The sequence below is a fragment of the Miscanthus floridulus genome, chromosome 19 (genome assembly GCF_019320115.1).
Source record: "Miscanthus floridulus cultivar M001 chromosome 19, ASM1932011v1, whole genome shotgun sequence".
Classification (NCBI taxonomy): Eukaryota; Viridiplantae; Streptophyta; class Magnoliopsida; order Poales; family Poaceae; genus Miscanthus; species Miscanthus floridulus.
Window position 1 is genome coordinate 97615419 of NC_089598.1, and position 70366 is coordinate 97685784.

Below are 70366 nucleotides of genomic sequence, written 5' to 3' on the forward strand. Positions count from 1 at the left end.
TCTCGATATCTCGGTAAAAATACTGGAGTCGTCGATGGGAGTTTGCATCTCTACCTCATCTTTAGCTTCCACATTTATATTATGTACCTTGGTTGTATGCTTACTTTCCTAGCTTAGATTAATAGGCTAGTTGATAGAATTAGAACCTAGAGTGCATAATTATTTTGCAGTAGAGATAACAATACACCTAGCAAAACATTAGTTGCACATTTAGATATATTACTTTTTTGCGTAGCTTTTGACTAGATGGAATTAGAGGCCATAGTTAGAAGTAGATTTTTAAGTTGCATAATTCACCCTCTTTATATGCGTCACGGTCCCTTACAAGTACAACAACAACTATAAGTAGAATCATGTTACTCCCTGGGAGTAGTATTCTAGCTAAAGTTATTTTTTTTTTGTAACAGGTACCTTTTTTGTGATTACGCGTCTCACCGTTGATGAAAACATCGTTTATCACTAAAAGCACCAACGTCGTTAAAACTTAGGATATTCACTCCCACGAAAGTCGAACTTCGGATTTAAGGTGCTAATAAGGCTCTTGTAGGCAGTAGGTTGTAGGCCCTTTCGCTAATAACCGGTACCTCAAGCTATAGGTATTTAGCTTTCTTTCATTTTGGTTTCTAAGACTTCTGTATGCTTTCAACAAGAAACAGATATATTCTCTTGTGTAACCAAAAAAAAAATCTCAAGAGGTACAAATGACGTCACAGACTCACAGGAACACTCGTAATGCAGTGTTGAGAATATGGTCCGCTAATATCCTGTACGTCTGCTCCGACGGGTGAACTGAATCGAAGAACACGTACTTATCCGCGTCTTGACACGTAAACGGTTCGTCCAAGCCACACATCACAGATGTCTCGATGAGTCCCGTGCCGCAGCAGCCTTGCTCAACGTTCTCGAATCCTGCATGCCATCGCAAAGAAATCCCCACAGTGTGAATATTTCCCACAATGTGCTCGAGTCATTCATCATTTCGCACAATGTTCTTGACTCAGTGCTACTCTAGAGCTGACTCAATGCCAGAACCAGTATATGTTGTGAATAACTGAAGATAGATTTTGGGGTCACTCACCATAGTCCGACGGATTGGCGACGATGTCAGACACGACGCTGTACGTCTCCGCGAAAACCACCCGCGCGCCGGCGAGCTCACCGTCGAGCCTCCTCACGACCTCCTGCAGCCCGGCGTTGAACATCTCCGCCAGCCGGTTGTACTCCTCGTTGCACTCGCCGGGCTCGTCGCGGTTGAGCATCCTGGCCGCGGGGATGCACCCGAACGGCGCGAGGCCGGTGAACTCCATCTTGCGCGCGCCGAGGCCGTAGGCGTCGCGGACGGCCGCCTCGGCGAGGCCGGCGAGGTAGGCGACGTACTCCGCCGGGGTGTACTGGGCTCGCCGGAGAGGCACGGTGAAGTAGTTCACGATGAAGTCGTTGGTGCCGATGCTGAAGACGTACACGGCCTCGGCGATGATGTCGTTCGCCGCGGATTCCCCCTTTGCGAGCTGCAGTCTCGCCTTGTACTCCCTGAAGTACTCCAGCTGCTGGCTCAGGGGGATGACTGACTGGAATAGATTCCAACAGGTTTCAAAGAACAAGGTTGTTGAATACTGTACTTAAAAGATTATTTTAGGGTTATCAAAATTTTTTTTGTTATGGCCAAATTTTAGGTACCAGATTGGTGACCAAGGTTTTTGCCAACATTGGTCACCAAATAAAAGGTGGCTATCAAGCAAATATTTGGCATTCCACTAAATGAAGGACAATTGTTTTAAAGAACGGAAATGCTATGCGTCGTGCGTCCAATGAATCACACAAACGCCGGACGGCTTTTTTTATCCCCGTTGTTTACTCCCGCCCGCATGTATATTAAAAAAACTTATCACTTCGCTTCCTCCTCCCCATACTTACCCCTTTTGCGCTCCTCATCCCCTACCGCAGGCACCAACGTCCGGCGTCCTCCCCCACCCTGGCATCCTCACCAGGAGTCCCTAATGCCCACAGATCCGGCGGGCCTCTCCCCCACCCTGGCAAGATCCATAGGGCACGAGCGAGATCCACTCGCCTCCAACGTGATCCATGGAGGTGGCGCGACGGTGTTGTAGGGGAGTGGGCGGCTCTCTCCCACCCTGGCGCGGCACCCTCCCCACCCCGGCAGCCATGGCGCTCCCCGCCCCCATCCCCCACCATCGTCGCCGAACCAAGCCTGATGCCGGTGGCGCTGGTGGTGGTGGTGCTCACGCGCGCCACTGGTGCTGCTGCTAGGTGGTGCTCGTGCGCAGGCTCTTGCCGCCAGCTCCCATCTCGTCGGCCGAAATCGACTGGCCTAGGCCTCTATCCCACCATGTTGCAAATGTATGTTTCAATTGTTTCAAACGTTTCAGAGGTATGTTGCAATTGTTTCATATGGATGTTGCAAAAGTAGATCGTGGGATGTTGCACATGTTGCATATGTTGCAAGTGTTTTAGAGGCATGTTGTAAGCGTGTGTTCAAACTGTTTCCAGATGTATGTTGCAAGCGTTTTGATCTGGATGTTGCATATGTTTTCACACATATGTTGCAACAGTATGTTCCAAAATGTTTCATCTATTTCAGTCTTCTGCTGCAGCAAGTGTTTTCACATTGTAAGTGTTCTATTTAGATGTTGCATATATTTTCACACATATGTTGCAAGTGTATATTCTAGATGTTTCATCTGTTTCAGACATATTTTGCATTCAAGTGTTTCATGTTGCACGTGTTTCATGTTGTTTGGAGAATCAAGGGGCGCCGGGGGATGGGGCGCGGCGAGTCAGTGGCCGGCGGACGTGGCGTGCGGCATGCTGGGGGTGGCGGTCTGGGGCACGACGGGGCGGGGGTGCGCCTACGGGGCGGGGCGAATGGATGGGGTGGGGATGAGAGTGGGGTGCGTGGATGGGGACGGGTCAGGCTTGTCAGTCGTATGGGCGGGCGTATGATGGAATTCATCCTCATCGGACGTCTGTGCGCTAGTATTTCCCTTTAAAGAAAGTAGCAAACATAACTTTTGGCATTCTTAGAGCTATTTCATGAAACTATGTAAATTTGACAATTGAAAAATAAGAAATAGGCTCTCCGAATCAATTTAGCCACTCAAAAGTGTTCGTTACGGCAGATCATCGAAAACCAGTCCCCTGTATTTTGAGCATGGCACGTCATCAGTTGTATAGCAGTGAAAGGTTCTTCCGTCAGAGGATGCACGGTTAGCAGACGCGACGATGGCGCGAACCACAACGGGGCTGCAACCATAGGCATAGGCATCGAGCGTGGCGTGGCAGTGGCCCCCGCTACGTGGCTGCTGGCTCAGTGGGATGACTGACTGGAATAAATTCGAACAGGTTTTGAACAAGTAAAGTTGCCGAATACTACTACTTGGGAGATTATTTTAGGGTTACCAGTTACCACAGAAAAAACAAAATTTTGTTGTGGCCAAAATTTGGTTACGAAATTGTGTGGCACGGCCATGGGCTGGTGGAACGCGAGACAGCGGTGGGCGTGCGGGCCGGTGGTGTGCGATCGCCAACGGGAACACGGGCGCGAGGCTGGAGGCGTGCGGCACAGCGGCAGCATTGGTGCGGGAGCGGGACCGGTGGCGTGCGAGGGCCGAGGGGCTGTATTTTTTTATTTTTCAGCCCTTTCTTTGAAAAATATTCACAAATAGACCATTGGTGGTTTGATTTTCGTTTATGGACCCTGACCTCGGCGCCATGGCTTTTGGCGCCGAGGAAACACGTCTCGGCGCCATGGTCGATGGCGCCGAGGTCTTGGCGAGGCGTCGGACGTGGCGGTGACCTAGCACCGATGTGGACAAGGCCTCGGCGCCATAGATCTTGGCGTCGAACTCGGCGCCGTAGATTTTGGTGCCGAGTTCGGCACTGTAGATCTTGGCGTTTGAAATGAAACAAGTATAATCGTTCCGAAGAACATGCAACAATACCATTGCGGTTCAACTGGTTAGGACGCACGCGACTTAGCTCAAAGGCATGAATTCGAACCACAGCGCTGAATTTTTTTTTGCTATATTTTTATAAACAATATAACAAGAAAAATATTTTGAGCTAAGTCGCGCGCGTGCTCCCCATACCGTTTGGTCCGAGTCTGACGCTCACGCTCCGATGGCGGCATATGTCATGGTGCTCATGCCGCACGGGAAGGCTACGAAAATCGCCGCTTTCTAGCGTGCCGGTGGCATCATATTCGTAGAGGAAGAGTGGACGTTTATATGGCGTATATGGCCTGGGCGCTGGCATGATGATGGCGATGCAAGTTCTCTCGAGTATTAGACCGAGGAACCAAGCACCTGGACCTGGTGGTGGTGGAGAAACCGTGTTTTCCGACGGTGGAGGACGGACCATTTCCCGTGGCACAGGCACACAACGTGTTCGGGGCGAGTGAGGTCCCAAGACAAGAACGGTGCTGAGAAAATCAGCGATGGATCGGAGCACAGGTGGGTGGTAAAAAAGTTAAGTTGCAAACTCCCCCTTGTTTAGGGAACCAATGGACCACGGTGTTGGCTCCACGCTAGTCCACTGTCTAAACAAATGGAATGTTCTCTCCAGGCAGCAGTGGAACGACACATTAGCCTCAGCTCCTTTTTTGCACATAGCGTATATGGAGGGGGAGACTGAGCACTTGAGCTACTACCAGCAGTATTCTTGTATCATTTTTTAAAAAGAAAGAAAGAAAGAAAAGATGTCCTCGGCACTCGCACGCAGTCGCATTACAATCACGTGCCGCGCGACGGCGCGAACCAGGTGCCGGCGCTCCCTTCCTTCACCCCCCAAAGTCCACCACGCTGCGGGGCCTCGCGTCGTCGAGAACGATCGGTCGAGGAGCGCCCGGCACTTGGCGCTTGGATGGACCCCTCACCCCTGCGCCGTGCCGACGACGCGGGCGGGCTTGGCGCGTCTCCTCCTGGCCCGGAGTGACCTGACGGCGGCTGACACCTCTCCTTGACGCGGACGTCCCAACCGGAGAGGCCTAGTATTCTTTCTCCTCCTTCCTGCTCCTGCCTCCCTACTCCCTAGCGGGCACGGCCATGGTAGTTCGGTTCGGTCAGTCGACGTTCCTCGAAATAAATTTTCGAGTTGTATTGCTTATAAAAATATGACAAAAAAAAATTAGCGTTGGGTTTCGAAACAAGGCCATTGAGCTAAGTCGCGCGTGTCCTAACTAGCTGAACCGTAATGACGTTGTTGCATGTTTCTCGGAACAATTATACTTGTTTCATTTCAAACGCCAAGATCTATAGGGTAACAGCTCGGCGCCAAGATCTACGACGCCGATACCTTGTCCACGTCGGCACTAGGTCACCGCCACGTCCGACGCCTCGCCAAGACCTCGGCGCCATTGGCCATGGCGCCAAGACGTGTTTCTTCGGCGCCAAAAGCCATGACGCCGATATCAGGGTCTATAAACGAAAATCAAACCACCAGGAGTCTATTTGTGAATATTTTTCAAAAAAAAAAGAGCTGAAAAATAAAAAATTCGGCCGAGGGGGGGGGGGGGGGGGGCGAGCTCGCTGGCTGGCTGCATCCATTTAGGCCCTTTTGGTTTGGTTTAGTCCTTAACTAAACTTTAATCATAGAGTGTTTGGTTTGGTGACTAAAGGATTAAAGCTGATGACAAAAGACCACAATACCCTTATTAAATAGTCCTAATCTTTGCTCCCTGCTGAAGTAATGAGGGGCAGCCCCTGTCCAAAGTGGGGTTTTAGTCCCTTCTAGTCATTCTCTTGGGACTAGATGATTAAAGGCCTTCTAGTCAGTTTTTAGCAAGGTTTTAAATCTCCGGCTATAGCCTTCGCTATCTCCGGCTATAGCTGTTTGAAAAGGATTTAGCTAAGTTTTCCATGTACAAGTTAGTCCTTAGCTACCGCTATAGCTTGCTATAGCCGGTTATTGCCTGTTTCCGAACATAGAAAGCTAAATAGCTTAGCCGACTATTTATAACCTTGTTTTTTAGTCAGGTGATTTGGCTCTGAAGTGACTGAAGGGATAAACTGGGGTGACTAAAGTTTAGTCACCCCAAACCAAACACCCCTTAGTCAGAGGTAGAAGTTAGGGAAGGAAGGAGGAAGAAAATGAAAGCTAGTAGGATCACACGTCAATGGCATGGGGAGGCAAGGGAGTGGAGGGGCACTTTGGGTAATACAAGAATACAATGACCTGCGCTTTAGTTCAGTGTTGTCCCGATCGTATAAAGTGATATATATCAGGCAGAACAAAAATTATAATAACACGATTCAAAAAAGGTGAACTATAGTGCTTCATCTCCAATCCACGAAAGTCATAATGGCACCAATAATGTAATTAATTGGCGTCTAACTCCCGGCATCCCGCTGCTCCATGGTGTTGGCACGACACCGAGAGGTCGAAATGCCAAGGCAGCAACAGGAAAATGCAAGGAAAAAAATATCCTTGGCCTCCTGCGTGTGTGGGTTTGCAGTGCGGCAGCTACGAAGAGCATCAAGGAGCATCAAGTGGGAAAAGGACGCTTGCGGGAGAGGAGAGGCGCGTGCGGGAAACTCCTGCGTCTGGTCGTGTGGATGGCGAGTGACGATGACTCGAGGATTCTGCCGAGCGAGAATATCAAGATAGCGAGATGGGGGAAAACGAGAAAGAGAGCCTATAGGGCAAGTGTTTTCTGGCCTAGAACCGCTAAACCGGACTTGGTGAAAGGCGGTCACGAGGCTGTAAGAGTTGCTCCTAGACACTTGGATAATCAACCAAACACACCCTATGTATTCGTTCTTCAAAAACCTAATAACATGGACCTTATGTGTTCATATGTAGCTTTGGTTACACTTTGGCTTGGTTATCATCCAGGCATCTTATTTCTTAGCCTAAGTTTAAACTTTGGCTTGGCTCCAACCCAACCATCTTCTACTTTACCAACATCTTTGTCATGGCTAATTTTGGCTCGTTTTATCGGATCAACGTGAACCATACACAGCCAAGGTGCCCTAATATAGGGCAGAGTCAAAATTAAAAGTGACAGAAAACCATCACTCTTGAGAGAGCAAAAGGTGTTGCTGGCCTTGTTATCACCCGTTGACGAGTCAGTTAGGTGAACCGTTGTGTCTGTAGTTCTATACGTTGGCTCAGTCAGTCATATGTAAACTTTGCAAGAGCACGAGAAGCAGCAGCATGGGCCACCAGTCAAAATAAAGGTAGTCATGGCACATCAGAAGGTATATACAGAAGTTTTTTCCTTACTGCGATTTCCGCTGTCAAATCATCCAGCCCGGTGCCTCCGGAGGCAAAGCTGACGCCGGTGGCGAGCTGGTCGATGGTGTAGCCTGGGTCCAGGTAGGCCGGCACCGACGACGGCAAGCCGAACGCCTCCGAGAGGAAGTCGGTGACGAGGCGGCCGTTGGAGAACCTGCCCGTGGCGACGCCCTGGTCGAAGTCGCGCCCGTACGGCGGGAAGTTGCCCCTGGCGACGGTGGGGATGAAGTTGTTGTTGCCCGCGTCCACCGTCGAGTCCCCGAACACGATCAGCGCCGGCACCTTGCCGGCGGCGGCGGTCCTGAGAGAGAAATGGAGGACGACGAGAAGCAGCAGCCAGCAGCACGGGCGGCTGCGGCTTTGAGACGACGGCATGTTATTTGCTTGGTGGGGTGGTTGCTAGCTCTATACTAGCGACTTAGCGAGGCGCGCGCGCACACTGAAACTCAAATTGGGTGCTGTTGGGTGTTGGCTCACTTGGCTGTATATATCCATCTCAGGAAGCGTTTGTTCATTAATTTTTGCTGGTGGTGCAGTCTTGTTGGCTTCTTAAACGTACACGTATGATTTGACCGGGAATAGCAAGATAACGCCCCCGACAGTGAGAGCTGAGCAGAGCTATTCTAGCCCTCTTCTAGTCTTCTTTCATCTAATTTTGAGGCGCTTAACTATACTTTGTTGTGGGTGTATTCATTTTTTCCTGCCTTGACCTTGACCCCTAAGCATGAATTGGTAGCTAGTTTAGCCAGAGCGCCGCTCCTAGTCACCTAGGCTCCATCCTCGTGCACGGGTTTACGCAATCTGTACTATCTGCCGAGGTCTTGTCTTTGTCAATTGAGTTGGATACTAAGTGCAGCCAAACAAATCTAAGACGAGAAGAAATGTTTTATCAGGAGTAGCATATGAGGTCTTTACTAATCTTGTAACTATTTTTGTCTCAAAAAAAATCTTGTAATTATTTAACTTTTGTTATTTTCGGTGAAGTAATAACTCTACTACATAAACATTCACCTACACAACCCAACATGCATGCATGGGACGAAGAGAGAGAGAGAGCATGTTCTAGTGTTGCACCCTTTGAACCTGCAGCAGTGATGCTCCCATCACTACCGATTCTTGGGTAACCAGTAGTGATGTACCGGAAGTCCCATCAGTCCTCTATTTAGTACTAATGTCAATGATAATTAATAAGATATCGGTTGATGAATTCTAAAGTTGCTCGATTCTGAACTGGCTAGGAACTATCTCCTAGTCATGATTCATGACTACTCTATTTGATTACATATAATTCTGTTTGTTTTAGACGACAACACTATCTAGCTCCAAACATACCTTTTGGCTATGATTTTCTATTAACATAAATGGAAATGAAATATATATTTTTATTAACTACTTGTACTGAATAAATGAAGAAATTGTAGCACTTTTAATGAATATATGATTATATAAGGAATTGTGCAACCCGTTCGGCTGGTACGGTTTTGACTGGTTTTGGATGATTTTGAATGGTTGAATAGTATTCTGTGAGAGAGAATAAGCTGAAACAAGCGGAAACGAGCTGGGACCCTACCACCCGAACGGGTTGTGTGGTCTAGCTAGACGCTGTTGAATTTTATGAGAGGTCCAGGTCCTGTTGCTAAATTGTTAAACACCGGAGTTATCACGCGTTATCTTGATATTTATATATATTTATATATCATGTGTACCACAGAACACGTCCACACCTGTGCGGTCACATTGGAATTTGGAAATATAGATTGTTGGGCCGGACAATTACTTCATCCAACGACTACAAAGATCGAACGCAGCATCTATGCATCATCTGTGGTGGCCGATGGAACTGAATGCTTTATGGTGTGTGTGCATGGGACAACCAGACACCTACATGCAGGTAGGAGGTAGCCCTTTTCAATCATGGGACCACGCAAGGCTGAACCGCCAGAATGAAGACCATGTTCCCTTTTGAGAAATTGTAAAGAGCGAGCGAGCTATATAGATGGAATGGAAATGCGATGTCTTCTTCCAAAAAAATTAAAGATCGAAATGCACTATTGAATATTTTCTCGCAGCAAAGCCTTGAAGATAGAAGGTTGATAGTTGATTGTTGGCCAAAAAAATATTTTTCTACTATCCACTACTACAAAAATGAATCCAAGCCGTGGTCGAAATGGGCTCCTGCACCCAGGCAGTTGGGAGAGCAAGCCTCTGGTGACATCTGCATGAATAGGTAGGTCATGCTTTTGGGAGTGCACATCCTCACATGATTGCTGCTTGCTCCTGTTTCCTGGTTATCGCCTACTTCCTGTGGCAGCGCGTTCCAGAATAAGACGAGAATAACTACTTCCTAGTGTTCTAGTACAAAGTGTGCAGGGAACATCTACATGACTTCCTCGTTGCAATGCATCTGGCTTGATCATGTCTGCTGATCCAAGCCACAGGGTCGCGGGCGCCTTTATTATCATGGGTCCCGCTTCACAGTATACTTAGGTCCGGTTTGATAATACGGCAAAACTTTAACCCACACTTTTAGTATTTTTTTTCCATGGGATCCAAACAGGGGTTAAAAGTGAGTATAAAAATTGGACTAAAATCTTTTGCTACCAAAGAGGTAATAAACTGGGCTAAACTCTCTCGGGGCGGACGCTAGACGCCCCATACCCCTTGCCGCTCGCATGCATGGCTGTGCATGGATAATCAAATAAGGTCAAATCAGTCATTGTAGATTAGAGGAAAGTTTAGCCCATGGATCTAAATAGCCCAGCAGGCTAAACTTTAGTCCTTGGACTAGTGATCCAAACACCGCCTTAGATTTTATACTGGGTTCATATGATCAGTATGCTAATTAGAGTATTTAGCACGGTTGTCATATGCAACTTAATTAATTAATTGAATGACTGTCGATGTTTTACCACCGATAGCCTGCCACGGGGGTACCCAGGGCAGTATGTTCGGGCTTCGGCGTATGCCGAACTCGATGGTTTACGCAAGAGACAGCCGATTTATCCTGGTTCAGGCCCTCGATCGTAGATCGAGTAATAACCTTACGTCCAGTCGGCCTTAGCCTTTGCGTTGGATTGATTATGATCTGCTCTGTTCTCCCTTTTGACAGGAGCATTGTCCTCCTTTATATAGTCAGGAGGCCAGAGTTCTAGTCGGTTTACAATGAGATTTCCTAGTAGGATTACTTGATAGTTCTACTACTAAGATTTACATGGGAAGAATCCTAGTTGAACTAGATCTTCTCTCTCCCTTGCGGGGTATCCTGTGGGTCCCGTATCGACAAGCCCCCGAGCACTTCATGGTTGAGCTCTGAAAGTCTCGCTCTACCCCTTCAAGTCTTGTTGAGTAGGAATAATATGTCATCCGAGTGCTTTCTGGAGTAAAACCTTGTAGCGCTTCTTAGGATCTTTGAGTGGTGAGTGCTTTTCTGAAGAAAAAATACATCCATTTGGTTGTAGCCCCCGAGCCTCTTGCTATTTGGAACAAGGAGCTGGAGGATCTTGTCTTGAAGTTGTTCCGATTGTTCGTTGAAGTTTTATCAAAAAGAACTCGAATATGGCTCGTTCCGGGTTCTTTTTGTCGTAATGTCTTGAAATGGTCTGTGTTGAGGAAGTCTTTTGGTGACGTGCGCTTTTTCGAAGAAAAAGTGCACTCACTGAGTGTAGCCCCCGAGCCTCTTGCTATTTGGAACAAAAGTTGGAGGGTCTTGATCCTTTACGTTGTTTGAAAATTTGTGTTCTGAAGTAGTCCCCAAGACTTGGATTAAACCATCGTCCGAGTAGTCTCGCGGCATCCTTCCGAAGCGGCCTTTTAGTCTTGGATTAAACCATCATCCGAGTAGTTTTGTGGCATGCAGCCTCTGAGCTTATGTCCGGGTTCCTTTTTGGTGAAATTGCACTCACTGAGTGTACGAGCCTCGTGCTTTTGGGTTTATCCCGTAGCTCCACGCTTTCTCCGAGTTCTTCTCTTTAGAAAAGAAGTCGGATGAAGAGTCTTGATGTATCGTCGTCGTTGTAGTCTTGAGTTTCTTGTATTCTTGGTCCTTTGTATTTGGTTCCGAGCCTCCGGAATTAGTTGAAATGAAAACCGGGTTCCCTAGCTTAGTGTTGATTAGGCTATGGTGCTGGTCGAGCCTCCGAGCGTATATCCGTGTTGTTTTGTTCAGGAAGAAATCGGATGCGAGGTCCTGGCGTATTCTTTGATGGTCTGCTGTTGCCAGATGTAGTTGTATGGTGGTGGTTGAGTGTAAATGCCTTTTGTTCACGGGTTGTACTGTGCTGGTATATTCTTCCGAATATGCCCGTCTTCGAGTACTGCTTCCTCTCGCCTGAGTCATTTATTATTGAGTCCTGTCTTTTCACTGTGTCCTTTGTTAGGCTTATTTCGTTGGTACTCCTAGTCCATGTGCGCTGATCCTTTGGTCTATAAATACTGTCCCGGAGTGCTTGTTTTCATTCATTAGATATTCTGTTGAAACCTTGGTGGTCATGAACATGGTAGTTTGTAAAGTAGAGCAGCCCCCGAGCATGTTTTGTAGTTCCTGTATGTCTTGTCGTAGCTGGAGGAAGTCTTGTGATAGGGATTAGAGGTAGGCTAATCCCGCGACAGCATTGTACCAGGATGTACGTGGTGGTAGTTGGAGGAAGTCTTGTGATGTAGGCTTCGTTCCTTCATCCGGCAGTTCTGGGTTGATCCTCGTCGCGTGTCTTGAGACCGTCCGGTGCAGATCAACACCATATCCAGCATCACATCGGTCTTGGGTAGACAGATGCCTGCCGGCCTTCTATGCTCCATGTTGCCCTGCCGTGCTGTCGATTTCCGCCTTGGATGCACTACGTCCGTCCTTTGAAGAAAACAGTGTAACTAATGGTGGTTTGTCCTTCCGAGTAGCAATTTGGGACACGTAGTTGTTCCAGAGCCTAGTCGTGTCCGTGTTCCTCTTTGCTACTTTGCTTTTCGTGGTGCCGAGTTCGTTGGGTCTTGTAAGATTTGTAATCTTCTATTTTTTAAGTCGCTTATAATGTAACGAATCTTGTCTTCTGAGTTGTCTTTGACTTTTTTGTTGTGATCCCTGTCGTTCGTGAGACTACCGAGTTCTTTCTTACATAACTGGGTTCTTTTGTTCCTCGTGAGGTAGCCCTTTCTTTCTTCTTTCTTTCTTCTTGGTTTGACGGGTTGTTCTTGTATCAATCTGATAACCCTACCGTGGCGTTGGACGGATAAGTCTGAAATCTGCCCGTTGGTTTGTACCGTTGTGAGGATTCGTGCCCGCCGTCGTTTTAGCTACGTCGGTAAATGGACCGTTGCGTTCCCACATTGTGTTTTAACGGGCTTTGTGGGCCGTTTGTATCACTGAAAAATCTATTTAAAGACCTTTTATCTTCCTTTCCCTTGTCGCCCAGCTCTTGCCTTTAAACCCTAGCTCTCAGAAATCCACCGCCGTCATTGTCGCCATCACCCGAGCACCATCATTCTAGCTTCATCTTCCTTAGTGCCTTTTTTGCTTCCACCAGTTCATGGGAAAGAAGAAAACCGCAAGCAAGTCTCAGGCGACCTTCGTGGACGAGGAGTCATCCCTGTCTTTGATTGAAAACCAGGAGTTCATGGCCATGAGGGCAGCTCAGAAGGTTTGGTCGGCTCCAACAACAAGCGAAGACCAGCTGCGCGAGCTCGTTAGCGATGGCTTGATCCAAAGCAAAGTCATCGCTGAATGGAGAGTTCTGGGCGAGCATCGGGTTCCGGCTCCGGGTCCTGGTGAGATTGTCCTTTTTGTTTCCTTTGTCCGCGCTGGACTTTGTCTTCCTGCTTCCGCCTTCCTTCATCAGTTTCTTGGTTATTTTGGGGTTAGTCTGAACCATCTAACCCCCAATGCCGTTCTCCATCTTTCTATTTTTGTTTACCTTTGTGAAGCCTTCCTTGGGATCCCTCCTTCTCTATCTCTTTTTCGCTTTTTCTTTCGTCTGAAACCTCAACCCCGCCGTGAAGAAACCAGCGCCCTCGGTGGTTGTGGGATTCAGTTTCGCCAGGGTCTCAAAATTAAGTTTTTTGATTATGACCTGGTTGATTCTGTCAAAGATTGGCGTGCCGAATGGTTCTACGCTGCCAATTTGATCCCTTCTCTTGTCGTTCACTCCGGATCTGGTCCTGTGGTGAATGACCGATGGGACAAGAAGCTTGAGTCACCTGCTGAGATTCAAGCGATCCAGCCACTCCTTGATAGGATTAGCATGCTGAAACAACAGGGTTTGATCGGCTTTGGTATTGTTTCAAGCTTCCTTCGTCGCCGGGTTTAGCCTTTGAGAGAGCGGGAGCATCTCGGCTTTGAGTATTCTGGGGCCGAGGATCCTTCACGCATGATCCCAGCTCTTGAGCTGACCGGTGAGGAGGTACTCGAGCGCCTCCAGAAGATGCTGAAAGGAGTGAGCGTCATTCCTCCTGCCGTCTCTGAGTTTTCGGCCATCAACCCGCCCCTAGCTGTGAGTTGTCTATCTTTTTGTTTGAGTTCTTTATGTACTCTTGCTGAATCCATTCTTGCTTAGCTTTTCCTTGTCTCGGTGTTTTATCTTTTTTCGCAGGAGCTTGGGCGGAACTTTGTCGATCCGATCCCCCTTGATGTTCTCCCTGCCGTGGCGGAGACTAGGGATCGTCTAGCTGATACTTCTGCAATTAGTAAGTCTCAAACCTTTATAGCCCTTCCTGGGGTTTCTTTCAGATTTGTTGATGTATATGAAGAATATGTTCCTCGTCTAGTCCCTCGCGGTCCTCGCAGTGTCCCGAAGAGGGGGCGAATGGACGGGTCTTCATCTGGCTTGCCTGTCTCCAAGAAGCCTCGCAAACCAAGTACTCCCTCAGGTACTCCAGTTGTTGCTAGCATGCTCTTAGGTGAGCACATTTAATACTCTTTGTTCTTTTATTTTCATGTTTCTCTCTTGAACCGAGTACTTTTCATCTCCTTTTCAGCAGGTGCTCTGGTTTTGTTGGCTGAGGAAGAAGAGGATGATGAAGTCCCCCTCATCATGCGGCGGTGAGTTGTTTTTCATATTCTTGTTGCATTGAATTTCTCCTCTTTATTTTGAATTTTAGTCTTGAACTTTTTGAAGTAATCGGAGGTCGGGTGTGAGTTCTTCCGAGGCTCCCGCGCCGACTTCTTCTGAAGCTCCGGTGTCGAGTTCTTTGGTTGCCTCTGTCCCGAGCTATACCGCTCCTCCGGTGCAGAGTTCTTCCACGGCTCCAGCCCTGGCTTCTTCCGCGGCTCCGTTGTCGGCTGTCCCGCTCCCGTCGTCGGGTGGCGGGGACGTCTTCACCGTCGTGGTTCCCCCTGCGAGGCTTTCTCTTGGCTTTGCGAAGAAAAAAGTAGTCGGGTGAGTAGATTCTAGCTTTATCTTTTTGGCTTTTATCTTCCTTCCTCTGGTTTTTATTGGTGCTTCCTTTTATCACTTTTCAGTGTTTCGTCTTCTCTAATTTCTTCATCGACTTCTTCTCTGCCTCCCGCCGTGCCAACGAGTTCCGAGCCTCGAGATTCACAACATTCTGTTGATGAAGTCGCTGCGGGGGCTTCAGAGCTACCTGGTGGAGTTGCGGACTTGGTCGCTCCGGAGGTAACTGTGGCCGTCGTGCCGGGTCCTTCTGAGGGTTTGGCTCCGGCTTCCCTAGAGGTTGCTTTGGTCGTTCCTTCTTCGCCCCAGCCGGCCTCTCCTTCCCCTTCTCTTGCTTCCGGCGGCCCCTCCTTTTCCAGTGACGTGGTGCAACAGTTTGATGCCACTCATCGGTTATCGGAGCTGACCGCAGCCTGGGGGAGCTTGTCGACCCTCGCGACTTCTTTTGGTGAAAAGCTCCAGGTAGGTTTTACTGCCACTCCTCGTTTGCATGCTTGTTTTTCTTCTATCCTTACGCCTTGTTTCTCTTTGCCTCTTTTTGCTCAGTCTTTCTCTCGTGATCATTCTGGCTTCTTTTTCTCATCTGAAAATGAGAGGAAGTTGTCTTCGGAGGTGGACGCTCTGAAAGCCAATCTTGACCTCCTCCGGGCTGAGTTGGAGACAGAGCGTCAAATGCACCAAAAGGAGGAGAAAGCCCTTCGCGCCCGGGTAGTGGAGACGGAGAAACAGAGAGATGCTGCGGTGGAGTCTGCGAAGAATGAATGCAAAGGTGCCACGGGTTCTGCCTGTTTCTTCTTGTATTTTGACTTCTTTTTCCGCTGACTTGTTCTTGGGTGTCCTGTCTAGCTCTCCGAGTTGAGAAGCAGAAGCTCTCGGAGAGTATTGATGAAATGAAGGCCCTTATCCGTTCTAGTCATAATAGAGCTGAGGAGGTAATTACTCATGCTGAGGAAGAACTCGCCCTTGCTAAGCTGATTAGGCGCGGAGCTGACAGAGATCTTGTGCAGGCCCAAAAAACTATTGAAGGCTTGTCCGGGAAGCTGGCGACAGCTACTGAGAATTGGAATGTTTTGTGGAAATCTTTTCGTTCAGTAGCCGATGTCCTCCGGACTCCAGCGGATGACGGGCAATCTTGGGCGCAGTTCATTCCCTGGATTCCGACTCGTTTCCAAGAGTTCGCGAAGAGGTGTGCCCAAGTATGTACCAAGAATGTGCTAGCCCAGGTCTGGGTCCTTGCTCCAGAGGCGCCTCTCTCCAAGATAGCAGAAGAAGCTGAAAGCCAAGAATATCTTGACGCTGTTGAGAGGATGGAGTCTGAGGTCGAAGGTCTAGCCAGTAGGGTTGTAGACAGTCTAAATATTGATATTTCCCTTTCTGATGACAACGCCTGACTCGATTGAGCATCCCCTTGTAATATTACACTCCTTTTTAAATGAAGATTCTTTATTTTTGTTGATGTATTCTTTGCCTGGGTGCGGTTGAAGTTACTTGACTTGCTGAGTACTTTGTCCTGTTCTCGTCTCTGCTCCGCAAAACAACTCTGTGCGTTATTCTGACGAGACCCCTCGATTTGTCGAGTACTTTTCTTTTCTTCCTCCTTTGTGATCCGTCGAGTGCTTTGTCCGTGCTATGACTTGTTAGATGTAGATCTTTGCGTTAACAACCTTTCGCCTGCGCTATGTAAAACGACTCGGTATAGAATGTTGCCTTGACAAACTTCGGCATCCGAGTGCTTTCTTGAATGGCGCTTGTGCTTTTTTGAGGAAAAAGTATTCCTATCTGGATGTAGCCCCCGAGCCTCTTGCTTTTCGGAACGAAGTGCTAGAGGGTCTTTTGAAGTTAAATTTCGGTCGACTCAGCCATTTTGCTTTTTGTTTCGGGTGTTAGCTTTTAGCTACCCTCATCGGCGAGCTCAAGCATTTTTTCAGCTATTTTGCTCTCGGCCGGGATGCTCAGGCATGTTTTTAGCCATTTTGCTTTTTGTTTCGGGTGTTAGCTTTTAGCTACCCTCATCGGCGGGCTTAAGCGTTTTTTCAGCTATTTTGCTCTCGGCCGGGATGCTCAGGCATGTTTTCAGCCATTTTGCTTTTTTGTTTTGGGTGTTAGCTTTTAGCTACCCTCATCGGCGGGCTCAAGTGTTTTTTCAGCTATTTTGCTCTCGGCCGGGATGCTCAGGCATTTTTCAGCCATTTTGCTTTTTTGTTTCGGGTGTTAGCTTTTAGCTACCCTCATCGGTGGGCTCAAGCGTTTTTTTAGCTATTTTACTCTCGGCCGGGATGCTCAGGCATGTTTTCAGCCATTTTGCTTTTTTGTTTCGGGTGTTAGCTTTTCGCTACCCTCATCGACGGGCTCAAGCGTTTTTTCAGCTATTTTGCTCTCGGCCGGGATGCTCAGGCATGTTTTCAGCCATTTTGCTTTTTATTTCGTGAAAACAACTCGTTGAAGGTCATGACAAGACATGCTGTGGATGAATGCCATCTTTATTGATCATGAGTATAAACTACTACATATGTTGTTGAAGAGTATTGCCTTTCGTCGATTGTGAACGTTGGTCCCTTGTGGCTTGCATATCTGTTTTTTCTTGAGTGGTTTCTACGCGTAGAATCTTCTTAGCTGGCTGATGTGCCATGTATTGCTGACTTCTTTTCCATCTTCGGTTATTAACTTGTATGTGCCTGGTCCGGTGACTTTTGTGACAATGAAGGGACCTCCCCATGGACTGAGTAGCTTATGTCATCCGTCAGTCTTCTGTATCCTTCTTAGTACTAAGTCTCTGACTTGTAGTGATCGAGGTTGGGTACTCTTGTTGTAATGCCGTCTTAAACCTTGTAGGTATCTGGCTGATTGGAGGGTAGCGTTTACTCTGATTTCTTCTGAGCTGTCGAGTTCTAATCTTCTTGTGTGTTCCGGTTCTCCTTCATCGTATTGCTCTATCTTTGGGGATGTCCAGATCAAGTCGGCGGGCAGTACGGCCTCTGACCCGTAAACTAGGAAGAAAGGTGAGTGGCCTGTTGCTCTGCTTATTTGAGTTCGTAGTCCCCATACTACTTTCGGTAATTCTTCAATCCATTTGGACCCATAGTCTACTAGTTCTTCGTATAATCTTGGCTTTAATCCGGCTAGTATGAGTCCATTAGCCCTTTCTACTTGTCCGTTGGCCTCTGGATGTGCAACAGACGCATAGTCTATACTGAAACCACAGTCTTGTGCCCAGCCCTTGAATTCTGTAGCTATGAAAGAGGAGCCTAGATCTGTGATGATTCGATTGGGCATGCCGAAGCGGTGCATAATGTCTTGGATGAACTCGACTGCTTTGGTTGCGCTGTACTTCGCGAGTGGTTGTATTCAATCCACTTGGTGAATTTGTCGATTGCTATGAAGATGTACTCGAAGCCGCCTTTTGCTTTTTTCAGGGGTCCTACCTGATCTAGCCCCCAGCAGGAAAAAGGCCAAGCAGGTGGGATGCAGATAAGATTGTGAGCTGGTACGTGGGCTTGTCTTGCAAACATTTGGCAACCTTTGCATTTTTTTGACAAGCTCTTCTGCGTCTTTCAAAGCGGTTGGCCAGTAGAATCCGGTGCGAAATGCTTTGCCAACCAGTGTCCTTGAAGCGGCATGATTTCCACAGCAACCTGAGTGTATTTCATCTAGGATTTCTTTGCCTTCTTCAAATGAGACACATTTTAGTAGTACTCCTGATGATGCTGCTCTTCTGTAGAGTTTATCCCCTACTAGAACGTAGTTTTTGCTTCTACGAACAACTTGTGTGGCCTCTGCTTTATCTGTTGGCAGTTTATTTTCTTTGATATAGTCAATGAAAACTTGGGTCCATGAAGTGTTGATTATCAAAATCTGAACGCCTTTAGCCTGAATTTCATGTGTTGTTTCACCGAGTTGTTTGATAGAGGGAACTGATAGCTCTTCTATGAATACGCCGGGTGGAACTTTTGCTCTGTCTTATCCAAGCTTGGCAAGGACATCTGCTGCAATGTTGGAATCGCGTAGGACGTGTAAAATTTCTAATCCTTGGAAATGTTTTTCAAGTTTCCGTATTTCAGCACAATAAGCACCCATGTTTTCTTTGGTGCAATCCCAATCTTTGTTGACTTGGTTGATGACCACTGCTGAATCGCCGTATACGAGTAATCTTTTTATTCCGAGGGTAATCGCCACTCGTAGCCCGTGGATGAGGGCTTCATATTCTGCTTCGTTATTTGTAGCTTGCCATTATATGTGAAGGACGTACTTGAGTTGTTTTCCTTCTGGAGAAATGAGGAGAATGCCTGCACTGGCCCCGCCTAGTTTGAGTGATCCGTCAAAGTACATCTTCCAGTGGTCAAGGATTGTATCTGATAAAGGCTGTTGAATCTCTGTCCATTCGGCCACGAAATCGGCGAGGGCTTGAGATTTGATTGCTTTCCGTGGGGTAAAATTGATGTCAAGAGCTCCAATTTCAACTGCCCACTTGGATATGCGCCCTGTGGCATCTTTATTGTGTAAGATGTCTCCGAGTGGAAAATCTGTCACCACGGTAATCTTGTGGCTTTCGAAATAGTGGCGAAGCTTCCGTGAGGTAATGAGTAGAGCGTAGAGTAGTTTTTGTACATGCGGGTACCGGATTTTGGATTCTGACAGTACTTCGCTGATGTAGTATACGGGACGTTGCACTTTATACACGCGCCCTTGTTCTTCTCTTTCTATGACTATTGCTGTGCTGATTACGGTAGGAGTTGCCGCAATATATAATATCATATCTTCATCTTTCTTTGGAGGTGTCAGGATAGGCGATGAAGTGAGGTATTCTTTAAGTTTTTTGAAAGCTTCGTCGGCCTCTATTGTCCACTCGAACTTGTCTGTCTTCTTTAGTAGTTTAAAGAAAGGTAACCCCTTTTCGCCGAGTCTTGATATGAAACGGTTGAGGGCCGCCATGCATCCTGTTAGTTTCTGCACATCTTTGACACTTCTAGGTGGGCCCATTTCTGTTATAGCTCGAATTTGCTTGGTGCTGGCTTCGATCCCGCGCTGACTAACCAAAAATCCGAGTAGTTGTCCTGAGGGAACTCCAAATACACATTTATTTGGGTTCAATTTCCATCTCTATTTCTTCAAGTTTTCGAAGGTTTGCTTTAAATCTTCAATTAGAGTGTCTAGGTTCTTTGTTTTCACCACCACATCGTCCACGTATGCCTCCACATTTTCACCGATTTGATTCCCAAGGCAAGTCTGGATAGCTCTTTGGTACATGGCGCCAGCGTTCTTTAGTCCAAACGACATGGTCTTGTAGCAGTAGGCACCAAACGGGGTGATGAAAGATGTCTTGCTCTAGTCTTCTTCTTTTAGTGCGATCTGGTGATATCCTGAATAGCAATCGAGAAAAGATAATAGCGCAGATCCTGCTGTCGAGTCAACTATCTGGTCAATGCGTGGTAGCCCGAATGGATCTTTTGGGCAATGTTTGTTGAGATCTGTGTAATCGACGCACATACGCCACTCGTCCGTGTTTTTCTTCTGTACAAGGACAGGGTTTGCTAGCCAATCTGGATGAAGGATCTCCTTGATGAATCCGGCTGCCATCAGTTTTGTTATTTCCTTTTTAATTGCTGCCTTCTTGTCGGGTGAGAATCATCGTAGCCGTTGTTTTACAGGTTTGGAGCTTTTGTTAACATCAATTCTGTGCTCAGCCAACTCCCTTGGGACTCCTGGCATGTCGGCTGGCTTCTAAGCGAAGATATCTTTGTTGTCCCGAAGAAAGTTGGTGAGCGTGAGTTCCTATTTTGCCGAGAGGTGAGCACTGATAGTTGCTGTCTTGGAGGTATCGCCTGTGCCTAAGTCGATTTGCCTAACGTCGGCTTCTTTTGGTGGTACGATGATGCTGGGCTTTTTAGCCGGTATTTCTAATTCTTCTTGGCTTGTTTCTGCAGCGATTGCGGCTATTTCTTTTCTTCCATTGTCGGCTTGCGCTTTAGCTGCAATTTGGATCGCCTGAACATCGCAGTCAAAAGCGCGCTTTAAATCGCTTCGAAGAGAAAGGATACCATTGGGTCCTGGCATCTTAAGCAGTAAGTACGGATAATGTGGTATTGCCATGAATTTGGCCAGTGCTGGACGTCCGAGGATTGCATGATATGATGAATCGAAGTCGGCGACTTCAAATTTGATAAACTCTGTTCGGTAGTTTGAAGGAGTTCCAAAGGTAATAGGTAAAGTAATTTGTCCGAGTGGCATGGCTGCTTTGCCGGGTACTATTCCGTAAAAAGGTGTGCTTGTTGGCGTAATCATCCCGGCGAGTTGTAGTCCCATTTTCCTTAGAGTTTCTGAAAAGATGATGTTAAGTCCAGCTCCTCCATCGATTAGTACTTTGGTGACGGTCATACCAGCAATAGTCGGATCTAGAACCAGTGGATAATGGCCTGCGTTTCCCACGCTAGTCCATTGGTCTTCTCTGGTAAATTGGATAGGATACTGTGACCAATTGAGGTATCTTGGTGTAGCCGGTTCTGCTGTCATAATGGTCCGCAGTGCTAGTTTTTCTTGATGTTTGCTTCTGCAATCTGGAGCCCCTGAGAAAATTACTGCTACCGTTCCCCTGGGTTTTTGGAATCCTTTATCCTCGTGGTTGTCTTCTTCTCTTTTCTGATTGTCCTCTTTGGTGTTTTCCTTACTATCTTTTCTTGTGTATCGATCATTGAAAGTGTAGCAATTTCCGATGGTGTGCCTCCCACTAGGGTGCAATGGGCAACGTATGTTTTCAATGTCATCATATCTTCTGGGTTTGGGAAACTTCTTTGATTTGTCGGCCATTGCCACAGTATTGTCTGGTCTACGTTTTCTTTCTTGATGTCTGCTATTTCGGTGATTTTGCTTGTCCGGGTTGTCTTGGTTGCTTCTGTCCGGGAACCTTTCTCGTGTTTTTTCTTCTGCAGTAATCATCTTTTCTACTGTACGTCTGAATTCTTCATTGTTTCTCAGATTTTCTTTGCAGAAGTCTTGAAATTGCCATCTAGCCATGATTCCGTGAGAGAAAGCTTCAATTACTTCTCGTTCGGTTATGTCATGCACTTGAGCTCGTAGTTCGCCGAATCGTCGATAGTAGTTTCTAAGACTTTCACCTCCCTTTTGCTTGAGTCCTTTTAGTTCTGCATAAGTGATTGGGTGTGTAATGATTCCTACGAAATTCTCATAAAAAGCTCTTTGCAAATCCTCCCAATTTCTGATAGATCCTGGATTTAGTTTATCGAACCATTGGAGGGGCATGACCTCTAGTGCCATGGGGAAGAAAAGGGTTTTGATATCGTCGTCTCCTTCGGCTAGTTCAATTGATTGTGAATATATTCTGAGCCATTGCTTTGGTTCAGTTTTGCCATCATACTTGGAGTGATTAGACGGTTTGAATTTGTGAGGTAATCGCACCAATGCGAGCCTGTTCGCGAAGCAGGGGAACCTGTCGTGTGCCTTGGTTTCTTTGAATTCAGATTCGGCGCCTTCCTCTGGCCAACTGTTGTTCTGATGGGAACAACCTTGCGAGGTTGTCTGGGTAGGTACCCTGCTCCTAGTCTTCCTTAGTTGTTCAAATCGCTGGCCTTGATTATGTTCCTTCCTACTTCCTCCGTCATGGCTTCCACCCAGCCCAAGTCTTTCGAAAGCGGATTTCCTTTGATTTTGATCTTCTTGCCGGTGGGTTGTTGATCTGGCGGGTAGTCTTGATCGAGCTTTCTCTTCATGCGTTCTCGGGATTGTCGATCAGAGCAAGTCCTGGAGCTATTCATACTTCTCACCAGGATGCGAAGTTGCTCCGAGTTCTTTTAATGCTTCTCGAATCTTATCGTAAGGCGTATTCGCCGTGTGTCTTCCTTTGACTTCTCGTTGCGATTTTCTTTTGTCGTACTCAGCCAATTCTGACGCGTATCTGATCCAAGCTTCCCTGCGCTGCCTAGCACGGTGTTGGCGCCCTTGCTTCAACTTGTTTTTTCTTTCTCTAGCTTGTTTCTGACTATCTGTTTCTCCGTCGTAGCCCTGGGCAAAGGGTGATATGTTGGATTCTGATTCATCTGATGATCTAACATCGGGTGCTTCCGGGGGATTTAATGGTGACCGCGGTCATCGAACCATGAGCACTTCTCGTGCATGAGTCGTTCTGTTATTGGCGTTAGTTTTCATGCTGTCGGAGTCGCTGATAACTTTAGTGGATGCCTCGGTGTCGTAGATCGAGTCTCCTTCTTGGTAAGGTAAAATAGCTGTTGTTGTTGTGCCGACTAGTTGGGTTCCGCTACCCTCAGGAACGGAATCCGGCCAGTGGATGATACAGTCCTGCGATGTTATCGTTAGCACGAGACCCTCCTGAGCTCCTGTCAGTGGTATCCCGAATCTTGGATTGAAAAATCTTTCGACCTGTCCCTAATAGGATTTTGTCATGTTGTCGAGCCCAAATGGAAAAGAACTCGACTTCTTGAGAGAATTCTGGGGGTAATCCGAGTTGTTTTGGGTTGTGCTCTGGAATCTTGCCAAAAAAGAACTCGGTTTCTTGAAAGCACTCGGATAAAACTTCGCCTTGGAGCTTGAATTCGAATCGGATACGAGTGGTCGTGAAATCCGATTTGACTCGGATACTATGAGCTGCGCGAATCTTCTGGTGAGCTGATCCGTTGCAGTTGTTGAAATAGGAACTTCTTTTAGATGATCTGGATCTTCGAGGAGATGGCTTTGAAGCTTGCCGTTGTTGTCTGCCTCGCAGATCCATGAGCCGAAGATGAAAGTTGATCCCGTTGGGAAAATTATGTTGTCGAGGTCCATCGAGCTCTCGGAAGCAAAGTCGCCGAAGGCCCCTACCTGGCGCGCCAGCTGTCGATGTTTTACCACCGATAGCCTGCCACGGGGGTACCCGGGGCAGTATGTTCGGGCTTCGGCGTATGCCGAACTCGATGGTTTACGCAAGAGACAGCCGATTTATCCTGGTTCAGGCCCTCGATCGTAGATCGAGTAATAACCTTACGTCCAGTCGGCCTTAGCCTTTGCGTTGGATTGATTATGATCTGCTCTGTTCTCCCTTTTGACAGGAGCATTGTCCTCCTTTATATAGTCAGGAAGCCAGAGTCCTAGTCGGTTTACAATGAGATTTCCTAGTAGGATTACTTGATAGTTCTACTACTAAGATTTACATGGGAAGAATCTTAGTTGAACTAGATCTTCTCTCTCCCTTGCGGGGTATCCTGTGGGTCCCGTATCGACAATGACTCTTTCACATATTTGTCACATACTATATCATATTGTCACACATAGAAATGGCAACAAACACATCGCTGGCTCATCATCATTAATATATTTCATCATGCAGTGCCATATAAGTAAGGCCTTGTTTAGTTTCAAAAAGTTTTCCCAAAAAATGCTACAGTAGCCATCACATCGAATCTTGCGATACGTGTATGAAGCATTAAATGTAGACGAAAAAAAACTAATTACACAGTTTGGTTGGAAATCGCGAGACGAACGTTTTAAGCCTAATTAGTCTATAATTGAATACTAATTGCCAAATAAAAACGAAAGTGCTACAGTAACCAAATTCCCGAATTTTACCAGGCTAAACACAGCCTAACCTACCGGCACAAGCCTCTATGGATATTACGCCGTGGAATACGTCATGGAAAGCTAAGCCAGTCAGCTCTGAAAAAGAATGCCCAGAGAATGAGCAGCACATTTGAAAATTCATTTATAGAGGCAGACATCATCTTGAGGTTATTCCACAAATGCTCTTTTCAAAAATTGTAGAATTAGGTGGCCCGTCTTTGGAAACAAACTTCCAGAGAGGCTAGATAGGCCACTGCCTCTAAAAACGGTTTATTTCCATAAGAGACAATTTCGCACAATCTCGCCTGATCGATAAGCCCATCCCTAAAAGGCTAGAAACCGGTTTTATAGTAGTGGTCAGTAATAAATTCAAGATGAAGAAAGCACCTCGGCCTTAATCATTGAAACATTGGATAAACACCCATAAATTACTCTGAACAATTTATCGAGTTCGAGAATGTTTTTAAAATTTGGCGACAAGATCAGGGAGGCAAATCAGACTTTACTCGCTCAACAATATATCGATCTTTGCTTAGCAAGTATGTTTAGAAAAAAAAACAAATCATTAAAAAAAATATGGCTCTTGTTGCAACGTATGCGCTTTCACCAATGTTATATGCTAAAATTGTCGAAGGCAACCGACTTCCAGCAACAAACAGAAGTGCCATATTCAGATCCACCCATGCTTCATCTCTTCAGCAATGGTGGAGCGGTGCTCCCTCCAGATTTTATTTTCACCTAACTGTGGTTAGAAGTAACAGACGAGAATATATAGATATACGAAAAATTTGTAATAAATAAAATAACAGGGAGGTTTTATGCCAGTGATGACTATGCAGAGGAAGCACAGCTACCAATAGGAATGTGAAACACCCACATGATGGGCTCTATTCGCTTGAGCTTATCAGCCAGAATTAGCCCTACTTTTCAGGAATGGAACAATGTTTTTTTCTCACAACAAATTAGCCCTACAAATCAGCCGCAGCCACAATAAGTCCTGCCGAACAGCCCGTCGATTTGAGATGCTTCCAAGAGTCTATTTGGCATCATATCAAATGACAGCAGATGGTTTTTTCAAAGAAAAAACTGACAACAGATGGTGAAGATCGTCCACCCATCAGAGAAAAACGACATATGGGTCCACCAGATTGTCAACCATTGTTCTAAAAAAAAGTTTATCAACCATTAGCACACTATGATTTTTTTCTTCTTTTCCTCTTCAGCTAAATTTATTTTGCCCCAAATGCAGAGAAACTTAATGTCCATGTTTGATGAACCTAGTTGAAAATTATGTTTTTTCTACAACACTAATCGAACATAAAACCGAACTCTTGATTGTCTACCATCCTGCACTTCAGAAGGTAATATATACTCACTCAATTATGTAAGTGACCCAAGTCACACAATAAGTTGTCATAAAACCATGTAAATCAAAGGCGTCCCACAGTTGCCATACAGTAGTAATAAGAATGAATTGTGAGGCTAATCATACTCAGAGGTTACTCAAAAAATCTCTAAATACTTGTGGTTAACTCTAGAATATTGTTTACAATCAGCTAAAGTATCCTACCAAGATAAAAATTAAGTTAATTTTACTATGCTCTTCTATACTTGTTCATCTATAATAAAGGTATCTATAATTGTTCCCTTGTCCACCCACCACTCGTGACGGCACATGGTTCATGAAGCCATAAACAACATCTAGTTCTGTATGGATACTGAAACTAATGCACTTGACCAAAAGTCCATACTTTTTTGTTAATCAGCGTTTACAATGAAGCGGAACATCCCCTATTTTGGTTAATCTTCCCCGCTTGATGCAAATGGTATGTCGCAGGCTTGCAGCGAACATGTAAAAATGATGCTTTCTTTTACCCAAAGAAAAAAAAATAAAGGAACTAGAAACAGATCCTCGGCCACCGGCCCACCGCTCCCTTCTTCCTCCAGTGGACGGAGCCCGTCAGGTCCTCGTTGTCGGCGATCTGGTACCTGCTGCTCAGCTAAGTCTCCCTTTCCGAGGCATCTTCCGGAATGCCATGCGTGAAGCTCCTCGTCGGTCCAGTCGCCGAAGATGTTGAGGACGGGGCCGCGGCGGCGGAAGTTTTCCTTGAACACCGCGTACCGGTGCTCCTCCTCGCCGGTGGAGTTGTAGGTCTTGTTGCACTTGGCCATCCACTCCACGAACATCCGGTGGGTCTCCTCCTCCTCGCTCCTCTCCCAGTACGACATGATCGACATGTACGCCGCTGCCGCTGCCGCCGCCTTGAGAGCCGTCGAGCGCCTCATAATCTCCCAACGAGGAGGCAAAGACGGGCAACGGTGGGTAAGTGGGGCGAGTAATAAATGATACATGTGGGCCTCGGATCTTAATGTGGAGAACGAGATGGATTGTAGTGGGCCAAATTAGGCCTGCAAACGAACACGGGCTGTCCGCAAGCAAGCCCGTTCATAGTTTTTGTTCCAAACAAAATTCTGACTGGTGAAACAATGCTGACATGCATTGACTTGCGTTGCAAAATTTGGTGATAACTGTATAATTTACAGGGAAAACAAGCTGGCATAAACAACACAGAGGGATAAACAGACTCAATTCGGCATGCAAGATGCAGCCAGGGTTTAGAGCAATTTGCAGGTTCTTCATGCTAGAATGGTCACTCCGAATTTCCTTCCTTAAACACCTTTACCCACTTCTCAACACTGTCAATTACTTCACCGGTCTTGACCAGGTATCGGACCTTGGTCCCGTCCTCGAGGAATTTGTGGCCAACCCTGCTTGCCACACTCTTCTCCTTCGAGTAGAGCATCACATTTGAGCTATGAATGGGGCCTTCAATCTGGTCAAAGGAAATTTTTAAGTTTGATCAGGAGATAGCAATTAGGCACCTAAAACTACATATATGCTTTTGAAATCAATATATGCAAAGCATCATGAGAGGCCCAAAAACAAGTTCAGTAGAAATTTTGCTGACCATGACGATTTCACCGGGTTCATCATCTGTGCCTTTCTTGTGCTTCGACTTCAAGTTCAGGTCCTTCACAATCACCGTGCTGTTGTGCTTGAAAAGGCGTGTAACTTCTCCAACCTTTCCTTTCTCACGGCCTGCAATGACCTGTACCGTGTCCCCAATCCTAACATGCATCTTGTGCAGCACAGGAAGGCTGTTTGGTTTACACTTCTTTCGCTCCCATCTCTTAAGCTGCAGTTGAAAGTGAAAAATTAGGACATTTAACATTATATTGGACAAAAAAGATCAAATATTTGGACTAAATATTCTTACTCACTCTCATTTCAATGGGGCATATCTTGACCATAAATCTTATCTGCGTATTGAACATATTAAACAGCTTGTCAGAGCTTCACATGAAAATGACATAAGGTTTCATTTCAAATAAAAGAGACACTAATCAGATGCTTTTGAGATATGGCATGACTCATAGTGGTCGTGGTTCACGGTGATCTGATCAAGACACTACATGATTCTGGGCTGCTCTTTACATATATTTCTTTGCGTATAAGCTATCCCTTGAAATACAGTAGTTCTATCACTTCTTTCAACAGTGATTACTTAACCTCACTATCTAATCTTCACATGCTTTCGCTGCTTAAGAGAAAGGTTTATCCTCTTTCGATTCTTATTTTTCCAGGCACAAGTACATAGAGGTAAGACATGCTGAAGATAACACAGAAAAGAAGGCATGGCTCAAATACAAACAACACTATGCTCATAATACATTATTTGGCGCCAAATGTGTTTCTAGTTAATCATATGTGTCACGTGATGTGGGGTGGCATGTGAGGAAAAAACACATCAACAAGAAAGTAAGAACAAACAGGAAAAGTACTGCCCTCAATCCTGGGCATATTTTGGCACAACAAAATAATTCAGGCATAAATATATAGACTAAAACAATTGGCCCACCGGAGACAACATAATTCCTCATTTGGCATCTTTAGAAACAACATAATTTCCTCAGTTAACATACTAAATAAAGAGTGTTCCCATCCAACACCGCATGCTCTATATTAGCAGTAAAAAGTATACATGTAGTTGTATATGCAAAAAAGGACAATACCTGAGTACCAATGACAAAGGAAATTCTTACTTAAATTAATGTCAATCGGTTAATCTGTTTGGTCTACTCAAATCTTACAATTTAAACTTCCATACAAGATAAAAAAGAAGGTAGAGGAAATTCAATGTTTGGCTGTGTGGGTTCGCACAGGCCGGAATTTTTTCGTTTTTCTAAAAAAAAAGAGGGAAATTCAATACAGCCATGGTCTAAATTTAGTGTGTGTTGACGTGTGGTGCGGGGAGCAAATGGCAACTCGCTGCAAAAGCTGAAATCTAAATAAACATAGTCATACTAGTAGCCCTGGTTTGTCAGCCTTGAAAATGCACAATTAATAACAACGCAAAATGTTGCTAATTTTCCATTTCATTGCATTCAATCCATACAGACTAGATCCAAAACCTCCAAATCACAATGCAAGCTGGAATGTCCCAAGAACAATTCCATCCGACTGCGCTTTGCAACCCTATCCAGGTAGTCCAGACTAGAATATTACACCTGAACAGCTATTATTATTTAACAAACCATCAGAGCAGCAGATGAGCAGAACGGAACGGAATTGGGAAGCAGGAACAGACCCCAGGCTGCGGCGCGGAGTAGGTGGCGAGCCGGTTGCCCCAGAAGCTGCTGGTGCTCGCCGCGCCGGGCGCGGAGATGGAGAGCGACGACATGGCGCCCTGCAGCGCCGCCATCCCAGCCATCCTCTCGCCGCTCTCCTCTCCCTCTCTCACTGGATTCGCTCACCTCCAAACTGCTCACAGGATAACGCACACGCCTTCGTCGAGTTCGCCGGAAGAGGATAACGCGCGCTTCTATCTTCTGACACTTGGGGGTTGCATTATACATGGGCCTACACACTAAATGGGCCAGGGCTCAGGTGAGGCGCAGATGGCCTGGAAGACGCCTAGGTTATCCATTGAGGCCCATGGGCTTCTCGTCTTCTCCCCCGCCGTGAGAGGCTGGGGCCTCGTCTCCGTCCAATGAGCTCATGGCCTAACGCACGCATCAGCATCAGCATCAGCCATCAGGAGTTCAGGACGAGGACGGCGGAGGTCAAGGGTCTCTCTCTGTGTGTCTCCCCGCACGCCACACGAGGCCACGCAAGATTGCTTACCCGGGAGATGCGTGCCCGCCTCGAGATCCCCCGTTTGAGCGCCGAGGCGCGCAAGCCACGCGACGGTTGCTGAGGCAAGCGACCCCCCTACTCCACTCCACCTGTATCTTGTGAAGCTGCTGAGTTTACTGCTGATGCCACACCGCCTAGCGGGCACCGCGTCAACATCAGTCCACGAGATGCTGGGTCCGGAGTTGTTACGACTTAGACCCATGTCCCGGCCAATGGTATGCTTCCTGAACATCACTCTCATATTTCTGTACCCATTCATTTGCGCCCGCCGCATGATACAGTTCACCATCCACCTTCACATCTGTTTCACCCCCCTCCACCACCCCATCCCAATTTTCATCCCAGACCACTCCATCTCCAGAATTCCCCTCCTATACCAACAGTTTACCCTCCCTACCCTGATCCCAACCGCCCCAACCAGCTAACTGGATGGCTTCCTAAACTTCCATTTCCAACGTTCGATGGGGTCAACCCGAAACGTTGGTGTTCCCTCTGTGAGAAATATGTCATCATATATGCTGTTGATCCCTCTATCTAGATTGGTTTAGTCGAACACTATATGGAGGGTCCAGCAGCGATTTGGTACCAATCTATCGCCCCCCAACTACCCTCGGCCACTTGGGACTCCTTCTGTCAATTGCTTCATGAACGATTCGATCGTGATCAGCACGAGCATCTTCTTCATCAAATGTTCAGTATTCGTCAACAGACATCTGTCTCAGCTTATGTCACTGCATTTTCCTAGTTAGTCGATCAACTCATTTCCTATTCTCCTAATGCCGACCCACTATTCTTCACTCAGTGTTTCATTGATGGACTTCGTTCCGACATTAGAGCAGTAATTCTTGTTCAGCGTCCCCACAATTTTCGATGCTGCTGTTCGTCTCGCTTTACTACAGGAAGAGGTGGGCACGGCTCCTAATCTGCGAGCCCCGCGTGGAGGTGATTGGCCAGTTGTTTTTCGTCCCCGACTGCCAGCGGCCGTAGCGTCTCCCCTGCCGCTGCCCCCGCCTCCACCACCGGCTGACAAGGCGGTGGCCCCAGTTGCTACTGCTCCGGCTGGGGCGACTGCTCAGACCACCAATCAAACCATGGCGGCTATCAAGGCGTATCGGCGGGCTCTAGGTATGTGTTTCAAATGCAACGCCAAGTGGAGTAAGGATCATGTCTGTGTTCTAGAGGTCCTGCATGCAGTCGATGCTCTCTGGGAGTCATTTTCTTCAGAAGATTCATTGGCTGACTCGGTTGAGGAGTTTCCACCTATGGAACAGTGTTGCTTAGCCCTCTCCAAATCTGCACTTTCTGGTGTGTCGCTCGATTTGCTTCGCCGGCTTGTTACAGTCAATACCAGTGTAGATTCTGGTCGACTTAGGCAGCTCCTCATCCTTTGTGAATCAAGCCTTTCCTCGTTTGACCGGTGTGGTTTCAGTCCTAGTGTGTACCTCAGTCTTGGTTGCTGGTGGGATTCAGCTCACCACCTCGACAGTGTTGCTTCAAGTTCCTTGGTCAGTTGGTGATTGCTCTTTTCAGTCTAACTTCAGGGTGCTACCACTGGGTACCTTTGATGTGGTGATTGGCATGGATTGGTTGGCCACTTATAGTCCCATGCAGATTCATTGGCAGGAAAAGTGGATGGCGATTCCATACAATGGACAGTTAACTGTGTTGCAGGGGCTTCCAACTTCATTTCCTCAGCAACTGTTGCTTCATATTGCTTCACTAGATGCTGTTGGGGAAGCTGAACAGGATTTGTAGCCGTTGCCAGTTGAGCTACAGTCGCCGTTGGATACTTACTCTGATTTGTTCGAGCCACCTACTTCCTTACCACCATCAAGGGCCTATGATCATGAGATACCTCTGATACCTGGAGCAGATCCTGTACTGGTGAGACCTTATAGGTACCCACCAAAGCTTAAGGACGAGATTGAGAAACAAGTGCAAGAAATGTTATCACAGGGGTTGATTCGGCACAGGGGTTGATTTGGCTACCGATTTTGTGTGGATTTTCGTCACCTCAATGCTTTGATATTGAAGTCCAAGTTTCTTGTCTTGGTCTTCGACCAACTGATGGATGAGCTTGCACATGCCCACTGGTTTTCATCAGATTTTGTTGCGTGAAGGTGAGGAATTTAAAACGGCATTCCAAACTCATCTGGGCCAGTACGAGTTCCGAGTGATGGCCTTTGGACTCACAGGAGCACTAGGTACATTCCAGGGCGCGATGAACGCTACCCTTGCTCCTGGACTACGCAAATTTGTCATTGTTTTTTTTTGACGACATACTAGTGTTCAGTCCTTCATTTGAGGCTCATATCCTCCATCTTCAACAAGTCCTTGACTGGCTACGGCGCGACCAGTGGAAGCTTAAAAAATCCAAATGCAGTTTTGCTCGGCAGTCCATATCCTACCTCGGCCACGTGATTAGTGCAGCTGGCTTGTCTACTGATCCTACGAAGGTGCATGCTGTTGCAGATTGGCTAGTTCCATCCAACATCAGAGAGCTCCGTGGGTTTCTTGGACTGGTAGGCTATTATCGCAAATTCGTCAAACATTTCGGTATTCTTGCTAAGCCCCTGATCAAGTCTTTGTGTGGACCCCTGCTCATGCTGAAGCCTTTACACTGCTCAAAGCTGCTCTATGTTCAGCCCTAGTCCTAGCTCTTCCAGATTTTAATAAGCCATTCCACATCGAGACTGATGCTTCGGGTTTAGGAATTGGCATTGTGCTACAGCAAGACAGTCATCCTATTGCCTTTATTAGCAAACCACTTAGCAAGAGGAATCAAGGCTTCACTGTCTACGAGAAAGAATATTTGGCGATCTTGTTGGTAGTGGATCATTGGCGACATTACCTGCTCCAGGCCGAGTTCTATATTCACATGGATCATCAAAGTTTAACACACCTCAACGACCAACGCCTTCATACTGCATGTCAGCAAAAGGTGTTTGCTCGCCTAATGGGTCTCCAGTACAAGATTCTCTACAAGAAAGGCATTGAGAATGGAGCTGCTGATGCCTTGTCTCGACGTCGCCATCTCGAGCAACTTATGGCTCTCTCGTCTATTACCCATCAGTGGTTAGATACTGTGGTGCTTAGCTATCAAGCTGATTAGGAGGCTACCAAGCTGCTGTCTCAATTGGCTATCAACCCAGAGTCTGTTCGTCACTACTCTCTGGTTCAAGGTGTGATTCACTACAAGGGGCGTATTTGGCTGGGATCCAGTAAAGCCATCCAACAACAAGTCTTGACAGGCTTTCATGCTAGCCCGATGGGGGGTCACTTCGGTGCACCAGCTACGTACTCCAGACTGAAGCGTCTCTTCTTCTGGAATGGCATGAAAGCCGATGTTTGGCACATGGTGCAGTCCTATTTAGTGTGCTTGCAGGCTAAACCTGATCGTGGCCGTTACCCAGGCCTTCTGCAGCCTCTGTCGGTTCCTCAAAACTCCTGGAGGATCATTTCCATGAATTTTGTCGAAGGCCTTCCATCATCAGGAGCTGCCAATGCAATCTTAGTCGTTGTCGATAAGTTTTCTAAATTTGCTCATTTCATCACATTGAAGCACCCATTCACAGCCAAGACTGTGGCTCAGCTGTTCCTAGATAATGTCTATCGCCTGCATGGTCTGCCAACCTCCATCATCTCTGATCGCGACAAGATTTTCACCAGTCAGTTTTGGCAGGCCCTATTTAAGGCAGCTGGTCCTTCTCTCCGCCTCAGCTCCTCGTACCACCCGCAGACGGATGGACAAACCGAACGGGTAAATCAATGCCTCGAAACCTTTCTCCGCTGTTTTGCTCATTCCCGCCCTTCCCAGTGGCATCGTTGGTTGTCCCTTGCGGAGTATTGGTATAACACGTCTTTCCATTCTGCATTGGGCAAGTCACCTTTCGAGGTCCTGTATGGGTTTCCTCCTCGACACATGGGTCTAGATGTGGAATCGGTTGCTCCTGTCCCAGATTTGCAATCCTGGCTGGCTGGTCGCAGAAACATGCAGGAGCTTATCCAACAACACTTGCTGCATGCTCAGGAACGCATGAAGCGTCAAAGCTGACAAGGGTCGTTCAGAGCGGGTGTTCTCAGTAGGTGACAAAGTGTTCTTGAAGCTCCAACCATATGTACAATCTTCTCTGTTACGCCGCGCAAATCACAAGCTGTCATTTCGTTTCTTTGGGCCTTTCAACATTCTCGAGAAGATTGGACCAGTAGCTTACAAATTGGAGTTACCACCATCCTCCTCGATACACCCAGTGTTTCATGTGTCCCAACTGAAGCTGTCGCCTGGTGCTCAACAGGTATCTTCTGCCTTGCCTTCTGACTTGCAGCCTTTCCAAGTGCCACTGCGTATTCTACAACGTCGCTGGACTTCGGGAGATCACCCCATGGAGCAGGGTCTCATACAGTGGTCTCACACTCCACCGGAGTTGGCTACCTGGGAGCTACTTGTCACTCTACGACAGCAGTTTCCGCGTGCGCCGGCCTAGGGGCATGCCGGTTCTGAAGACCCAGGGACTATCAACAGCGCTGGCCCGGTGGCTTCCGAAGAAGAAGCTGCTGCTTCCGGCGCACTTACCAAGCCACCACCAGTTCGGCCCAAGAGAATGATGAAGCCCAGCTCGAGGGTGGTTGGCCCATCTTAGATCAACTAGAGTCATAGTATAAGTAGCAAAGAGGAATGTGAGAAGGACAGGAAGAGAAATATGAAAAACCCTAAATTCAGTTTTAATTATTCATGGTAGCTTTATCTCTCTAATTCTGTTCTTCCTGTATCCCTTCCCGCCTCAGCACCGACGGTGCTAACACACTGCTGCTCCTACGGCCTACGCATAGTTTTTTCACTTTCCTGTTGTGTAAAAGAAATTCGCGTTACAGCGACAGTTTGGGCGGTGGAGGGTAGGTGGATGGCGGTGACATCGAAGCTTTGCGCTTTTGCTGCTGCAGGACCCCATTCTACACCGAGGAAGGGTGGGATGTCAATCGGATTTCTTTATTGCGAATCATGGTTGCAAGTTCGGTGTTTTTATCTAAGATTTCTTCAGAGACATTGGGTATCTTTTCTCAAAGCGAACTACATTTCTCCCCCTCGAAGTCAATGTCTTTCTTTGACTTGTGCATATTCTTAATCCTTGAATCATAGTAGGATATCCATGACAGATCACATAAGCAACACGTGCAATACAATACATCACTGGGCAGTTGGTCCTGGCCAAGATGCAGTTAGGAACTCAGGATCACTATCCCCAAATCGCTCCTATCACTCATCCTGTTCGCTTGTTGGTTTCAGCCAGGCTTATTCAACCAGCCAACAGTATTTTTCTCTTATAGAAAACCAGCACCAGCCAGCCTAAACCAGCACCAGCACCAACCAACGAACAACCCACTGTCATCTCACTACCATCTGGGGAATCAGGAATGGTCCTGCCGTGCAAGCAAACCATTAACGTTCCCCATGGCGTCATCTGTACATGCTTAAGTACCTTTGGATTAGATTGTGATTATTCTCGATGTATATAGCCCACCATTTGGATGACCTTCAACCGCACAGTTGAATGTGTCGTATGCTTGTTGTACATTGATTGATTGATTGATTGCAGCGTCCTGAAACTTGGCTGAAACTGGCTGGTTTTGTGAGAGAGAAATACTGTAGCGGCTGGTTGATGAATAGTATTTGCTGAGGGGGATCAGCCGGCTGGTCTGGATGGACCAGACCAGCGAACACGCGTGTTGAAATTTCAGTGAAATGGTCCAAGAATCTTGCGCCGGACAAGTGAGGAGCAAAGGCTTTGCAGCCTCCGGCTCCGGGGGGCATCGAAGTCAGAAATGGTCCCTCCCCTGATATTCCCTGCACCAACTGGTCTGACTGACCTCCCCCTCTTTTGTGTCTGAAAGTAAAATGCCGAGGCGGCTCGAGGCGGGCGATGTGTAAAACCCATCGCAATTTCACGCCAAGACGTGCCTGCCGTCTGTCTGCCGAACATCTATCTTTTCCCAGCAAGCATGGCACTGCATCTCCGTTGCTTTCCCAGTGCCAGTCTGCTGTCTGCAGCTCACCCCAAAAACGAAACACCCAACTACCCAAGCAAACAGCTTATCACAAGAGGCAACTGCACAGGAAGAAGGCATGGAAAATGTGGAGACGGAGCCGAGGCGAGAGACGGGGAAAAGGGCAGCCGGACGAAGCTGGCCCAGCAGGTAGGTACGGGTAAGCTGACTGTCCGTCGCGTCCGCACGGACCATGCTGTTTGCGAGCAAAAGAGCCAAAGAGGAGGTGGAAAACCCCCCAAAAGCGGCGCCCAAGCTTCGAAGCCGGAATCCAAAGCTGTACGAGATCCTCGTGCGGAAAGCTTTGGTTGCTTGCTAACCGTAGCGAGCTGGACCGGAACAAAGCGGTTCAGAGTTTCAGACGCTGCCGAGATTTTTGTATAACGGCTTGGCTCTGAGTTCTGACTGAAGTTTCCATGGAAATTTTGTGTCTGAAAGTCAGCAGCAGATGCTTGGCCTTGGCATGCTGCTGTAGCTCAGTCCTGCGACAGCACGGCTGCCACGCGCCACCAAAAGTTGGGCAGGAAACTTCTAATGGATAATAATTAATTAAGTAGACAGATAAGTAAGACAGCCAGACAGGTAAGGTTCACGAGACGTTAACATAATAATCCATGACGTTGAGCATCGGAACTGGTGAGGTTCCTGCTCACTTTCTCGATCTGATCCAGCTTTTCCTGGAGCTATCTCTGATCACATACAAGTAGCACCAAATATCTCGCGTTAAAAATTGGACAGAGGATCGCTCGCTAGTCTGTATACCGTATATATTTGTGTTATAAGAGATGGATAATAGGAATCCCTTGCTAGGAAGCACAACAGCTCATCTTCGTATATAGTAGTATGCTATGAGATCTGAAGCACAAAACTTTGCAATCAAATACGCAAGAATCCATCCCCGACGGGCATAGCGGGTACGGAAACATTATCTATTTATCCGTTCCCGTTGCCCGTTGGAGAATCCGACTATTTGAGCTGTCATATGAGTATTAGGCCCAAAGAAGCTCAACATAGATATTTTGGTCCAAATCTGAACAATCATATATATAGTTTATATGTTCTAGGAACCCTAGTTTAATTTTTCCTCACTATCTTCGCCAGCAGCACAAGCACGCCTGCCTCACGAGCGCTCGTGCCCCTCGCTTCCTCAGTTCGGTCTCTCTGCCACCTTTGCTCCTTTTCCTCGCAACCTCGATCCTTCTCCTCGATATCTCCGAGACCCCGACACTTATATCCGGGTGAAGAAGAAACGTCTCTGATTGCAAAGCTACGACCCTAAGTGTCTTTATTTATCTGGTATGCAGTATCTATCGGGTATATGTTACTCGACCGATGCCCAATAGATACGGAGATGAATAAAAATCTATACCCGAGACAGTTAACGGGAACAGAGACAACATAAATTATTCGTAGCGAGAAAGAGAATGTTCCGGTGACACCCGACGCGTACATTTCCGTTGCCGTCCTTACCCAGGAAGGCGCACGCGCGGTCCGCCCGTCCGCCGTCCAGCCCAGGGCCAGCCAAGCCAACCTGTCCCGGTCGGTGCGTGTCCGCCTGCCCCTCTCGTCAGCCAGAGCCACCCCGCGCGAACCAACCGGGGCGCCGGGTATCAATCGCTCGATCCGCAGCGCGCACACGTGACCCCCATCCAGCGGCCCCCGCCCCCGCGCCCCGCGTCCCGCGTGGCCACGGCGGCACCGCGGCAGGGCAGGCAGGCACCTTCCCTGAAGAAGCCCCAGCCCGGCAGGCGCCAGCTGTCCCCGTCCCCCGCCTATTTATTCTCGCCCCTCCCATCCCCCTCCATCCATCGCTTCGTCGTCCTCTTCCACACCACACCGAGAAAGAACAAGCATCAGCCACCGGAGCTCACAGAATCACAATCAGCATCCGCCGCCCGCCGCCGACCATCCGTCCTCCTTCTACACACATGGCGTCACGGCAGCAGAGGCAGCAGCAGGCGGGAGCGGCAGCAGCGGCGTCCTCGGCGGCCGTGGACTTCGAGGACTACCTGCCGGTGATGGCGGAGCGGCTGGGCGAGGACGGGATGATGCGGGAGCTGGCGAGCGGGTTCCGCCTGCTCATGGACCCGGCGCGGGGGCTCATCACCTTCGACAGCCTCCGCCGCAACGCGCCGCTGCTGGGCCTGGGCGGCATGTCCGACGACGACCTCCGCGGGATGCTCGCCGAGGGCGACTTCGACGGCGACGGCGCGCTGAGCGAGATGGAGTTCTGCGTCCTCATGGTGCGCCTCAGCCCCGAACTCATGGACGAGCCCCGCAGGTGGCTCGACGACGCCGTCGACCAGGCGTCCCGCTTCCTCTTCACCAGCTGATCGGTCGGTCGAGATGGATAGGAAATTGATTGTCGACGTCGTCGTCTTCACTTCTTTTTTGTTCTTGCCGTTGTTCATAGCTGGGTCGTCAGGCAGGGATGGACTGCTGATTGGTCGATGGATTTCCATCCGTGTGTAGTACTCATCTGCTGTTCCTTCCTTCCCATTTCCCAATGGAGTCTGAATTAATCAATCAACATAGTACATGCTTCCCCTTCTGACCATCACATTTTCACACGGTGCACATTGCGTCTCTGCTGCTTGTAAGTTGTAATCGAGCTTAGCATTGGGTACAGACTACAGAGGAAATTCTCCGGACGACCTTTTGGCAACACGGCTGTGAATGCTGACTATGCGGTTCCCAGTTCGGCAGTTCTATACTCCTGCTTCGTAGGAAAACATGTGAAAAAAAAGGATTTTTTTTTTTGCACAACAAATAATCAGATTGGGTCGAGAACTCGAGATGGATCAGTATTGTAGTATGATCGTGCATTCAGCGACCCTGAAGTCTTCTTCTCGAACAGTAGCGGCAGTTTCAGTTGACCTTGTGCCGGGATGCGCACAACCTAAAGGAAATGGAGGCGGCACAGAAGCACTTGTCTGGTCAAAGCCTCAAGCGTTAGCAGCCAGTGCTGCCCGAGGGTCAGGTCAGCGTCAGCGAGCGGGACCGCGCAGCCGCCGAGTGCTTCTCGCGGGCAGGGCGTTTGACGAGGCAGGGCGAAAGAAAAACGAGCAGCCACAGGCGCGGAACGGGGCCCCAGTTCAACACGGCGAAAGCAGGGGAGACGGGCGTGAGTGCTTCACTTTCTCAGTGTGTTTACTCGGTCCGCACCAACGTCCTCGTCACGAAACGGAACGGAAGCCGGCCCCGGTTTGTGTATAAGCCGGGCTCGGTTTCGTTTCGTCGCCCTTTTGTTTGACAGGAACTGGAACTCCCTCACGTCGGAGCCGCTTTTCATCTGCCTTTTGTGTGTGTGTGTGTGTACAGTACACGTTCTTAGGCTGACGCGAGGAGTCGCATGTATGCTGGAGCGGGAGCTTCCGGAAAGGTGGCCGGAAGCTTCAAAAGCGAGGCACAGGAGGTACGGGCCACAGGGAGTCGGGGACCCGAGGAGAGCAGCCGAAAGCGACGCTCCCTCGAGGCGTTTCTCTATTTCCCCTCCTCCTCTTCCGTTCCGGGTCAGCAGGCTCCGAGCCTCCAGCTCTCCACGTCAGTGACGTCACCGCTGCGATTCGCCAGATCTAAATACGGACCGCCTGGAGTCTGGACCATGCAGCGCCGTCGGCGTCGGCGGCAGCGACGTCTGGTCCACTGCCGTGCCCGATCGCCTATCCACCCACTAACTACTTGTCTCCGGCATGAGCTGAGCTTCGCACCTAATTCCCCGGGCTGACTCTTACCGTTTTCTGGGCGCCGTACGTCTTCCACTTTCGCTTGCTCGTATACGGTCGTGTATTATAAGATAGAACAGTATTTTTTTCTCATACCAAACTAGCCAACAATAAATAATCCATGATCGTTTACGGCCTACGCTGACGGCGCGTCTGCGTCCCCGCCGGCCGCCGGCTTGGCTGAAACCGATGTGACTGGTGCCGCGTCGTCACGATCCAACCAACGCCCGGCGGCATCAAGTCGGGCCGCCGGGACAGTCTCATCTGAATCTGGCAGAGATGCATGAACCATCGGTCGGTCTCGCCGCCCGTCCCGTTTCTCTCGCGCCTTGTTCAGTGCACGCGCAGGCCCCATAACAAATCATTGGGGGCTTCTCGGATCTGTCAAACTCCAACACGTCGTAATCTCTGCACAGTCGCTGGTTCATCGAGCTGGCCCGATGCACGTACGAACGTCAGATTCTTGGTTCCGTTCTGATGGAAATATATACGTACAAATCGTGGAGTAAGATTCTTTGGTACTCCTGCTCCAGATGCTAGCCGATGCGCTCGCCGGGCGTGAACTGTAAGCCAGATGCCAGATCACGGCCAAGCTGTAAGCGTGCAACCTTCGTGCCTGCCTCTCGTAGCTTCCATTTGCAGCACGTTGATCTGCCCCATGCTACCAGACGGACGACGCAGTAGCATTATATTAACTAATCTGATGATTGCCACTGAGCTGTACACACACGAACGCACGCAAGAACAAGTCCTCTTGTGTGATCGGCAACGGCAACGGCAACCACCGGTAGTGTGTGTGGCGGCAGCCGGAGCACATCCAGCTGCGTCTGACAAAACAAACCCGGACTTGTCGCGGCCTGCGCCATGGATTCGCAGCACGCTGTCTCCCCTGCCGGCCGCGGCGACGGCACGCTGGCAGCGGCATCCCCGCCGGGTCCGGCGGGGCGCCAGCGCCAACTGCCGGCCGCGGCTGGTCGTCTCGTCTGGTCAATCCGATGCGCACGCACGCTGGTCTCGTGTCTCGTCTCCATCGCCCGGCCGATCGATCTGAAGGCGAGCCCACGCGATCCGTCGACGCATGCTGCATGCACACGTGAGGCTCGCTCGCTCACCCGGGCTGCTCTGCGTGAGCTGTCCTTTTTTATTTGCTGCAAATTGGCAGCGAGTCAGATGGGAGCCGGTGCGACGAGCGTGACAGTTGCCTGGCGATCCTGATGAGCTGAGCTGTCCCCTCCACACCCACCGCGCTGTCGCGGAGAGCCGAGGGCAGGCACAGCTGTGCAGGCAGGACGCATTATTCTGGGCGCGCGCCGGCTTCTCGGATTCTTCTTCTCCCTCGACGTGCCGGCCGTCGCCATGTGTGCGCTGGTGCTGCTGCTGATCCTGTGACTACGCATGTTGCCGTTGTTTAATCTTTGCGGTAGCGCTGGATCGCGAGCTTTGGATGCTTTCCAACTACGTGCGTGTGGGCGTGTAGACGTCATCGCGCGCACCTAGCCACCTACTAGATCGCGTCCCCGTGTCCATGGTGGTGTCCTCTGGTTCCGGATCGGTAGTGCCAGTAAACAAGGCCGTTGCTGTCGAGACACAGACATCGAGCAATACTACAGCAGCAAGTTGCAGCACCGGCCGCCGCCAGTGACGTTTCAGTCGCTGTCAAAATTTGTCTCCTGATCAGTGGCAACTGTTGCTCTGGCGTGCAACTTAAGCTCGCTGCGTGCCCTTCCTTCCTGCTGACCGCCAACGGTGCTGCCAGAGCTGTGCGGATGATGAAAGCAACCGGCAACGACAGCAGCGTGCTCCCTCCCTGCTTCGCTTCGGAATCGTGCGTTGCGTGCACGGAGAAAGGAATCCGAATCCAGTCGATCTGTCTGTGATGAGGCCTTGTTTAGTTGGACCCTAAAATCCAAAAAGTTGCTACAGTACCTGTCACATCGAATGTTTGCGGCCCGTGTATGGAGCATTAAATATAGACGAAAAGAAAAACTAATTGCACAGTTTGGTGGGAAATTGCGAGACGAACGTTTTAAGCCTAATTAGTCAATGTTTGGACACTATTTGCCAAATAAAAACGAAGGTGCTACAATAGCCCAAAATCTAAATTTCGCGAACTAAACAAGGGCTATGCATTGTTGGTGTTCAGACCCCCGAGACCGTGGACCTGCCTCGCTGGACTGTTCTCTATCCTTGAGGCGATTACGATCGATCGCTTGATGATCTGCGTTGTCAGATAACACCACCTGATGATCGCCTGGTCTTTCTGCACTTGTCCACTCCATCCACGTTTACTCGTCCATATCGACGCAGATTGATATCCAGAAGATTAGCAGTCTGTTCGGTTGGCTGATTCGTATCATTGCTGGTTCGTGAAGAAGTACTGCTGGTTGGTTTGTGTGAGAGAAAAATACTGTTCCGGCTGAAAATTTACAATCGTTTACGACAAGCCACAGCCAAATGAACAGGCTGTAGGAGTCCGGCTCTGATTCTTAGGAGTCCGGCTCTGATTCTTGTTTGAGTAGAGTGTCTTTGATGTAAAGCAAGAGATTCAAGAGACAAAATGAGAGTGGAAACTCTTGTTCTTCATCGATCCATGGCTACCATACACACACACACACACACACACACATATATATATATATATATATATATATATATATATATATATATATATATATATATATATATATATATATATAACCTGTTTAATATGATGTTTTGAACATGTTATAGTTTTAAAAGGAGTCTCCCCTTGAACCTTGCAACTCTCATAGTCGTCGCATATCAATCTCAATAACACATTGTGAAATGTAGAAATTGGTAGGGACTTAGTGAATAAATCTCATGAAGTTATCACTTGATTTAGTTTGCAAGGTGTTTATCTTCTCACTTTCGTGAGAATAACAAATTTATATAAGGCAATATAGTGATATTACTCATATATAATCTGATTACATCCAAGCAACACAGGTTGCATTATCTTTGAAGATAATGGCTAGTGATTCGGTGGAATCAAAAGTGACCATTCAATAAAGTCATACATGTTAATGTAATACTTCAGAACGAGGAGTGGAAGTAGCCACTAAAGTCAAGTTTGATAACTCCCATGAGAACTTCACCACTATAACATCAGTATGTGATATGGCTTTATGGGGATTAAATAGCCAATATCTCTATAACCAACTATGATCATATTTTAATTCATATAACAATAAATCAAGATCTTTTGTGCCATATAGATATATGTGGATATCCTCTTTAACTTCTACCTTTCGGTGTTATAGAAGTTACGTTATTTCAAGCTATAGCAAGTATCTGTAGATGCAATATTAGGCCTGTTGCGATATGCAAGATACATAAGCGATTTATGACACTATAAAGTTATCATCCCAGGGTCTAAATGAATATTGATCCATATTTAGGGATTGAACGACCATTAGCGGTGATAGTACGATTGAAAGACTGATGTCTCCGCAATCACACCTGGTGCGCGAGCACTACCGATTTCGACCTTGGACGTGGCTGCGGCTGCGTTCGCGTTGCTGCCTGAGGCCACGAGCACGCGGCCACATACGGGCACACAACTGCCGCTAACCGTTGCCACTCGGACGCCACGACGCGGCGGCGTCCATTACCGTAGAGGTAAAAAGACAATAGCGCTCGTTACCGTCCTACTTTTGTTTTGAGATCGTCCTTGATCTTGATTCTTTCGATGTGGAGGACGATCACCGTGTTGCAATGAAGCCGTCATCAAAATCTTTGTTGATGGCTGGCTTCAGTGCTTTGCGAACTCCATATTCTTCTCGTTCTTGCAGTACAGCAACAGCGCCGGTGAACTTTTCTGGCTTCTCAACTTGCAGTGGAGAGCACGTGCATGATAACGTGTTTGTAGTAGAGTGTCTTTATGTAAAGCAACAGACTTAAGAGACAAAATGAGAGTGGAAACTCTGGTTCTTCATTGTATATGTGAAAGGACACTTCTGAACGGGTGCATTCTAAGAGAGCGGTCATAGCAATTCTGACAGTACCACTCTTCCGCAGAATCACTCGATTTGGTTCTGTATTGGTTTATTGGTGGACAGGGTGTTTGTCCGTGTTGGATTCCAATTCGCAATTTCTTTAAGGCCTCCTTCGTTTGCGTCGGATTGGTCCGTTCCAGGGCCCGTTCTGGGTCGATTGTTGCGGCTCGTTTTCAATCCAGATGTGAATTGGAATGGCTGTTCGTTTTGGCCTGGCTTGGAAAGAAAACCGGCCCGGCTTGGCCTCCCCCCCGCACTCCACGACACGGATCATGTGTTCGTATCTGGCTTATAATCCACGGCTTCAATAATATTTTTATCTCACACCAAACCAGTCAGCAGTACTTTCAGTCATGGCTTATAAGCCAATTCAGCCGAAACGAACAGACTCAGATCCTCGTGTCTTCCTCCGGATCGAAACTTGGAGTCCCCACGAGCCGACGGCTAGGGACGGCGCGGCGGTGTGAGTTGACGGTGCGGCAGCGCGGCACAGCACCGACGGCAACCATCTCCCATCCAACGTCCATCCTCTCCACCGCCTTCTCACCAGTAAGACGCCACCCCCTCTTCCTTCCCCTCTCCGGTCCTCGTCTTTCTTGTTCTTGACTTGAGGTGCATGTTGGTGGAACAACGGTGACACAGGTAGTCGGGCGAGCTCCTGCTGGCCGGTGAGGATGCTCGGAGGTGGGGCTTTAATTTCTGTGGGGAGCGGAGCGGCCGAGGGAGGGATGAAATCATGGGTCGGTCGATCAGATCTGAGCTCATAGTGCTGTAGCTGCTACCTTCTGGACTGCGGTAGCTTGGATGCTTCATCTAATTTTGGGAAAAAATAGAGAGCAGAGGGAGAAGTGTGAGCGCTACTTCTGGCCTGATGTTCGAGCACAGAGAAAGAGAGAAAATTTGCCCAGGTGCAAAGGGGTGTACGGAGGTGCTACTTTGCTGTGCTCATGTAGAAGTGAGGTCTTGTTTAGTTCCTTCTCGTACCATCAAATGTTTGATACATGCATGGAGTATTAAATATAGACTAAAAATAACTAATTGCACAGTTTGCGACTAATTTGCGAGACAAATCTTTTAAGCCTAAGTAGTTCATGATTTGACAATGTGGTGCTACAGTAACACATGTGCTAATGATGGATTAATTAGGCTTAATAAATTCGTCTCGCGGATTACTGATGGATTCTATAATTTGTTTTTTTATTAGTATCCGAACACCCCATGCGTCATCCTCATATGACACTCGATGTGACACCCTAATACTTAACCCCCTGAATTTAAACAAGGTATGAGTGGAGAAGGAATAATTGATAGATGTATATCATTTCTGCTTGCTTGTTTAGTGCTTAGTTGAGAGCATTTTGGTCAGTTGCTTCCATTGATTTAGATGGTAAGAGAATGAACAATTGATTTTGGCTAGATGGCTAAAAAATGAAAAACAATCATGGTTATTAGATTTCTCTTAGTCAAAGGTAGCAATGTGTACGGTGCTATACAAGTCCAGTCTGTATCATTAAAAATCAGTACTGCCATGCGCTAATTTTCGTACATATTGAAATATTCACATTTACTCATTGTGGGGCCTTTCAGTTCTGTTAGTGGAAGGTGGAAGCAAAATATTTGTGTTGAAGGACACTACATGTGATATTGCATTCTTTAATATATAAATCAGCTCCATACTAAAATTTTGAGATTATTAGATGTTAATCTCTTGCTTGATTGGCATTTGAAGGGCACATTGAAGGGTCTAAATTTGATTTCTTGAGTTATGGGGGTGCATTGACTGTGCACTACTCCTACTGGAGTGATCCATCTAGCTAGCTTTACCGGTTGATAGCCATGTTCTAAGGTGGTTTTGCTGGTGCAGTGCATCATCAAGATTATATTCAGGCATATACACATGCAATAGTGTCTTCTAGAAACAACACTTTGCATCATCTTGGTTTGACCATCTGCTCGCATAGATGGTGTCTCCTTGTCGAAACAAAATACTAATGCATACTCTTGTTTTTTAGTATTAAAAATGTAACTACTTCGATTGTCCTTCCGTTACTACTGGTAACATTCCATACCCTAGTTCCTGGTACCTCAAATATACTCTTATTAAGCCAGTTTGGTTTGGCCGATGTTCAGGGCATCCACGTCGCTCCAAATTCCTCCGGCCGTTCGATCTCGTGTTTGACGGCCAACATCGCTTGAAGTGGATTCTCGCCTGACCACTTTGAAAAATTACTTGAGGGGTTGTGCCCGAACCACACCTTTCCTGTTAAGCATCTGCTCAAGGACTGTGGCCTCATGTGGTGGTTCTTGTCCGGAGGCTCCAACAAAGGGGAGCAGGGGAAAGACCCTCCCCCCACTGCGGACGACACCGAGGAGAAGGACGATGGCTTTTCAACTCCAGATGGCTGCCTTATGATCTTGGGAGGATCAGTGACCTACGACTCCAAACGCCGTTAGAAGGTCGTGCGCCGTGAAGTCTACACGGCCCAACCGGCCACACCTCCATTCCTCCGTTGGTCGGAGTCTACCATAACCTTTGATCAGACCAACCATTCGGATACCGTCCCCCACCTGAGGAGATATCCGCTTGTGGTCGATCCAATCGTCGGCCCAAAGCAACTCACCAAAGTGCTAATGGACGGAGGCAGCGGCCTCAACATCATGTATGCTAAGACGCTCAACGAGATGGACATCGATCGGACGCGCCTCCGCCCAACCCGAGCACCTTTCCACGGCATCATGCCCAGGAAGTAGGCCATGCCACTCGGGCAAATCAATCTGCCTGTTACCTTTGGGGATCGGTTCAACTACAGGATTGAGACCCTCACCTTCGAGGTGGTTGGGTTCCCTAGAACTTTCCATGCCATCCTAGGACGTCCATGATACGCGAAGTTCATGGCTGTCCCCAACTACACATACCTCAAGCTGAAGATGTCAGGCCCCCATGGGGTCATCACCATTGGCACCTCCTTCTAACAGGTCTATAAGTGCTAGGTCAAGTGCTGCAGCCGCGCCACAGCGATTGTCGCCTCCGAAGAGCTCGCCGCCCTCAAAGAGGAGGTCACCGAAGAAGTGCCTGACACAAGGAAATAGACCGAGTCGTTTGAATCGGCAGAGGGCTTCAAGGAGCTCCTCATAGATCCTAGTAGCTCCGAGGGTAAAACGGTATGCATTGGTATCACACTTTCCTCCAAATAGGAAAGCACGCTCGTTGAGTTCCTCCATGGCAACAAAGACATCTTTGCATGGAAACCCTCGGATATGCCAGGCATTCCGAGGGAGGTCGCTGAGCATACCTTAAAGATCCATCCAATCTCCAAGTCGGTGAAGCAATGCCTGCGTCGCTTTGACGAGGAGAAGTGTAGGGCCATCGTTGAGGAGATAGCAAAACTATCGGCGGCCGGATTCATCAAGGAAGTATACCACCTAGAGTGGTTAGCTAATCCCATTCTTGTATGAAAGAAAAGCAAAAAATGGAGGATGTGTGTTGACTATATGGGTCTCAACAATGCGTGCCCAAAGAATCTGTTTCCTTTACCGTGCATAGACCAAATAGTCGACTCTACCTCGGGGTGTGAAACCCTTTGCTTCCTTGATGCGTACTCCAACTACCATCAAATCATGATGAAAGAGTCCGACCAGCTCGCGACGTCTTTCATCACCCCCTTTGGATTGTTCTGCTATGTTTCAATGCTGTTCAGACTAAAGAACACTAGGGCCACATACCAGTGCTGTCTGCTTAGATGCTTTGGGGACCTCATCGGGTGGACCGTTGAGGCCTACATCGATGACATCGTAGTTAAGTCCAAACGGGCTGACCACCTCGTTGCCGATCTTGAGCAAACCTTTGCAAAACTTCAAGCGAATGGCATCAAACTCAACCCCAAGAAGTGTGTTTTTGGGGTCCCGAGGGGCATGCTGCTCGGCTTCATTGTCTCCGAATGTGGCATCGAAGCCAACCTAGAGAAAATCTTAGCCATCGCAAGGATGGACCTGATTCAGAGCATAAAGGGGGTTCAGCGAATCACAGGGTGCCTCGCCGCCCTCGACCGATTTATCTCACGCCTCGGCGAACGAGGTGTCCCCCTTTATCGACTCTTGAAGAAAGCTGACCGCTTCGAGTGGACATCCAAGGCCTAGGAGGCACTTGACATGGTCAAACTACTTCTAACAAGGCCCCCAATCCTAGTTCCCCTAAGCGACGGAGAATCCCTCCTACTATACATAGCGACCACCACGCAAGTGGTCAGCGATGCCCTGTTAGTAGAGCGGGAGGAAGAGGGGCACGCCCTCAAGGTGCAGCGCCCTATGCACTTCATCAGCGAGGTACTATCCAACTCTAAGACCCGCTACTCCCAAATCCAAAAGCTCCTATACACCATCCTCATCACCAAATGGAAGCTACGCCACTACTTTGAGTCACACCCCATGACGGTCGTGACGTCGTTCCCCCTCGGTGAGGTCATCTAGAGCCAAGACGCCATAGGAAGAACCGCAAAGTGGGCACTTGAGTTGATGGATCAAGGCATCATGTATGCCTCCCGAACGGCGATCAAATCCCAGGTGTTGGCTGACTTTATTGCGGAATGGACCGAGGTCCAAACACCACCAGCAGTCGTCGATCAAGAGTACTGGACGATGTACTTCAACAGATCCCTGATGAAGAAGGACGCTGGTACGGGGCTGGTCTTCGTATCACCCCTGAAAGCATCTAGGCCCCTAGTTGGGTTTCGGTGATTAATGACAATACGTAATTACTATGACTAACGTGTGTTTTGCAGAGGCAATTAAGTTAGGTCATGGTAATGGAGATTGATTGGGCAATCATGGTTGTCATGCCCCTACGATGGAAATTGTTTCGGTTTTCAAAGGATGGACGACAAGGTTAAGGATGGATTAGTTCTAAGTGTCGTTTGGAGTTGGAGAGACACTTAGAGTAGTTTAGGACTTTGTTTTTCCTTTGGCCATACTATTAAGGGGGTATGGATGGGTAGCTTGACCTAAGTGAGTCTAGTGGGTTAGGTGTGGTGCACACCTGTCAAATCTAGCACTAGGTAGCTCCTAAATAGCCGTTAGATCAATTGGAGCAAACTTCATTCACGCATGATTGAAAGTTGGAAGTGAATGGAGGGTCAAATACTAACCGGACGCTGGTTTCGGTGTGACCGGACATTGGCGCAGAGTCCGTTCAGTTCATTTGATCAAGGTGAAATCATCTGGCGCGATCGAACGCTGAGAGGTGAGTGACCGGACGCTGGGTGCCAGCGTCCGGTCGACTACAATAAGGTTCCAAAGAGGGAAAATCATGACCAGATGCGTCTGGTCAGTGCTGACCGGATGCGTCTGGTTAGTGCTGACCGGATGCTGTCCAGTGTCCAGTCACAACTTAAACACTGGGTTTTAGGGTGAACTGACCGGAGCGTTCGGTCAACATTACCGGAGCGTCCGGTCACCCCACAGAGGCACATAACGGTTCGTTTTGAACATGGGTGTATAAATACTTCCTCCATTCATGTGAGGGGGTACTTCTGCTCATTCCAACAGCTGAGAAACACCCTTGAGAGTGCCAAGAAGAGCAAGGTCCTAGTGAGGCGATTGAGATTTGAGAATCCAAAAGGGAGCCCTCATTAGTGAAAGAAAGAGTAGCAAAGTGTGCATCCACCCTTCTCATTAGGCTTGTCGTGGTCAAGTGAGAGTTTGTGCTTGTTACTCTTGGTGATCACCATTGCCTAGATGGCTTGGTGGTGATTGGGAGCTTGGTGATCATCTGACGGAGCTTGTGGATGACCCAACTCAAGTTATGAGCGGTTGTGGATGATTCACCAGGATGGAGTGTCCAAGAATCAACCCGTAGAGAGCACTTGATCCTTGCACGGATCAAGGGGGAGCTACACCCTTGCATGGGTGCTCCAACGAGGACTAGTGGGGAGTGGCAACTCTCTGATACCTCAGCAAAACATTGCTGCATTCCTTCTACTCTCTTTACTTTGAGCAATTCAATTCTTGTCTTTATATTCATAGAATTGTCATGCTAGAGTAGGATTGGAACTTAGGTTGCAAGACTTTTTATATGGTAGAACATTAGAAACACTTTCTAGGCACAAGGGGTGAAGTTGGGCTAACCGTAGGGTTTAATTATTGTAAAGAAATTTAGAATTAGCCCAATTCACCCCTCTCTCTTGGACATCTTGATCCTTTCAACCCCTCGAGGTCCGCATGAGGTACATGGTTTGTCTCCATTTCCCCTCATCCAATAATGTGGTCGAGTATACAGTGCTTGTCAACAGCCTATGCATCGGCATCGAGTTGTGCATCCAACGCCTCGACATCCGGGGCAACTCCCAGCTAGTCGTCAACCAAGTCATGAAGGATTCGAGCTGCCACGACGCCAAGATGGCTGCATACTGCCAAGAAGTCCAATGGCTGGAGGACAAGTTCGATGGCCTTGAACTCAATCACATCCCAAGACACCTCAACGAGGCGGCCTACGCGCTTGCAAAAGCGGCGTCCGGTTGAGAGCCGGTGCCAACGGGTGTCTTCGCTAGCAACCAAAACAAGCCCTCGGTGCGCTATGAAGGATCAGAACAGGCTAACGATGGTCCGTCTGATCCAGCCTTGGGGGCTAGCCAACCGATGGCTCCGTCTAGCCTCGAGGTCATGGAGCTTGAAGAGGATCCAGCAATAGAGCCCGACCCTCTAGACGACTGGAGAACACTCTACCTCCACTACCTCCTCCGTGACATGCTATTGACGGACGAGACAGAAGCTCGATGGCTCGCACGTCACACCAAGTCCTTCATTCTTGTAGAGGGCGAACTCTACAAACAAAGCCACACCGAGATCCTGCAGCTCTGTATCCTCGTCAAACAGGGGAATCTTTTGCTGAGTGATATCCATAGTGGGGTCTGCGGTTACCACGCCACGCCTAGAACCTTGGTTGGGAACGCATTCCGACGGGGCTTCTACTAGCCCAATATAGTAACCGACGCCGAGAAGATCGTATGGACCTATGAAGGGTGCTAGTACTACGCTCGGCAAACTCACCTCCCGACCCAGACACTCCAAATGATCCCCATCACGTGGTCCTTCGTGGTCTAGGGGCTCAATCTGGTTGGGCCTCTCAAGAAGGTGCCCAGGGGCTACACCCACTTGCTTGTCACCATAGACAAGTTCACAAAATGGATCAAAGCTCGGTCGATCTTTGTGATCAAGTTCGAGCAAGCTATGCTATTCTTCCTCGACATCATCTATCGCTTTGGAGTACTGAACTCCATCATCATAGAAAATGGCACACAGTTCACCAACAAGAAATTACTTCGATTCTATGATGAACAACACATCCGTATCGATTGGTCTGTCATCGCGCACCCCCGAATGAATGAGTAGGTCGAGCGCACAAATGACATGCTCCTATAGGGCCTCAAGCCTAGGATCTTCAACTGGCTGAACAAGTTCAGCGCATGTTGGGTCGCTGAGCTCCCTATGGTGCTCTGGTGCCTAAGGACGACTCCTGGTCGGGCCACTAGCTACACGCCTTTCTTCATGGTCTATGGTTTCGAGGTCGTCCTCCCAACCGACCTCGACTATGGAGTGCCAAGAATCAGAGCATACGACGAACAGGGAGCCGAGGCATCCCACGAAGACACCATGGACTAGCTAGACGAAGCCTGTGACATTACCCTCCTCCATTCGGCCAAGTACCAGCAGGCACTGTGACGGTACCATAGCCAACGGGTGCGGGTCCGAGCCTTCAACATCGAGGACCTGGTTCTCCACCTCATGTAGAGCAACAAGGACCGCCACAAGCTCTCCCCACCCTAGGAGGGGCCGTACATCATCATAGAAGTACTCCGGCCAGGCGCCTACAAGTTGAAAACCATCAACAACGAAGTCTTCACCAACGCCTGGAACATTGAGCAGCTATGTCATTTTAACCCTTAAATAAACACATACCTTCTCTTATCAGTTTTGTCATAAAAAATCCCCAATCTTTAGTGACATCCGACCCTTGCAAAGTGCGAGGGGTCGGACCTCACTCAGGTGCTGATATAAGTACGTCTATCTTGCAAACACTCTCTATGTTATCTTTGCAAACATTCTCTATGTTTTCACTCTTTTCTCATGGCAAGTCCTAAGGACTAGGATTTCAGGAACAAAATCTGAGTATAACTGGTAGGACTACAGGAAACCCACATCCCAGTAGCTATGGCCTCCATGCTCACCAGCGTGATCAGAATTGGCTCACCCGCACTTCGAGTTTTTTGCGACCTTAACTATGGGAAGGGTCAGAAGGCACCAAACCTCTTTTATAAAAAGAGGGAGAAAAGCTAAAAAGCTATTTGCCGTAACAAAAGTTGAAAACTTATTCATTTTTTGTACAAATTCATCATTTACAACGTGATTTCATCACAAAAAGGACTGACATATTCATAAATACAAAAGATTGTTCACTCGAGGGCTCCCCCACCTCTTATTCGATTACAGTTTCTGACCAATTCTACTATAAGTACTACTACAGTCGCCGTGCCACGCTCTCCATCGGTGATGTCCTATCGCTCCATGGGACCCTCGAGGGTGCCGTCGTCTGCAATGTGAAGCACCACGTTGGTGACTGTGGTGCCTTCGCCAGGGTGTCTAGGGACTATGCCATCATGATCAGCCATAACCCTAACAACAGCGCCTAGAGGGGGGGGGGGGGGCGCTCCCCTCCGAAGAAAGGCCGCCATGGCTGATGGATGTCTCTGACATCTCATCAAGCTTCATGAACTGGTTGATCTGAGCGGACACAAGGGCGAAGCCCCCCATCGACGCAGTCCTAGGTGGCTTCCCCACCAACAAGACTCGCCCGGAGAAGATCCGCCAGAAGAGCTCCCCGTATGGTTCCATCCTGACGAAGGCCTTGCAGATGATGGCAAAACCGATGACGCTCAGCACCCTCCAGTGCACCTCCTCCTTCGGCGGAAACGGCCCCTTCTCGGCGAAGGCAACCGACACCATCTCATCTATGTTGGATGACCTCCAGCTCGACATCATGCTTTGGATTCATGAACAGATCTGTGAGTTCTCTCCCTCACATTACCCTCTCTCACTTAGGAACCACCGCGACATGCAAACGCGCTCGGTGAAAAGGAAGAAGGAGGAGAAGCGGCAGCTCAGGAATAGGTGGAGGAATGGGATGAGAGCTCCTCCCCCCTATTTAAGGACAAGACGCATCGGTGCAAGAAAGGCGAAAGGTTGAGACGAAAAATCCTTTCCCTTCCCCTATTCAATGCAGATGAGAATTCGATGCAGATGGGGAATTCAAGGGATGGGCCTGGACTGACGGGACGCGCCCTGATCGACGAGATGTCGCATGGTCAAACAGGACATTGCCTAGGCATGGCCCATCACTACCGCACGCCAGGCGCAAGAATTAGGGCGCACCCACATGCAGGTGACTCTTCGCTTCCCCAGGCAGGACCTGGAAGGACCCGATGATGGAATCCCCTTCAAGGGGGGCCAATGGGCCTCCTGGGTTGATCGGATGGCCCAGGTAAAACGACGAACAAACAGCCGCCAAAAGATAAGCACCTCTGTTCACTTACTTTGCATGTTAATTTCATTACCGAGACTCTGACCCCAGCAACAATAGGGGCACGGACATCGCTCGAGGGCTGCCGAGAGTGTCTACTTGTTTAGACACCCTCTTCGCCCAACCCCTCCTTATGTTTAAAATCAAAGACATGGGGTACGGGTGTAAAACTTTGAATAAAACTAGACGAACCGCTAGACCCTACGCCCTAGCAGCTACGATGTTTTTGTTCACCAGCATAATCGAATTCATAGTTCCCCACACCCCAAGATTTAGCATCTACCTTCCCGAGATGGGTTCAGAGGGGTCCTCCTGCAGAATCTCCTTCAAGGAGAACTGACAGGTCACCTAAAATCAATCAAACAGCTCGGATCTCCGCCGAGAGATAAAAATGAAAAATTGCGATGCTACGGACCCATCGCAAACGTCAGACCCGAACCCCGCACGGACATGACCGGTAAGAGCTTCTCATCAGTCATGCCACCAAGGTAACATTACCGACCCCCCGCTTTCATTTCAATTAAATCATACATTAATCCCATACATCCAAACATTGCATATGCAATCGCTGCATCTCAACGCTTCGTGTCATGCCATGAAGCGGCACCCACCTCATTCGATATGAGCGGCAATTGACTGAGGTTCGAAGGCTGGCCACAAAGGGCCCGAGGCCGCCTCGCATCAAATAGAGCCAGGGGAGAAAAAACAAGATGAGCCCCAGTGGCCTTGCCTGACCCCGCTCAGAAGCGGACAGGGACATCTCGACCTTTCTTGTTCAATTCTAACCTCGAGCCAAACCCATAGAATCTCCATTGAGGAAAGGCCAATGGGCCACCTGAGCCTATCAAATGGCTCAGTTATCTGTCGGGAGGTGGGTTAAGAAGTAGTGGAATGCCACATGAGGGCTCTGCCAACCCCGTCAGCTAATGACGGACCCGGATTCCACACGAACATACCCATTAGCGAGCTCATTGAGCGCGACACTCGAGCTATTGAGGCAAGTGTTGTCAACTTAGCCCCTCTAGTTGCGGAAACCGAGGATGGGGTGATGCGTGAAACACAGCCAACCCCTATCACACCCCAAGAGGCTTGGGGGCTTGAGCCACTCGATCCGAGATTGAGGGACCGAGGTTCGAAGGCTGGCCCACGAAGGGTTGAAAGCTCTAGTTTGGTTTTGGTAAATTGATGAAACCCTAAGTGCTAACCTAGTTCATCAAGTGATCATGAGATAGGTAGCACACTTCAAGTAGAGAAGCAAATGAAGATCATAACATGACAATGGTGATAGCTTGGAGATGATCAAGGGCTTAAACTTGAAGAGAAGAAAGAGAAAAACAAAAAGCTCAAGGCAAAGGTATAAACCATAGGAGCTATTTTGTTTTGGTGATCAAGACACTTAGAGAGTGTGATCATATTTAGGTTTGATAGCCGTACTATTAAGAGGGGTGAAACTCGTATCGGAATGCGGTTATCAAAGTTCCACTAGATGCTCTAACTCATTGCATACGCATTTAGGATCTAGTGGAGTGCTAACACCCTTGATAACATTTGTGAAAATATGCTAACACATGTGCACAAGGTGTTTGCAAGGTTGAGATGGGTTTGGGTCCCTCTCTCCCTCCCGCCGAGCTTGCTCCATTTCAACTCTAACTTCTTCACCCTTGCTCAAATGTGCCAACCACCAAGAATTTTGCATCCGGCGCAATAGAAAATAGACATTTCATTTTTCCAAACGCGCCGAATCCCGCCGAGCTTGCGAGGTAGGATTCGGCGCTTTTGGAAAAATGAAATGTCTATTTTCTATTGCGCCGGATGCAAAATTCTTGGTGGTTGGCACATTTGAGCAAGGGTGAAGAAGTTAGAGTTGAAATGGAGTTGGTCGAAATGATGCTGGCGTTGGTCTACTGACCGGACGCTGGGTCACTCAGCGACCGGACACTGAAAGGCTGTGTCTGGTCGAGCTATCAGACGGCATAGTGGGTAGGGTTGTGCATCGGATGCTGGTCTACGTCCGGTCAAGGTGGACCGGACGTGTCCGGTCGAAAAAACATGCCTCGGGGAGCTTACTGGAAACAACCGGACGCTGGGGCTTCAGCGTCCGATCAGTTTTGACCGGAGCGTCCGGTCAGCTTCATAGCCGTTGGAATCTGACGAACAGCGTTTGAAACTGGTGACGCGTGGCATCCATCGGGCGACTGGACGCTGAGGGCCAGCGTCCGGTCAGTATGACCGGAGCGTCCGGTCAGAGCGTGTTTTGCCCAGTGAAGGGGTATAACAGCTCTATTTGATGGGGGCTTTATTTATAGCCCCATGGCCGGCTCAAGGGATAACTCTTGCACATTTTCATTGACGTAGCAACCTAGTGAGCCTAGCCAAAGCACTCATCTACATCATTGATTCATCATCATAGTGAGATTGGGAGTGATCCAAGTGCATTGCTTGAGTGATTGCATCTAGAGGCACTTAGTGATCGTGTTTCGCTGCGGATTTCGCTTGTTACTCTTGGTGGTTGCCGTCACCTAGATGGCTTGGAGCAGCAAGGATCGTCGAGCGGAGGTGGTGATTGTCTCCGGCTCCGATCGTGGTGATTGTGAGGGGTTCTTGACCTTGTCCCCGGCGGAGAGCCAAAAGGTACTTTAGTGAATTGCTCGTGGCTTGTGTGATTCTCATCTTGTGTTGGTTGTGCGGCACCCTATTGAGGGTTTGGCGTGTGAAGCCAATTAGCGCGTGAACCTCCAAGTGAGTGAATCGCCACAACGAGGACTAGCTTGCTGGTAAGCAAGTGAACCTCGGTAAAAATCATTGTGTTCATCCTTTGATTCCGAGGTGATTGGTCTCCATTGTTATTCAGCTTTGTGATTGATTGGTACTTCATCTACACGGCGGTATAACTATCCTAATCACTCTCTTTACTTTACCGCAAACTAGTTGACAAGCTCTTTAGTGTAGCTAGTTGTGAGAGCTTGCTTGCTTGGTTGGTGTGGCTCTTTAGTTAGTCTTTGAGAGCACACTAACATAGGATAGTGTCTTTGCTATTGTGTGAATAGACACTATCTAAACTAGAATTGTGGTAGGTGGCTTGCATTTTAAGTAGGCTAGCGCAACACTCGCTTCGCCTCATAATTGTCTAACCACTTTGTTAAGTGTTGTTGTAGAAATTTTATTAGGCTATTCACCCCCCCTCTAGCCATTAGGACCTTTCAAGGGTCCAAGGCCGCCTCATGTCAAATAAGAGCTAGGGGAGAAAACGTAGATGAGCCTTAGTGGCCTTTGCCCAACCCGCATTGAGGCGGATTGGGTCATCTCAACCTTCTAGTTCAATCCAGCCTCTAGTCGAGCCCATAGAATCCCCATTGAGGGGGGAATCTGTTGGAAGGCGGGTCAAGGAGCAACGGAACACCACCCGGGGGCTTTGCCGACCCTATCACAAAGCAACGGGATCAAATTCCGTTCGAACTTCCCATTAGTGAGCTCATCAAGCACATCACTCAAGCCGTCGAGGCAAGTGACATCGCCTCGACCCCTCTAGTTGCGGAAACCATGGATGGGGTGACAATCACAAAACGAGCCGACCCTTGACCGAATCCCCGCCACGCGCGGGGGCTTGAGGAAGGCCGGGCCAGCAATGAGACCAAACGCACGATCACAGAATGATCGTTAAAATCCTAAGTAAGGGGTATGTGTGAATACAAGAGTAAGTTTGCTACCCTCATTTTGGTCTCCAGTAACATCCGGCCCCAGCAATCGCAAGGGGTCGGATCTCACTCGGGGGCTGATAAAGGTATAAGTACCTTCTTTTTTTCAAAATAGTCATTGCATCAGACCTCTTCCTCACGTTAAGGTTGACGACAAGGTTTATGGGAATAGATAAACGAGCATGCTAGGTAAGACTGCAAAAAACCCACGCCCCGACGGCTAGGGTAACTTTGCTCACTAGCAAAATCAGAATTTCCCTCTTATGCACCTCGGGCCCCATGGTCTTAACGAACGAAAGGGTCAGATCGCATAAACCTTTTTTCTTGAATACAAAAGGGAAGAAAGTAAGATAAAACAAATAAAACAAAATTATGAAACTATTTTTGGACACAAAAGTACCAAAACTTGTCCACAGATTACAGATAAATGTTTATCAGACTCATTCGATTAACTACTTCCTCAAAAGGAGAACTATGTCTTTCAGCTTGTCCACTAGGTTCTACGAAATAGGATTCACCACTTTCTCAATCTCATCCAACTCAGAGTTTTCATAGCCAGGCATGAAGCCAAGGCTCATTGCCTCCAAGTTAACTTCCTGATCATAATGAGAGCGGGCAATAGCAAAGGCTTAAGTGATACCGGTGTGGAAGGCGTTCTCCTCAAGCTGGTGCACTACGCCATGATATCCACGGCATGGGCCACAAGTGAGCCAGTTTCCTCTGGCCGTGACACCCCTAGGTCATCAAAAACCACCCCGACAGTGATGCGCAGGAGATCATGCTCATCACTCTTGGCCTGAAGAATCCCCTGCACCTCGGCAAGCTTCGTGCCTGGCCCGGTAGAGATGCTCTCGGCCTCCAGCCTTCGGGCCACCGTGGTGCCAAGATCTGCTCGAAGGAAGCTAACCCCTTGACCCGCCTCGTCGCGCTCTCGGACAGCCTGGTCACGCTCCTCATGGGTCGTGCCACGCTCCGAGCGAAGTCTTTCTATAATCTGGCATAGCTTGTCTCGCTCCCTGCATAGCCGGGCAATCACCTCGGCGTCTAGATTCGCCCTCTGATGTAGGGCCATGGACCTTTCCTCGGCTTCTAGCTTGAGGTCGCGCTCCCTCTCTAGCTCTTCTAGGAGCTCAACAGCCCGTTGGCAGGCCTCGGCATCCTTCTAGAGCAGCTCGTCCTGCTCCTTTTGGACCCTGGTGGCCACCTTCTCATCCTGCTACACCCTCGTCGATAGATCCTAGAACATCCCATGGACCTCCTCCGTGTCCCAACGCACCTCAGCTTCCCGCTGTTGGGCGGTAGCAAGCTGGGCGCTCACATCTCTATATAGCCAGGACTCCTCGGTGAGGTGGTCCTATTCCACCTTCTGCTCATGGAGGAACCGGGACTTCTCCCGACTACAAGCAATGAGGGACTGAAAAGAAGACCAGTATCAAAAATATGAAAATACAAAAATACATGAAGAAAGAAGAAAGCGAGAGGGAAGATCAAGCGGATACCCGGCCAGTGGGAATGATGACATCATGCAGGATGCCCCTAGCCTAGCTCAAGGCATCCATCATAGCCGAGAACCCAACATCGAGACTCTCCCGCTCTATGCTCTTGGTAGCATCATCGAGTGAGAAGAGAGTCGACGTTGGGTCTTGAGAAGCCATCTACTGGAGCGGCGGCTCACCCCACATGGGTGAGCTGCTGCCCCCCGACATCAGGGCCGAGGGTGACCCCCCAATGATCCTCTCCACCACTGCCATGATGCTTGGGGACCCTCTAGCTGTATCCCCCTCTGTCCGACCTGCCTCGGGCGTCGTCGCCTGGGCCGCTGGTGGCACGGATCATGCCGCTTCCTCGGTCACCACCGTGGCTGTGTCCGACTATGCCTGGCTTGTCACGGTCACGGTCACCCTTGCTTGCGACAATGGGGCATCGACTTGCAGCACTGTGCCCACCACAGAGGGCACCACAAGCGTGGGCGGCAGCTCCGTCCGCTCCGATGTAGGTGGCGGAGTCACCTCCATTGTCATTTTCTCGGCGGGGTGCTTCGTTAGCCCTAGCGTTCGCTTGACCCACTGAGGGCACGGGCGCCGATGTAGGCGGCGCCTGGCTGGCCAATAAGGTCGCAACATTGGCTCCACTCCTGCCTGAAACAGGAGCAACGCCGGGCGACGACACCCATCTCGCCTGAAGAGCGTGGGGTGCCAGCGCCAAAGAATGGCCCCGTCTCAAGACTGCAAGAGTTAAAAGGCATAGGTCACACAGAAAAATAGAAAAATAGAAAAAACTAAAAAATAGGAAAAACAAAGGAATCGGTGACTTACGCTAGCGCTGTTGGGTGGTAGGAACGTCTTGGGGATGAACCCCTAGATTTCTACTCCAACTCATCTAGGCAGGACTGTTTCGAGCCTGCCCCCTACTCCCTAGTAGAGGGGCTCGTCTCCCTTGCCTTCGAGGGTGGGGCTACAGAGCCACCCCTCTCTGTTGGCGCCTTGGGCATGGCAGCAGATCTGCCCGCCCCTATCAGCTCATGGGGCATGACAGTGGAGCCGCCCAACTCCACTGGCACCCCGGGCGTGGCGGCAGATCCACCCGCTCCCACCGGCCCTGAGGACGGACCAATGGTTTGGCCCATCTTCGCTAGCCTCACAGGCTCACTTCCCACTACGTGGAACAGGAAGGGTCCCTGTATGGACGAGTGTGTACCTATCAGCGAATCCTCGCCCTCTAGGACATCCCACTCCACATCAGCAACTACCTCATCATACTCCTCCTCCTCATCGTCGTCACTGTCCATCTCCTCTCCTCGCTCCTAGGCTTGCTGCTTCTGTAGCATTTTCTTCCTCTTGAGCTCCTTCGTCTTCCTATCCCACTCGGTCGTGGTGCGATTCACCGTCGCCATGAGTCGGTCCTTTGGTAGCGGAGCCAGGCTATCTGCAAAGACGAGTCTCTTTGGCTGGTCCTGCTATCCCAAGGTCAGCATCAAGGAGCCGGGAATTCAAGTAAAAAGGAGGCACAAGGAAAGAGAACTTTCAAAATCGATGAACCCCAGTTCCGGCCGCATTAGAGGATGCCCCAGCACCGGATACATGAAATCAAGGACAACATCGGCGTTGTCCTTTGAAGGCTCCATCGCCTCCTTGATGTGCTACGCCACTTCAGAGGGGGGGGGGGAGAGCTTCATCAACAAGTGTCGTCCCTTCGAGCGATGCTCCGGTCCCCATCAGGTATAAGGGAAGCGCGTGGCTCATCAGTGGCGCCACCCTCCACATATGGTAGGTGCCAATGATCCCCGATCCCTTCATGCCCCTCTCCTTTAGAATTTGGAGGGCGGTGAGATGGTCCTTGATCCTCTTCTTGTCTTTGTCTGGGACACCCCACTTCCATGACCCTGGGACCTCTTCGATGATGCGCCCAAAGAACACCAGCAAGGGGGCGGCAATGTCATCCTTGACGTAAAACCAATGTGAATGCCACCCCTTGTTAGAGGTCGACAGATGCATCGATGGGTGTTCATTCACCCAGTTGTTGCGGAGATGAATGCCAGCACATCCCACCGGCACGCTCAGCTCTTGCTTCCCGACCCGCTTCTTCAAAAGGTTGACAACGAAGAGATACCACCACAGGTGGAAGTGGGGACTAATCCCCAGGAACCCCTCACATAGGACAATGAACGCCACCATGTGCTGGACCCCATTGGGTGTAAGGTGCTACAATTCCACCTTGTAGTAATCCAATAGCCCCTCGAAGGAACTTGTGGGTAGGTATGGTGAATCCCCGCTCGTGGAAGTGAGCGAAGGACACGACATACCCTTTGGGCGGCGACTGCATGTCCTCATTATTGGGTAGCCACCACTCCTTGGCGGCGGTCAGCGGGTGAAGGAGGCCACGGCGAACGAGGCCCTCCAGGCACTGAGGGGTGATGTCAGATCTGCACCATGGCTCCATTGAATGATTGGGAGGGGCTGGATGCAAGCTTGATGGCGGTGGTGATGCAGATGCGAGCCTAACGGTAGCTACGATGCGGGTGCAGGAGGCTCAGGCGATTGGTAGTGGAGGTTATAGATACAAAGGTGAGGAGGCAAAGTATGAAACCCTGAGGGCAAACCCCTTAGTTTTATAGGGGGCGACGAATGCGAGAAGAGCAACCGCCCGCCTAGGTCTCCGAGCCTACCATGATACACCACCACGTCACGTCGCGTGATATGTGCCCACGATCCCTATCCTTTGCCACCAAAATTGCACCGGATGTTTTGCCTTCCTAAGCAGACCCAGACTCTTTTTCCCACAGAGGGGATACGGGTCAAAAAACTTTTCTCTAGCCCACCTAGGCCGGGAGTTCAAGGGCTGGCCCAACAGTCTCGATGGCCGCCCCAATGAGGGATAGGGCCCACAAGCGGCCAGAACTCAGGCGCACAAGCCTCAAGGGAGCCTCGATCCACAATCAAGTCCCAATCGGGCTAACCCTAGATGAATCCCCATGAATAGGATATCCGGGTTTCCTTTAAACTATCCAGTTGACAAAAACCAAGTCTCACAACCATACCCACGAAGGGTCCAAAATTACCCCCCGGGCGATTCTATCTGAGTCACCCGAGGGCTTGGGGGCTACACCCGATGGGTGTGCTCGCGCGTACCCTTTGGCGAATCAAAATACCCCCGGGTGATTCTGCCCGAATCACTTGGGGGCTCAGGGGCTACACCCGTTGGGTGCGCTCGTGTGCACCCTCTGGCAAGTCAAATCACCCCCGGGCAATTCTATTCGAATCACCTAGGGGCTCGGGGCTACTATTGGGGACCTGATACTAGGGTACCCAATAAGGTGGAACTAATAACCATCAAATGTTGATGCTCCCGAACAGACAAGAACACAGCTACACTTCTTGCCTAGAGGACTGAATATTGGCTCCACCTCGCCCGATGGCTGAGGGCAGGCTCTACCTCACCCGATGTCTAAGGGCTGGCTTCACCTCGCCTGATGGTTGGGGGTAGGATCCGCCTTGCTCGACAGCTGAGGGCTAGTTCTGCCTCACCCAATGTCTGAGGGCAGGCTCCGCCTCACCCAACAGCTGAGGGTAGGCTCTGCCTCGCCCGATGACTGAGGGCAGGCTCTGCCTCGCCCGACGACTGCACTCTACTCCTTCATAATGATGAGCACTAGGTACGATAGGACATTTGAGTCAACCATGGTACCGAGGACCATGCCCTGTACACCTATAGGAAGGTACCATCAGGATACGATGGGATGGGTGCTTTAACCCTTTCTGACCTAACAGAGCCCGAACAGTGTTGTAGGCACTGACTTTTGTCCTACAGTGTTATAGGCGCCGCCATCAGCCCTTGGGCATGGATACTAACACAGGCATATGACAACCACTATAGTCCAAGAGAGAACTCATGTCATTAATAGTGACAGGCGTATAGTCACTTCCCCGTCTACTCCCCGTAGAGTCGTGGCTCGGCACCCTGACACATCACACCGTCTACCGAGGGAGGATGGGATGTGACCACTCGCTGAAACGAAGCCAGAGCTCGGCCCTATCAAGATCAGAGAAGCATGCTATCCCTAGCGTAGTCTACCATGATAGTAGGGCAGGCTCAAGGGAAAAGGAAGACCTAGCACCTTCGAAGGACCTGCTCTACCTTTGGTTTTTTCCTCTTTCCCCCATCTGTAACCCTTGCTCCCCCCTTAGTCTATAAAAGGGAGGGCAGGGCACCCCACTAAGGGGATGGATCGATTCCACACATAACACACAGCCAAGTAGCAATCGAGCTCTTGGCATCCTTTCGACATTTCCATCAGAGACTTGGGACCTATCCCTCTCTCGACCGTTTGTACCCCCTACTATGAACCTTTTTGGTACTAATAACACGAGCAGTAGTGAACTAGATGTAGGGATATTCAACCCAAACCAGTATAAACCTTGTGTCCTTTAGGACACCATCCAAGCCTAACACGCAACAAATATAAATTTACTAGTTGGTGTTTGTTCGAAACACCGACAGGGAGGAGAAGGGAAGGGAGAACCAGAGTGGAGAACAGAGAAGTAGAGGAGAGAGGAGCAAACAGTGAAGAAGTCAAGCAGAGGCAAAGGAGCTCACCTTGCCGAGCGTGGGGAAGAGAATCAAGAGGACGACACTAGAGATGGGGGCGGCTTGAGCTTGACCTTGGGGAAGAGACATCAAACTTTTGGAAGAGATTGACGAGCTTGACCTCCTCTAGCGGCAGCTCAAATCAGCAGTCGACAGGCATCAAGCGTTGGTCTAGCGCCAACGGGTGTCCTAAGTCGATCTACGGGCGTAGGTCGGCGGGCGGCAATGGGAAGTCTCTTCTGCTTTTATCCCCTCCTCTCCCACACCCTGGATCGGGTTCCACATGGCGCACGCCCAATTGGAACTTCCGCATGGCGTAGGCATCCATCTCCCGCGCTCATTTCCCGCCCGGTCATTGGCTCGCTGAGCGGCCGCAGAGCAGGGTTTCCGCGGCACCTTTCTCTACCTCAGCGGCTTTCGTGCGTGTCTACGTCTGCTGAAGCGCCGGCACCGCTAAGGGTCTGCTTATGGCCTAAAGCGAAGCGACAGCCTCCCACATAGCACTTTAGTGCGCTTAAGCAGCCACTTAATACCACCTTTTGGAACTTTGCCTAGCTCATGATGCTGAAATCCGCCCGACACGTTTCCTCCGTTGGTTCAAGAGCGTGAGAAAGGAGAAAGCTTCTGAGGGGCATTGTCGTCTTTTGGTCTAGGTGTCTTTTCTTTTTTTTTTCTTTTTTTTGCCATTTAATCCCACCAGTACAAATGGTGTTATAAAGTAAGGGCAAACGGCTGCTTCATTTGAAAATAACAAGGGTAAAATCACAAAGTTAAAAAAGAAAGGGTAAAATCACCATTGAGGTTTGAAGTAAGGACAGAAACACCAAATTCCCTTAATGAATTTGGTCACAACTCACAAGGACTATAACAGAAGGGGGTTGATTTTTAGCTCCAAATCAAATACCCCTCCTCCATGTTTCTGAATTTCATGCTTCTAAAGAAATTCATACACAAGGACTCACAAGAACTAGCGCAACTCGCAACTCACCGTAATACCCCCTCCTCCATGTTGTTGATATTAGGATCACAAGGACGATGGTTTCTTAGCAGTGAGGGTTCTTGATTCGTAGTAGCAGTTCTTGAGTTCATCTACCAAATAATTGACGATAATTGATAAGAGCAGATATTGATGGTAGATTATTTGTTTTTTAGCTTTGTTCAACAAATTAGGTAGGAAGAAATTGATGGTTTGTGTGGCCTTTATACGCTTTATTTACCTGTCATTAGTTACTATTTACAACAACAACAACAATAACAACAACAACAACAACAAAGCCTTTAAGTCCCAAGCAAGTTGGGGTAGGCTAGAGTTGAAAACCAGCAGAAGCAATCAAGGTTCAGGCACGTGAATAGCTATTTTCCAAGCATGTCGACAAAATATCATCGGTAGTCCTCCGAAGGGTATCCCATAAAGGTAGATTGATCGGTAGAGATGCGTGCAATCGAGAACAAGAAGGCAACAGAGATGCAAGAGTTAGATAGGTTTAGGCCATCAACGTGATGTAATACCCTACTACTGTGGTCTGTTGGATGGTATTGGCTTCGTATGATATTGCCTGTGTTTTGAGGGGGTCCCTACCCGCCTTATATAGTCTAGGGGGCAGGGTTACAAGTCGGTTAGATCTAGGAGATCACCAGAAAGTAATAACAGATTGTAGGAATCATGGGATCAAACGTATCCTAACAGATCTCGTAGTATCTTCACGATATCTTCTCGGTGTCTTGCAGAGCGCATCGAGGAGCGCCATGCTCCACAAGGCTTCATCTTGTGGGCTGGACCACCCTTGGGGGCATAGCCCATGTAGTCTGCCATGGGTATCTAGGGTCGTACTCCCCATAGCTAGTCCCCAAACGCCTTATATCCACTGTGCAACGCCGTCTTGAGCTTGTTTGAGTAGGTGTGAACAAAGCCAAGTAGTTAGACTCATAGTCCGACCAACATACTGAGTTACCGAGCAGTTGTGAATCGTCGCCAAGCAGTGTATCCCAAGTAAGGCTTACCATAAGGATGTAAGGAGCTCAAGTCCAAAATCAAAAATTTCCTTACAATGGACCAAGTGTGCCCACTTAGAGTCCGACTATGAGAATGGGAGATAGTCTTCTTCAACTTCAGGAGGCGCAGAGTCTTCTAGATTTAAATAAACACACTCACCGCAAGGTGAAGTGTGCCCACTTAGTCCCCGAGCCTGACAGTAGGTGACGTAGTCATGTGGTGCCAGGGTCCAAAGTAGAAAAAAGCATAAGACCAGTCGAGCAGGCAGCCAGTCCCTGGGTGGAGCCCTAAAATGAGAAAAGCACATTCACTGCAAGGTGAAGTGTGCCCATTTAGTCCCCGAGCCTGATAGTATGTGACGTGGTCATGTGGTGTCAGGGTCAGAAACAATAGTAACCAGAAGAAAGTCCCCAGTGTGGTGAGGAACCAAGCCATAGTGATGACGTAGTTCCCGAGCCACAAGTGGAAATCTTGGAGAAATCAAATCATGGAGAAAAACCTAGAGTAATGGTTGTACAGTAGTAGTTACTGAGCCTTAATGGTATTGCGGAGAAGTCGGTGAATATTCGATGTGCAGTAACAAGTTGTGGCAAAAAAATGGGCGATATGGGCTATAGTTGTGCGAAAGCCCAGATAACGGCCCACCATGCCGCTTTAGAGAATTCAGAGAGGCGCAAATCGTGAAGCGGTTTTCCCAAAAACCCTTGAATGCGAAAAGTGGGGAGGGTGCTTTATAGCTGCGCCGCCGCACTCCGCGCCCCCACCTTTGTCACTTCACCACTTCATCTTCCTCCTCAGCCCTCATGCTTCCTGATTCACATCCACGCGTGCTTCCACCACCAATCCCAAACAAATATGAGAGATGGCACCGAAGAGGGGAGTTGGTAACCCAAAGAAGGCAACTGCCAGAGCAAGCCATGACAATGAATGGGTGTCATCACTCATGGGGAGACAGAACTCAACGGAATGGTGGAGGCGGGTGTTCTTCCTGACCATGTCACCACCGGATGGTGTCCGGCCGATAGTGAGCCCTACCCGATGCTGCATAGCGACGAAGTCATAGTATTTGAAGATTATTTCTGGCGTGGATTCAGATTTCCTATTCATCCTTTCTTATGGGATCTGTTGGAGTTCTGGGGAGTGAGTCTGTGTAATCTACATCCCAACACCATCTTGCACATCTCCATTTTTATCCATTTCTTTGAGGTGTATCTCAGAATTCTTCCCCACTTCAACCTCTTCCGACACCTGTTCTACTGAAGAAGGGCGAAGGCGGTTCCAGAGTGGTCGGCGACATGTATCTACAACTCCATGATGGGATGGCGGGCGAGTACATCACTATGCCACTGAACACCTCGCTGAAGGGGTGGAACACCAGGTGGTTCTACATGAAGCAGAGTCATCCTACCATCCGCTACGACATCGACCACATTCTGGAGAACTAGAGGAGCTAGTCAGAGAAGTTGAGTAGTGCTAATATGGATTAGGTGAGGGAGCTCCTCAGCCTGATAAAGGGCATAAAGATGAATGGTGTACTAGTGGTGGTGAGCTTCATAGTGCGCTATGTCTAGCCCTGCAAGGAGAGGGCCCACACGGGTTTTGACTTCAAGGGAGACACTGACGGCACCCGGGAGAGGATGGAGAGGCTATCAAAGGAGGTTGTGCTATGCCGAGCAGCCGAACTATTCACTCCAAACGCGTCGTTCAGCGTGCCAGGGCAGATGAGAGCCTTCAACTGCATGAACCCACCTCCTCAGGTACACATCTCAACTGTTGTTCTTGATGCTTTTTATCCTGTACCAGTGCGGAGTAGTGAACTGATTCACTTGTAGAAAGATTCATTTGCAGGAACAAGCGGTGTACTTCTCGGGCGTGCCGAGGAGCGACTAGCTGAAGGCAGTGGACGCCCGGCCAACCACTCAGCCAAAAGAAGGTACCGTCAGCGCCTCATCGGAGTCCAAAGGCGAAGGTGCTGGTCGGAAGGTGAGTCCCCCCGGGTGTCGGAGAAGGTTCGGGGGAAAAGGGCCGCGATAGAAGAACTAGCCCGCAAGAAGAGGAAGACGCCGGGAGTAGCTCCCCGCAAGCTGGGCGGCATCTCGCTTGGCGGCGATCAGGCCACTTGGACGTGGAGTGCGGTGATGTCCGAGTGGTCGGATGACGATGGGGCTCCAATAGCTCCTCCTCCGAGCAATAAGGTGCCACCACGCAACATGTGCACGGAGGTCAAATCAAGAGGAGGGGAAGGAGTCCCCAAGCAGCAAACAGAGGAGAGGACACGACAGGGCCTTGGGTGCTTGGGGAGGCAGCTCCAGTTCAGAACCATCTACCAGGAAGCCACCATGTAAGTATCCTTGCTTAGAATCATTTGCTGTCCAATCTTTATAGTTGCGGTGATTGATGAGCTGATCTGATGCAGATCGGGGTGCGTGGAGGATCTAAATCCTCCAGGCCAGATTGGCGAGCAGCCGAGGCCTACTCCCGATGCGGAGACCATGCCGGCATGCTCTATCTCAGAGTCACTAGGCGCTCAGCGATTTGTGGAGGAATCGACCACTGCTGCCGGTGGCGCTAAAGATGAAGAGCAGTTGGCGATGACCGTGGATGAGTTGGAGGCAACGCTAGGGGCAACAACGAAAGCCATCGGGTCTTTGGAGGCGGAGGCTAGAGTTGCCAACGCTATGCCGGAGTCTGAGGTGAAGAGGCCGGTGGCGCCAGAGGAGCAGGCAGCACTCCCTAAGACATCGGAGGGAGTGGTTAGACGTGCTGTGCGGCCACCAAGCCCCTAGGTGGCGCCACCAGCTACGGAGGAAGAGGACGAGGTGGAGGAGATTGAGCATGAGGAATCACGACCTCAAGCCATCTGAATCCTCCACAAGCGGGGTGATGAAGTGGTGGTCGTGGAAAAGGAGGACACCACTAGGGAGGTGAGGAGGCTAGAGTCCACCCTTTCCATAGCCATGAAGTAGATCAAGGTTAGTATTGTATCGGTAATGTCCGTCTTTGACATTGGAGATTGGCGTTCTTCATAATTTTGGTGCTTTTACAGGGCATAGCATGAACTACCGTACACCGGCAGTAGCTGATCAAGAGGATGGAGCCTCTTGCCGAGGAGAACACAAAGCTGAAGGAGGCTATCTAGTTGATGGAGAAAAATGTCTAGAGGGCCCAGCGCGAACAAGATCTTGCTGAATCAAACACGAGGGACCTAGAGTACCAGAGGTGGGCTTTATCCAAGCAACTGGCGACCGTGTCCGAGTAGTTGAGGTGCAACTCTGAGCAGCTAAGAAGCGTCTCCAATGAGGAAAAAAGGTACTGTGGATCGGTGAACTTATTCTGTATTGCTGAACAGTTTTAATGTTGCTAACGGTCGTCACTTTTGCAGAGCAAGATGCGGAGCTTGCTAGTTGCATCAGGTCATCAGTCAGCTCCAGGAGGAGAAGGGGAAGGCATCTGGGCGAGTAGAAAAACTACCCAAGGAGTTGAAAGGTGAGTAGTTCATGGTCAGAGTTATTGCTGAAGTAACTTCTTCATCTGACGAATCCTTTCGTGCTTGCAGAATACCGCCAAAGGACCAGGGCGCAGTTCGATGTGCTAGAGCTAGAGATGCAAACCTAGAGGAGAAAGCTAGACGTCATGGTGGCCGAAGTCAGGCTGGTGCTTGACTACATCGACATGGAGGTAGCTCCTTAGCCTGACGATAGGCCGCCTCATCTGAACTCCATCATCGATAGGTGCAAGGCGGCGTGGGAGAATTTGAAAAGCTTCAACCATGATGCCACTGTCTCCATCGTGATGCATGCCCTGGCGGTGGTTTGGTCCCACTACCCTATGATCAACCTTCAAGCAATAGGGGTCAGATTTGCCAGAGGGACACGTGCGATGAGACAGGAGTAGCTGAAGGATGATGTGGTGGACGCGGCGAAGAAGCTGGCCAACGGCATTGACATATTCGGCGAGGTGGATGGTGATGGCCAAGCCTAGTAACCCGAGTGGAGAGGACCTGTATGTAACAGTTGGAGAGGATAGTTAAATGCGCAAGGGCATAAACAAACATTCATGTATGTGTATAAATGTTGTATGCAGATATGTGCATGTTTATGCGTCTTGCTAACACTTTCGATGAAAAATATATGTAATGTTAACCCTAACACAATTATACGTGGTATAAGTAGCATCTAAGCAGTTAGTTCTTTACTGGGCTCTTGGCCTTGGCTAGCCCATATTCCATAATGTCGAGCGCGGAGCCCGTGCACGTGTAGGAGGAACAAACGTGACCGAGGAACCATAGCCGACCACACATAACGCAGAGCACGGAGCCTATAGCACGTGTAGGGAGAGATCGGAGACTAGATTTTCTCCAAAGAACATAGAGCAGAACGTGTTCTGCTCGATGGTTGGTGAAATATCTTAGATATATTTTAGTATGGAGAAACATGGCAGAGTATTTATGGAGATCACGTATAATTGTCGGAGTTTGTTAATGAGTAGCTTAGAGCTAGCAACCGCAAATGGAGATTAAACCGTAGTGAAGAAATAATGGAGACAAGTTATGGCGACAAAAACTTCATTCATTATGGAGTGGAGAGTACATATCTGTAGTGTTTTAAGGATAGAAACGTATAAGGTGCTCGATGTGCCATGAATTGGGGATATCGATTCCATCTAGGTCACATAGCCAGTAAGACCCTAGTCGAGTAATCTCTTTGACCATGTAAGGCACTTCCCAGGGGGAGGAGAGCTTGTGCATCCCTTCTATTTTCTATTTTCTATGGAGAACAAGGTCACAGATAGCAAATGAACGACCTTTGATGTTGCAATTGTAGTATCTTCGCAAGCCTTCTAGGTATTTGGCTATGCAGATGCAAGTGATCAGGCGCTCTTCTTTGGCCCTGTCGACGTCCTCTGTCCGAACAGCTGTGGCTTGCTCTTCATTATAATGTTCCACTCTAGGTGCTCGGAAGGCAATGTCCGCTGGAAGTATGACTTCTGATCCATAGACCAAAAAGTATGGAGACACACCGGTGTTGTGACTAGCTTGAGTGCGCAGTCCCTAGACCACAACTGGGAGCTCTTTGAGCCATCTGCCCGGATGCTTTTCCTCTTTCTCATATAGCCTCTTTTTGAGGGCATAGAGGATCATGCCATTCGCTTGTTTGACCAAGTCATTGGCTCTAGGATGGGCAACAGAGACGTATTTGACGGAGATGCATCGGTCTTCACAGAAGTCCCAAAAATGATGACCAGTGAATGTAGTTCCAAGGTCAATGATAATGCTGTTTGGGAGACCGAATCTATGGATGATATCTTTGAAGAGCTCGACTGCCTTCTTTGCAGTAGCAGAAACAAGCGGTTTGTATTCAATCCACTTGGAGAACTTGTCTATGGCGACGTATACGTACCGAAAACCGCCCGGCGTAGGCTTGAAAGGGCCAATCATGTCTAGTCCCCAGCATGCGAAAGGCCAAGAAGCTGGGATGGTCTGCAATTCCTGCGCCGGCATGTGAATTTGCTTGGCAAAAAACTGACATCCTTCACAACATCAGACGAGGTCTTCTACGTCGGCGATGGCTGTGGGCCAGTAAAAACTAGCTCGGAAAGCTATACCGACCAGGTTTCTCTAGGTCGCGTGATTGTCGTAGGAACCAGAGTGAATTTTAAGAAGTAGTTTCACTCCTATCTAAGGCTAAGTCTTTAGGTATATTCCATCCTTTCAAGTCTTGTTTTATTGCCTCTACCCAAGTCAACTTCGTTCTTCCTCTACCTCTCTTTATGTTACTATCCTGGCTTAGGATTTCACTATGCACCGGTGCCTCTGGAGGTCTCTGTTGGACATGTTCAAACCATCTCAACCGGTGTTG

General features: G+C 48.9%; 4 protein-coding genes across 4 annotated transcripts; 1 reads left to right on the forward strand and 3 right to left on the reverse strand.

Annotated features, from left to right (window-relative positions):
• Positions 1–645: 645 nt before the first annotated feature.
• Positions 646–7695, reverse strand: LOC136529753 (GDSL esterase/lipase At2g42990-like). The gene is made up of 3 exons (XM_066522828.1): positions 7240–7695; positions 1079–1568; positions 646–909 (listed from the first exon to the last, which is right to left on the reverse strand). Exons 1-3 carry the CDS (start codon positions 7624–7626, stop codon positions 716–718), a joined length of 1071 nt encoding a protein of 356 aa, XP_066378925.1. The 5' UTR covers positions 7627–7695; the 3' UTR covers positions 646–715.
• Positions 7696–24858: 17163 nt separating this feature from the next.
• On the reverse strand, positions 24859–26474 carry LOC136526446 (oryzain alpha chain-like). Its single transcript, XM_066519111.1, has 2 exons — positions 26178–26474; positions 24859–24930 (listed from the first exon to the last, which is right to left on the reverse strand). The coding sequence occupies exons 1-2, from the start codon at positions 26472–26474 to the stop codon at positions 24859–24861; spliced, it is 369 nt and encodes a 122-aa protein (XP_066375208.1).
• A 189-nt stretch (positions 26475–26663) lies between these two features.
• Positions 26664–29063, reverse strand: LOC136529082 (large ribosomal subunit protein uL24c-like). Its single transcript, XM_066522132.1, has 4 exons — positions 28838–29063; positions 27471–27509; positions 27158–27385; positions 26664–27022 (listed from the first exon to the last, which is right to left on the reverse strand). The coding sequence occupies exons 1-4, from the start codon at positions 28958–28960 to the stop codon at positions 26840–26842; spliced, it is 573 nt and encodes a 190-aa protein (XP_066378229.1). The 5' UTR covers positions 28961–29063; the 3' UTR covers positions 26664–26839.
• Positions 29064–37217: 8154 nt separating this feature from the next.
• On the forward strand, positions 37218–37984 carry LOC136527963 (calcium-binding protein KIC-like). The gene has a single exon (XM_066520834.1). The coding sequence runs from the start codon at positions 37356–37358 to the stop codon at positions 37758–37760; it is 405 nt and encodes a 134-aa protein (XP_066376931.1). The 5' UTR covers positions 37218–37355; the 3' UTR covers positions 37761–37984.
• Positions 37985–70366: the final 32382 nt, after the last annotated feature.

What these genes read in the sequence shown, in the direction of transcription:
- LOC136529753 (XM_066522828.1), bottom strand. Translation starts at nt 7,626, where the DNA reads ATGCCGTCGTCTCAAAGCCGCAGCCGCCCGTGCTGCTGGCTGCTGCTT. An exon ending in ATTTGACAGCGGAAATCGCA is followed by an intron (nt 1,569 to 7,239) that starts GTAAGGAAAAAA and finishes AATCTATTCCAG; the next exon opens with TCAGTCATCCCCCTGAGCCA. An exon ending in CGCCAATCCGTCGGACTATG is followed by an intron (nt 910 to 1,078) that starts GTGAGTGACCCC and finishes GATGGCATGCAG; the next exon opens with GATTCGAGAACGTTGAGCAA.
- LOC136526446 (XM_066519111.1), bottom strand. Translation starts at nt 26,474, where the DNA reads ATGAGGCGCTCGACGGCTCTCAAGGCGGCGGCAGCGGCAGCGGCGTAC. An exon ending in GAGACTTAGCTGAGCAGCAG is followed by an intron (nt 24,931 to 26,177) that starts GTACCAGATCGC and finishes TTCTAACCACAG; the next exon opens with TTAGGTGAAAATAAAATCTG.
- LOC136529082 (XM_066522132.1), bottom strand. Translation starts at nt 28,960, where the DNA reads ATGGCTGGGATGGCGGCGCTGCAGGGCGCCATGTCGTCGCTCTCCATC. An exon ending in ACTCCGCGCCGCAGCCTGGG is followed by an intron (nt 27,510 to 28,837) that starts GTCTGTTCCTGC and finishes TTCAATACGCAG; the next exon opens with ATAAGATTTATGGTCAAGAT. An exon ending in AACCCGGTGAAATCGTCATG is followed by an intron (nt 27,023 to 27,157) that starts GTCAGCAAAATT and finishes TCCTTTGACCAG; the next exon opens with ATTGAAGGCCCCATTCATAG.
- LOC136527963 (XM_066520834.1), top strand. Translation starts at nt 37,356, where the DNA reads ATGGCGTCACGGCAGCAGAGGCAGCAGCAGGCGGGAGCGGCAGCAGCG.